The following is a 65,313-nucleotide window of genomic DNA, read 5'->3' as shown; positions in this document are numbered from 1 at the left end:
TGCAAGTGCTGGAGCGCAAACTAACAAGTCCACCAACAGCATAGACTGACAAGACTGGACACTCTTGGTTGCTCCTTGTGGCAATTCCAGAGAGCTGGGGAATTTGATCAATTGGTATTGTGTTTGCTTAGCATGCTATAGGTAGTGGGATCGATGCCCGCATTCCCCAAAAACACATTTTTTTGTGGATCCAAGAAAGCTCCAGTTCACACTTCATGCAGCCTTGTCCTACGACAACCTACTGTCATGTAACAATGACAAGCAACTTTCCTGTAACACTGATGTCAAAATGTCAGATGAAAAAGCAAGACATTACTTACTTTCAGAGGAGCAGCGTAGCACACGCCATTGAGGCCCACAAACAAAGCTGTGGATAGTTTCCTTGAAGCCAGAGCAGAAAGAAAGAACAAATACAAATGCCGAAACCCGGGATCGAACCAGGGACCTTTAGATCTTCAGGCTAACGCTCTCCCAACTGAGCTATTTTGGCAATTCACTAAGTTCAATTCTGTGGCAACCTTGACAATTCACATGCATGTGACTCAGAATTTTGACAGTGATAAAGTACATCATAGCCAGTACAGGGATCGAACTCATAACCTTGGCTTTATTAGCACCACGCTCTAACCAACTGAGCTAACCGGCCACTAGCTATTGGCGCAATTGTTGAGATGCACCGAGCCTCTGCAAGTGCTGGAGCGTAAACTAACAAGTCAACCAACAGCATAGCCTGACAAGACTGGACCCTCTTGGATGCTTCTTGCGGAATTTCCAAACGGCTGGGGAATTAGCTCAAATACTTTGCATGCGTGAGGTAGTGGGATCGATGCCCGCATGCTCCAAAATCACATTGTTTTATGGATCCAAGAAAACTCCAGTTCACACTTCATGCAGCCTTGTCTTACGACAACCTACTGTCATGTGACAATGACAAGCAACTTTCCTGTAACACTGATGTCAAAATGTCAGATGAAAAAGCAAGACATTACTTACTTTCAGAGGAGCAGCGTAGCACACGCCATTGAGGCCCACAAACAAAGCTGTGGATAGTTTCCTTGAAGCCAGAGCATAAAGAAAGAACAAATACAAATGCCGAAACCCGGGATCGAACCATGGACCTTTAGATTCTGTGGCACCCATGACAATTTACATGCATGTGACTCTCAATTTTATTAGCTTTATTAGCACCACACTCTAACCAACTGAGCTAACCGGCCACTAGCTATTGGGCGCAATTGTTGAGATGCACCGAGCCTCTGCAAGTGCTGGCGCGTAAACTAACAAGTCAACCAACAGCATAGCCTGACAAGACTGGACCCTCTTGGTTGCTTCTTGTGGAATTTCCAAACGGCTGGGGAATTAGCTCAAATACTTTGCATTCGTGAGGTAGTGGGATCGATGCCCGCATGCTCCAAAATCACATCTTTGTCCTCCAAACACGACGAGTTGAGTTTTTACCAAAAAGTAACATTTTGGTTTCATCTGACCATATGTCATTCTCCCAATCTTCTTCTGGATCATCCAAATGCTCTCTAGCAAACTTCAGACGGGCCTGGACATGTACTGGCTTAAGCAGGGGGATACGTCTGGCACTGCAGGATTTTAGTCCCTGGCGGCGTAGTGTGTTACTGATGGTAGGCTTTGTTACTTTGGTCCCAGCTTTCTGCAGGTCATTCACTAGGTCTGGTGTCCTTTGACAGCTCTTTGGTCTTGGCCATAGTGGAGTTTGGAGTGTGACTGTTTGAGGTTGTGGACAGGTGTCTTTTATACTGATAACAAGTTCAAACAGGTGCCATTAATACAGGTAACGAGTGGAGGACAGAGGAGCCTCTTAAATAAGTTACAGGTCTGTGAGAGCCAGAAATCTTGCTTGTTTGTAGGTGACCAAATACTTATTTTCCACCATAATTTGCAAATAAATTCATTAAAAATCCTACAATGTGATTATCTGGATTTTTTTTCTCATTTTGTCTGTCATAGTTGAAAGTGTACCTATGATGAAAATTACAGGCCTCATCTTAAGTGGGAGAATTTGCACAATTGGTGGCTGACTAAATAATGTTTGCCCCACTATCTCATCTACTCACACATTATCATATATTGCCTGAAATGGAAGGAACCCGGGAATTAATATCTGCCTCATCCCAGGCCTCATAAAATATTTACAAAACATATTATTACACTTAGGATTTAAAAATATAGGCTGATTTAAAATATTTTCTAAAATGGTACATTCATAATAAATATTTGGTAAAAACTGCCCCCAATCCTCAAACACTTCTCTATAAAACAAAGGTATATTACCTAACATTTCCATTTTTACTCTAATTGCTGTTTTCCTTACACTTAAATCTACCAACTTCAAACCCCCCGCCTCATAACCTGCAATCAAAGTTTTAAAGCGATTTTTCACCCCCTTCCCATCCCATAAAAACATTACTAAAATCTTATTCATTTCAGATAAAACCCATTCTGGCATATCCAAAACGTTCATTACATAAATAAAAATTGACATCAATGAATTTATTACAATTACTTTCCCTTTTAATTTCAAAGACTACCCCCCTCTACATATTTACCACCTTCCTAACTTTATTACACCACTCCATGTCAAATCCCTAGCTTCCATTTCCTTCACTCCTAACATCTTGATAATCTTTTACCACCTTAAAAGTACATTTCCCCTCATTAATCTTACTCATTACTACTGACTTATCCATGTTAACCTTTGCACCTGATGCTTGTCCATATACTTTAAAACACTCCATCACCCTTTTTACACTTCCCTCATCTCTAACTGTTATAGTGGTATCATCTGCGTCTTGATGAATCAAACTAAAACCTCCTTGTGGAGTCTGTACACAATTTATAAGATCTTTTTCAGAAATGCTGCTAAAGGTTCTACCGATAAAACAAATAATAAAGCTGATAAAGGGCACCCCTGTCTCACAGATCTCTCAAGAATAAAATAATCAGTAAAAACCCCATTACACATTTCCCTACTTTTTGCCGCCTTATATAATTTTATCCATCCTATTATTGTATTACCAAAACCATATTTATCCATTACCCTAAACATAAAATCATGTTCCCCCCAATAAAAGGCTTTATTTAAATCTATTCTTAACTATTTTATTTATCACATACAATTAGATCAGCAATATCTCTACCAGGCACACTATAATTCTGTGTAGGTGCTATAATATCATTTTAAACTTGCTTCATTCTATTTGCCAGTATCTTAGTTAAAACCTTATAATCTGAATTTAATAAACTAATTGGCCTATAATTCTCCAGTTTCAATTTGCTCCCCTTATTTTTATATAAAATCATTATCAGCCCTGTCACCATAGATTGAAACATTATTATTATCCTCCATATATTGATAAACTTCCAATAAAATAGGTGCTAAAAACTTTTATATATTTTATAAAACTCTGCAATTATCCCATCTACTCCAGGACTCTTATTTATTGTAAACCCTTAGATCGCATCTTTTTAACTTCATTCACTGTTATCGCCCCATCACACATTTGTTTATCCTCTACATCAATTTGCACATCCACACTATCCAATATCTCCTTTACACACCCCTCATCCACCTCCCCTTTCTTAAATAAATCCTTTAAAAAAAATGCTGCACTGTTTCTAATATCTCTACATAATCATTGCCAACTTCACCCTATACATTTTCAATCTTTCTAATATACACTGCTCAAAAAAAAGGAAACACTAAAATAACACAACCTAGATCTAAATACTTTTTTCTTTACACAGTTGAATGTGCTGACAACATAATCACACAAAAATGATCAATGGAAATCAAATGTATCAACCCATGGAGGTCTGGATTTGGAATCACACTCAAAATTAAAGTGGAAAACCACGATCTCTACAACGCCTGGGCATGCTCCTGATGAGATGGCGGATGGTCTCCTGAGGGATCTCCTCCTGGACTAAAGCATCCGCCAACTCCTGGACAGTCTGTGGTGGATTGAGTGAGACATGATGTCCCAGATGTGCTCAATTGGATTCAGGTCTGGGGAATGCGCGGGCCAGTCCATAGGATCAATGCCTTCCTCTTGCAGGAACTGCTGACACACTCCAGCCACATGAGGTCTAGCATTGTCTTGCATTAGGAGGAACCCAGGGCCAACCACACCAGCATATGGTCTCACAAGGGGTCTGAGGATCTCTTCTCGGTACCTAATGGCAGTCAGGCTACCTCTGGCGAGCACAGAGGGCTGTGCGGCCCCCCAAAGAAATGCAAGTTGAAGTTTTGTAAACAAATCCAATCTCACGAAGCGTGTTCATTAGGAGCAGACGAAATGTCAAAAAGTTCCATTACAGTCCGTAGAAACATGTCAAACAATGTATAGAATCAATCTTTAGGATGTTAAAATAAATCTTCAATAATGCTCCAACCGGAGAATTCCTTTGTCTGTAGAATTGCGATGGAACAGAGCTCGCTCTCATGTGAACGAGCTCAAGGCATTCTGCCAGACCTCTGACTCATTCCCCTCTCATTCGCCCTCACCTCACAGTAGAAGCATCAAACAAGGTTCTAAAGCCTGTTGACATCTAGGAAGTGCAACATGACCGATATCCCACTGTCTTCAATAGGGAATGAGTTGAAAAATGAACAACCTCAGATTTCCCACTTCCTGGTTGGATTTTTTTCAGGTTTTTGCCTGCAATATGTGTTCTGTTATACTCACAGACATCATTCAAACGGTGTTAGAACCTTCAGAGGGTTTTCTATCAAAATATACTAATATATGCATATCTTAGCTTCTGGGACTGAGTAGCAGGCATTTTACTCTGGGCACCTCTGGACAAGAAGATAATGAGAAGCCATAAGAAGATAAGACTCATCTATGTATCTGTGCCAATATAGCAGGAAACCAATTAAGACGTATCGATTTTGGGGTGTAGTTACCCTTTAACTAGGCATGTCAGATAAGAATGACGGCCTAGGAACTGCCTTGTTCAGGGGCAGATTTTTACCTTCTCGGCTCAGGGATTTGATCTTACGACCTTCTGGTTACTAGTCCAACGCTCTACCCACCTGCCCGCCCAAGATTGAGCTCGTATAATATTATAAAATGCACTTCTTTCAATAAAGTGTTTCACATTCTCCACTGGTTGAAATACTATCCTGTGTCCTCAGATTAATGGAGTTAGATATGCATACGTTTTTTTCCTGTATATATATGAATTACAAATCAATCATGTTTAGTCTATTGTATAGTTACAATGTGTAATCATTGATATCCCAGGAGCAGTAAACACTTTTGAAGTGTACAATTGTAATACATACATGCAGACACCGCATCGTTTGATATGACTGAAAGTGTCTGTCATACCAGAACCACACCTTTATTTGCCAAGGAAGAGTACATGATTGGTGAATATATTCAATGTACAGGCTACAAGATGGGAATCTCATACGTGGTATTAACTAAAATACATGTGTATATAGGTCTTGCATCCTTGGCACAATAAAGGTATATTCTACTCTAGGCTTCATTAATGCCATTCAGACTTGAGGTTCATTGATTGGTATGAATATTAGTTCAGAACTACGTTTTAGGGTCCATACCCAGAGCGGCAACAGTTATTTTTAATCCGACTCAAGCAAGTAAATAGCTAGCCATGTTACTTTAGCTGCATTGCAAGGCAAGCTTACAATTGTGCAGTCAATGCTTTAGCCAGCTAGATGCTTTACAGCCACTGTTTCACAAGACAACATCCTGGTTTGTTGGTTCTCAATAGTCCCTGAAAGACAAATTACAAATTCATTCTCCTAACACAAGCTAAAGAGATTTACGTAATTTAACTTTGACAATTTTTTTTATATATATATATATATATATATATATATATATATATATAGCCACGTCTCTACATTATCACATTCCTCTCAAATTGTACATTTGCTTGACTCGTTGAGACAACTTCCATCTGTTTTGTCAGCAATCTTCGTTGAGCGCCACAAGGCAAGGGTGGCTCGTGTCAAAATTAGTCTTTGGGACCCAAATGCATAATGATTGCGCAAACTCCCCTTGTGGTGGTCTGGAGCAATGAAACCGTCCCACGGTGCAAGCTCGCAACTTTAAGGAGTGTCTTCAGTCCCCGCTTTTCCGTACGGTGTGTGTTGAAATCTTATCCTGATGCGGAATAGATTGCAACGTATTCATGGCTCTACCTTCGTAGATCGGACTTGGAGATTGTGAAGAGATGTCTTGTGGGGAATGCATGGGTGTCCGAGCTGTGCGCGAGTTTAAAACAGACAGCTCGGTACATTCAGCTTGTCAACACTTCTTACACAAACAAGTAGCGATGAAGTCATGCTCTTCCCATTTGAGCCATGAGAGATTGACATGCATATCATTGAAGAAGAAATGTCCATATTGGATGGAAACCAAGCTAGTGAGAGGTATCAAGGAAAGTTGTAATTTCAGTTGAAAATTACCAACACTGCAACAGTGTTCAACACTTATCTCCCTCCGGTGGATGGTTGAGTTCCATGCTTACAAAAGGGTTGATTGATACATGTCAGATGAAAAGCCTACGACATGGTGTTAAGGTAGCTCCAACGGTTAGGATTGTTTTATATAGAACACTTTATTTGTCATGTTAGAACAATACATTACACCCAAAGAATGTATCCAGAAGAAACATATACATGACGCTCCTCAAAGAGGTCTTTGACATGTCGTTGACCTGTTGAGAGAGAGAGCGAACCTATTAGTTCAGTTATGGTCTGCCAGGGTCTGAAAAGCATAAAACAAGACCTACCTCTTTTCAGGTTGTCCTGATTCACACATTGTCCACTACAGGGGCCGCCAGTGGGACTACTGGCATCACAGATGACCACATCACAATGGACAAAGACCTAGGAATCAAAGATTTGATGGTCAGTTTTTTTGTTACAATTCTTTAAGGGATGATTGCCACTCACACAAAATTAAAGAATAAAGATTGTTGGGTGAACTTTGTTACCTGGCCACTCGGCTCAACCGCATCATCGGCGAAGGAAAACATATAGGCCTCAAAGCGTTTGACGTGAGAGGGGAAGTGGACCCTGGCGTCAGCTTCTACCGGGTGGAAGACCACACGGTATGGATCCTCGGGGTTCTCACAGCTGCCAGTGTTGAGAGAGAGGGACTAAGTTATGAACAAGAAAACGCTGCAAACCCCAACCGCCTTGTGTACGAAGTCTTGTGGTGGTGTCATGACTGTCCTGTGAGGATCAGATCAATTTACAGCAGAAGTGGGTTCTCCCCCTCCAGTATGAACTAAAGGAATGTTTTTGCTAACAGGCTTTACCCAACAATCACCTTTGTCTTGAAAAAACATATTTCATATACAATGTAAAGGCTAGAGACGTCCTACCTGTAGAGTAAGCACGTTTCTAGTAAAAATCACAAAATAAAAACCAATATGACATTCATTTTCTATAGCTAATCTCTGAGTGCATAAAAGGAATGGTAACAGAAAGTAACATTAGACCAGAAAACCGTGAGGCGCAAGCTAGACGTTTGAAACTTTCCTAACCTAGAAAATTTACTTAAAGACCATTCTGCTACCACATCCAAACCATCCTACTCATCACCCACTGAGGAATCAGCGACAGGGTTGATTAGCCTATCTTCCAGAACATGTGAAAGGAAAATCCATCCTGTAGTTCTGTTCAAGACTAGTCATTGGAGCCACGGACAACCAACAACATTGACCTCATGTAGCCAATCAGAGAGAAGACCAACCACCTACCTTTCCACAAATACATTTATGCCTGTACTCCAAGCTGGTGCCGGTTCGTGTGTTCAAAAATGTATCAATGATAAGCGTCCCTTACGGAACGGTGGGGGGTGTGAAGAGAAACCTTGTAACAAGCTGTCATTGTGTCACCTGTGTGTTTAGCCTGTGTTATTTAGTTAGCTAGTAATTCAATTAAACCAACTTGTATAGTACTGAATCATAAGGCTGGGGTTTTTGCAGCTGCAAGGAGGATACGATGTAAAGTTAATAAGTTGACTATCAATTTAATAGATTTCTACCGTCTAGAGTTGAAGTCGGGAGACGGTAACATTAAAACCGCTTCCTCGGCACCCCAAATCCTACGTTTTTATTTTATTTTAAAGAACAGAATTTGGGCTTTCCGTCAACAATATTTATTTTGGTCTACTGCAATGGCTTGTTAAATGACAGATGTCAAACATGTATATTCAATTCCATTGACATGAGGTGAGATGTCCCTCTAAATGGTTCTTAAAATTCTAAATGATCCAGAAAGGTCGCCTGTAGTCTGACCAGAATATTGATCGTGGTTTAACCAAAGTTGCCGAATAGACAGTCGGTATCATCAACAAGGCAATCATATTTTGCAACACAAGTACTTCATTTTAAACAAGAATTTCATGCAATGCGCCAGAGCAATTCTTCCGCTGTTGGAGAAAAATTGGTCACAAAATAAATTCCACACCCACGGCATCGGAGTCACATGGAGGACTTCTGTGAAGGGCGCAGCTCTACTATACAAAGTAACCTACGCATTGACAGTTTAGGCCTACTTTTTTAATTTGCATCTTTGGGAGGTTTATCCTTTACGGTTTAACTGCCAGATATTAGCAAAAAGGAATTTGTGAAATCTGAAGACGTTACATTAAGAGAAACACCCACACCAGTACAAATCACTTGAGCTGACAGACGATAGTAAGGATTTTGCACAACGATATAGTTGCAGCTGAAGTGACAAATCTGAACCCATTTTGTGCACAGCCATGTTAATGTTGTCTTTTCCTATGATATACAAAACATTTCAGCCTGTTTTTTTTAAACTGCTATGACATTGCTGATTTAATAAACAGTTACGCCGTGTCCACATGGCCAAATTTAGGTTGATACCAATTCATAAAAATTGTAAAATTGCATGATTTCAAAGCAAACCCGATCCCCCAAATGAACGGTTTTGACAAATAAAGTTGCTTCACTACACTGCTTGGTGTAACATGCAGCCAGATACTGAAAAGGCACCCGCAAAATAAAGTGTCATTTGCAGCGTGCATAATCATGGGCAAAGTCATTGTAGCCCATTACAAGGTAGGAAAAAGAAGTCATCTTTTCTATAGTAACCCAATTTAAATTCTTGAGATAAAATTAGGCCAGCATGTCCATCTGTGGCAAAGTGCTCACCCAAATAAAAAAATGTGGTAACATTTTTTTTAAATATGATCATTAGCTAGCTAAATAAGGTTAGCAAGATGCTGCTACACTTGACTGTGGTATTTGTTCATGTTTAGCAACTTCCAATTAGCGCATTCCTCTAGGACAGGAAATTCCATTGAAAGCGGCATCAACTTCTGGGGATCCTGTCAACTGATCCTATTCAGTTTCAAACATCCATGCTGCACAGGAATCTGAACTATCCTTTAGGTTTAGTGCAATAACTGTTTTAAAACACAAGAGGTCACTTGTGCCTGAATTCAACCCAAAACCAACAACTATTCAGTCAGTGTTAAAAGCAGTTGTATGAAACCAATCGGAAAGGCAAGCCAAGCTTGCCAGCCGCTCTTGATTTCCATTCGACTGACCATCAGCTTGGCACAACACTGAACTGTAGCAAACCAAAAGGATAACATTGAGTAAAAAGGTGTAGGTAATGCCAACATTAACCTTTTCACACACACGAGTTCCAAATATCTTCAACAGTCGCCCCAGTGGGAGTTGATTTTATGCGCGTGATGTCAGAATGCACTCACCGTTCCAACATGTGGACATTTAACCCGCGCTGACCTCAGACCAAGGCACACTACCTGCTAATTTTCTAGAGGCCGTTTCAACTTCTAATTTTGCCTCATTCATTCACAAAAGTAGCCCATTTCACTGTTGCAGACCATTTATATTTGAGAATTTAATTAGCCGGACAAACTTTCCTTCAAAAGAAAGCCCAAGCACTTCCCCAGATCAAGTATACAGTCCTTGAACATTTATTGTGTTCCTTACAAATAACTGTGGACATGCGTGTATTCCTATTAAAGTGCCTTATTTTCTGTGTCACGGGTTGTCGTTTCTACTGCATCGTACCATAAGTATAATGTACTTAGCGTTTTATTCATGCTTTCTGATTCTTGCCTAGATTGTAATGGACACATGTGTATAACACTTGAAGGTGGTACTGAATATGAGCTAACACCATACAATGCAGTCGGGTTATCACGTAAGCGTCTGTCAGACTTATGGTGATCTCAACTGGAGTACCCCCATTGTCATTAATGCACTGAAGTCGTCAGTTGATTTGAACATGGCATCAGAGTGTAAACTATGGTACCTCAGGGTTGCCAGATCAGACCTCCCTTTCCAGGGGTATATAGCTTAGAAAAACTGTCTGCCTCACCATTTATTGTTGATAAATTCCCAGTTCTTAGTAATATTTCCTGCATCATCCTCTTCACAATACCTTCCCCCAAGGACTTAACCCCCCAATAATGGATTGTGCTATATCTTGCAACTCTGTTTAGCTTTCGTGCTAGGTGACAACAATTGGCGTTTTGTATAGTTACCTGTAAACTACTTGTCATGTGTACGCCGTAACAAGTACAAACATTATCACGTGCTGAAGTGGCCAAACTAAGTTAAGATCTCAGGCAACGGGCGCAGTGAACAGCATTCTAGGAGTTCTTGCTTGACAAACATGGCTGCCATACTTTCTATACTAGATTTACATGGCTCCCTTGTACCGCATCATACTGTAAAACAAGTCAACCTGTTATTTAGACTAGATGATAACGTTAACATTGATATATTTTACAAGCAAAGCTGGAATAAAGTTGTGAAGAACTTCATTTCTCAACACCACAACATCGTTTAGATGATTTCAGACAACGCGGTTTAGAGTCGATGGATGCAGCATACGTTCCGTTCCAATGATACGCTGCAGGGACCACTCAGTGATAACAAGCATGTGAAATTGGGTGGAGATCTGTGACAGACCACACATGGCTCACATCGTTTTTAAGCATTGTGACCACTCGACCTATGGATGGGGGCATAGCCACGGTAGCCAAAGTAAATGGCCTGCCAAGCATGATAGGTTGCTAATTACTCAGGAACCACACCTGTGGAATAACACTTGTTTAGGCCCAAAAACAACATGTTACCCATTAATGATGAGATTCCACCGGGGTCGGGAGTCACGGTCCTCGTTGAGGGTGGCCCAGCAGTGGTCAAGCACCAGCGCTACCTTGGGATCAGAGGACGTGGTCAGCTCCACCTCAAAGTGCAGAGGCTGTCTAAGGTACCTCACCACTGGATAGTCCTCCTCCTGGTGGAACGTGTTATACGAGGCGTCTGGAACACAGAACAAGGCAACCGGGGGTCGTGTTCAGTGGGCACCATCTGAACTTGTCCATTAAGAAATGCTCGTTTATCATATCCTGTTGTGCCCCAATGAACACAAGCCATTTATAGCCAACACTATCCACCCCCCACTAGAGGCTTCTGACAAATAGCCACACCTGTAGATCTCAGAACGCAAGAGTAATAGATCACAAGGCTTACATTTTTGGGAATGGTTTTGTAAAGGAGACCTTCCAAGATTCTTTTAGAGGCTAGGGGTCAAGTTGAAATTCTGAATTTGTGCACGCTTACCCTGAGCGAGTCTCATTCTGACCATTAGTCGACCAGTCCCAGTCTCGGCAAAAGGCTCGTTGTCACGCGGCCTGGTCAGAAAGGCCAATGTGCGAGTGATGTTGGCCACATAGTAGCAGGAAACCTTTAACCTAAAAAAGGGATGTGAGCAACTTCAATAGGGGAAACGTCAAGCAGTGGAGTGGACACTGGTAGTAGAGGCACATTTTCCCTGTATACAAAGTATTGAGCAATGGATGAAGAAAAATGAACCTTATGAAAGCTAATAGCTACAATTGTGATGCGTAATGCACTTACTGATATTCCTCCTCTGAAGACGTCGTGGCATTCAGCTTCACCTCAAGTTCATCTGGCAAGGAGATTTCGTTCTCATACAGCATGACATTGTTGATAAACTATGTAGTAGAGGGGAATTGCTTATTACAGCCTGCAGAAGCAAACAGTCCATAAATACACATCACCTCAGGGTAATAGTCATTTTACCTTCCTGGTGGTGCCACAGGAGTTCACAGTGAAGTGGAAGTAGGCGAAGCGATCGTCACTGTAGGTGGGACCACAGGCGGGGTCGCTCAGGGTCAGCTGACCGGGGTTCAGACCGGGAGCAGACTCCACCTTCACTGCCAGCGCAGTCATCGTTCCGTTAGAGAAACACTCTTGGAGGTGGGAGAGCAAAAGACAGGTAGCCATCAGACCTGGGTTCTGTATTTGTTACACTTATTGAGCTTGAACCAATGGAATAGCACCAAAAATGCAAACCATGCCCATCTGGCACTACCATTTAGACATTAGGTATTTGCAAGGAACCCAGGTTTGGTAACCATGTTAAACGACAATTTATCGTAAGTAATTGTTTGAGAACCAACCAGTCAGCGTTTTGAGGAAGCTGCAAGCCAGGGAAAAGTATTTGATGGTCATGTTGTTGTAAGGATTCAACAGAGCCACATCCAGTCTGCTCCTGACAGAGGACGAGTGAACCGACTGGGAACCAATGGGAGAGTTCATTAGTCCAATATTGTATGCATGTATACAGGGTAAGGAATGCAAGGCTAGCTGCAGCAATTTAGGTTAACATGTTTTGGGAGAGCGTCGTACCTCAAACACTGCGTCCGGCGAAGAGAAGGGCAACGTGATGGTGAAGTCTGTGTCGCCCTCTGTTAAATACTGTTGAGCAAACTCATGGTTAAGCAGCCGCTTGCCAACCAAGACCACAAAAAAGGGCTCTTGGTTCCTGTAGTCCACAGTGATGTGGAAGTTCTCCTGATCACAGTTGCCAGTGACTGAGGGTGGCACTGCAAGGACAAACAGGGTTGTGTTCATTATTTAAGCACAAAAAACAGGAAGGTACTACTTGAACTGGTCCAAGAAGAAACCCTTGTTTAGATTGCAAAATGTTTTGCTACGGTGGGACTGAATAAACACAATCCTGGCAAATCAGGAACAGGGAAACTGGGTCCAAATACTCTAAAGCTTAACATTTTCTTTGTAGAAAGACCGCATAGGAAAACCCTACAGTATGGCTAGTTGGTCTTTCACTGCCAATTTCCCTTCAGGGCAATCATTAACGAGAGGAAACCATTCAACAGTAGTTTGGCGTAGTCCAGAGGCATACCAATGTCCAGCAGTACAGCGTCCACAACGGCAGAGTGAGAGAAAGGAGCGTACTCTGGAAAGATGACCAGGCCGTAGATCAGCTGAAGAGTGAAGGTTGTGACACCTTGTTCCGCCCTTCTCTGTAGTGAAGTTAAAAGCATTGGTCAGCATTGTTGCAACAGAACTCTATTCAACATCAAGTGACAACTAAGTACATATGGGGACTATTAAAACAAACTATATACTTATAGTAATGTTGCCCTCATTCCTCTAAATCAAATGCATACAACTGCCAAAATAATGGAAACACTTGAGTAAATGAGGGATACAAAGTACATTTGTGCCATTATTTATATTTTGTTGGTGGCCCACTTATTAGGGCATGAACAAATCACTGCGTGTGGCTTTGCATTTAACAGAAACACACCTCCTTAAAGACCACCGGGTCTGAGAAGGGCACCTCCATCCTGAAGGTCTTCAAGGTGTTGTCCGGGGATCTCTGCTCTTGAACATTGAAGCCCCTGGCGTTGCACTCTGCAACAGTTAGCACCATGGTGGGAAAGGTGATGTTCAGCAGCTCCACATCAAGGTTGAAGGTCCCCAACTCAAGCACAAACACTGCCTGCTCAGGAACTGTGTCTAAGGGCGTGTCTGTTCATTGGCAAACAAAGGAAACCATTTTGAAATGCGGTACAATGGAAGTTGAAAATTGACATTTGTTATTGGGTAAGTCCAGGTATTGCCTCCCCGTTTCAGTACATTTTCTGTTTTGTGCCTAACGAACAACCCAGGCATCCCAAATTACCATAGGCACTATTTAACTAAACCAGACTCACAGTTGCGAACTTGTGGAGGCCTGGCCATCGGAGGTGTTGTGATAGGGAAGAGGACTTTATAGCTGGTGTTCTCGTGTGCGACCTCCTCGATCCACAGCAACTCAAGCATGGGCTCAATGGTGTAAGTGACAAAGTACTGGTCATCCTGAATATGGCTCTGTAAGGGAGACGAGTGATGCAGTCAGGCTGTAATATACAATTTGAGTGCAAAAACAGGTAAATGTTCCTTATAAGCCAGAATGTTAAATACAATTATTCTACCGCTTGTCTTTGCCGCTCGTAATTTAAGACACAATATCCAAAGGAAAGTATTGGTTACCAGACTTTAGAAAGCTGGTAGGTGTATGGTTGTCAACTTGCATTTCTGGCGGTGTGCATTTTCAAAGCAACTGACACGCAAAGTAAACACTTGCGCAATATGTAAACAGCAGCCGAGTGTTGCTTGCATTCAGTTGACAGTGGCAAAGCTACCGCCTCCCTAAAAAGTCAGGTAAACAATACTTTAGTGTGGATATTTGGTCTGAAATTTCAAGCGGCTAAAGGACAAACTGCAAAGACAAGAGGTAGAGTATGTTTAAGTGTAATTTTATGCAAAATTCTCACAATTTTGCAAACCATTGTATATTAGCCTGGTTAAGCAAACAATTGCTCAATAAGAAACGTTTTACACAAGACAACGTTTCTAGGAGTTTACCCATGAGAGATGGTAAAGGGTTACTGCAAAGCACTGACAACTGCTATACTATAAAGGGCTCTACAAATAAGACTTTGAAATTAAACAGGAACATTTTACTCATCCAATGCTGACCTTGAAGTAGCCGCCAACCGCCCCCACCGGAATTTCAACAATAATATGAGCCTCTGTGACTAAAACCGAGTAGTTTCTGGCAGCCATTTCCTCAGTGTCCAGCCTCTTAGCGTCAATTCCCATGTACACCTCCAACATGGTGAAGGCATCAGAGGAGAAAAGTGGGTCTATGTGCTTGGGCATGTACCAGGTGATCACTTCTGGAGTAAAGGCCACTGCCTCTGCAGTGACACAAGAAGCCAAGTGCACATCAAAACAGAAAGTTTTGCAACTGAAAACTGTGCCATTTGGAAAAAGTTCACCAAAACATTTTCCCAACTGAACACTACATGAATGTCTTGTCTGGAGCCAATTAAGAACTGGGCTTATAGGCTCTTAAATTATTTCACACTCAACCTGGTGTTGGACAAACAGCCGTGGCATCTACTCGAGTAACCAGCCACTTCTGCTCAAAGAAGGTTGAGGTTGAGAGCACCCGCATCGGAACCCCAGCTACCTGTTCAGGGGACAACCACACCAGGGCCGTGTTCAGTAGGACACACCGTATTAACAATATGTTGCAGAGTTCAGGTAGGGCCACCGTTTCCAAATGTTTGCTCTACTAAACATGACCCAGTTCATGGAGGTCAGCTTACATTCTGGAGGTATGTCTCCTCTGCATTATGAGGGCTTCTTAACACCAGCCGTGTGGGAGTGTTGGCTATTGCATAGCCCTTTCTTTGGACCTCATCCACATTCATGACATTCTTGCTAGGACTAAAGACGACTGCTGTCATTTTGTATCCTGAAGCAACAGCCTGTCTCAGGAAATGGAAACATGAATTAAACAAAATTGTCAACAAACGCACATTGTTTAGCGCCATCCTGTCATTTTGTAGTGAAATTACAGAAACTGAAATATATAAACCTCAGCTCCCCTCCGGAAGTTGTCGCTCCTTGCTTTCGGGCCCCCAGTGGGCTGTTTGGGGATGGTTTGGATGTCTGGAAGAGTCCTGACAGACACCTAGAGAAGAAAGGCCATTATTCCCTATGCATTTTCTCCCTCCCATACAATAGGAAATCAAGGGCCAGTTCTCAATCTGTCCACTCGCCTCCTTAAATGCATTGAGAATAGGCTAAAGTTCTCCTATGTGCATTTTGAAGACGCGAGTGGAATTGAGAGAGTCAAGACCTCTACGTTGTGTCGCAGAAGAAATGAAACACGGGACAGTTGTAGCTCTAGACAGATCATTTATACAGGCAGTACAACAAGCGGGACTATAAACATGTCCATTGGGGCATGCTCTGCTCACTTGCCTCCATGTAGTTGCGGTCGCACAGAATCTCTCGGGAGGTCCAGGGGGTGTAGCTACAGGTTTTGCCAACTCTATAAACAGGGTCTTCAGTCATGTGGTTTCCTGGCAGCCTGAACTGCATGACCAAGCTGAACATCTTATCATCCTAAAATGAAGGGGGAAGGGAAAAAAGCCTTCATTATATAGCAAAAAAAAAAACATCTGGTGACATTCATGCAAGTTATAGACTGTGGCAAAATTGGCTATATGAATGCAGCTGCCACTGTATTGAAGCCACACTACAGGAGTAGAGCTCAATAGTTCACATCACTGCAGTCTGTATCAGAAAGTTGGCTGGCCCTCTGAAAGCCCTCCATAAACTTCTGCTGTACCTTACGTCATCGTTAACTTAGAGGTAAGAGATACCAGACCAAAGGGTGGCTAACAATGGAGATCCTTTTGATATCCACAGAGTTAAGTAAAACTGCGTCAATGTTTCTGGAACCGGACTTCGGCAACTCAGGCTTATTGAGAACCTTTTTACTGAAGAATGGGTTCAGTTATTTCATTTTTCCATCTAGTGATGCAAATATTGACTTGTATCTTTGTGTAGACAGGGCTCATCTGTAAAAGAGCCTGGTCTCAGCATGACTCCATGTCAAAGGTAAATAAAATTGCTACAGAATGAGTTGCAAATGCAGTGACACTGAAAGGCAAACTTTCCATTTGAAGTACAAGCAAACACTACAGTTCTTAAGGTTACCATGTTTTGGGAAAAGCAGTTTTGAAGAGAAGCAAAAAACATGGCATTCCCCATGGGGTCAAATTTAAAGCTGAATCCACACTGAGTAGCAAGGCCAGGCGTCAGGTTTATGATTTGTGTGTCATCTGGAAGGGATGGAGATGGTGTGAACACAATAGTTGACAAGCAATATCAAGTCATGAATTATGAAAGGAGAGAAAGAGAATCATAAGAGGCAAACTCACTGAAGACAGCGTCAACATCTTCAAAAAGAGGAGTGACACTCAAACGAATAACGTTACCAAGGCATTCAGCGTTGAGGTCATCTGGAATAGGAAAGGTTAGTTAAAAATATTTTAAATTCTTGTCAAACGCTTAGTGCTTAAATTTGCAAGGTACAAAATGCATACTTATAGAAGGTGTCTGTTGTGCTTGTATGCCCACAGCTGCCATCAATAGGCAAAACCTGTAAGGCATTTGACAAATTATTATGATTAAAAGGAAGAACACAGCTCAAATGTTTGCGTCGCATAAGACTCTCCTAGGCCTGCTACTACTTACCCTGAGCTAAGGAAAATAATCATTGTAGAACAGATTTGTTCTGATGAAATACACAGCTACAGAACCTGATATTTGACCCAAAGTGTGCAGCCTACAGCCCAGGGGTATGCAACTTTTACCCTATGACAAAGGCTTCCCACACTCAGTCACCTGAACCCCAAAGGGCTGCACATTTTCTTTTTATTCCCCTAGCCCTACAAAGCTGATTCAAATAATCATCCAGCTTTGTTAATCTGAATCAGCTGTGTAGTGTTAGGACAAAAACCTAAATGTAAGGCTACTGTTCAATTTTAGAAGGGTGCTCCGCCCTCACCGCTCGGCTCAGGTTAATAGAACTCCCTCATTAGCAGCACAACAGCCTTTCACAGGTGAAAAGCATAATTACCCAACCGTCTACAATTGTAGCCCAGACAGAGAGAAAGATATTGGCCTCTAATGGCCAAAATGCTGCATTTGCATGCACTTTCACATGCACTTTCACTTTCACCTACTGGTGACCCTGTTGAAGTCATGTCCAATCGGGTCATCAGAAGGGCTCAGACAATTGTGAAGAAGAAATGTTACTACTTTAATATGAAGATAGCCTCAATGGCGCTGCCCATGCTGTCACAGACACTATATTGGCACAGATACATAGATGAGTCTTTTATCTTCTTATGGCTTCTTATTATCTTCTTGTCCAGAGGTGCCCAGAGTAAACTGCCTGCTACTCAGTCCCAGAAGCTAAGATATGCATATCATTAGTATATGTGGATAGAACACACTCTGAAGAGTGAGTATAACAGAACACATATGGCAGGCAAAAACCTGAGAAAAAATCCTACCAGGAAGTGGGAAATCTGAGGTTGGTCGTTTTTCAACCCATTCCCTATTGAAGACCCAGTGGGATATTGGTCATGTTGCACTTCCTAGATGTCAACAGGCTTCCACTAGATGCCAACAGTCTTTAGAACCTGGTTGATGCTTCTACTGTGAAGTGAGGGCGAATGAGAGGGGAATGAGTCAGAGGTCTGGCAGAATGCCTTGAGCTCGTGATGCTCGTTCACATGAGGGCGAGCTCTGTTCCATCGCAATTCTACAGACAAAGGAATTCTCCAGTTGGAACATTATTGAAGATTTATTTTAACAACATCCTAAAGATTGATTCTATACATCGTTTGACATGTTTCTACGGACTGTAACGGAACTTTTTGACATTTCGTCTGCTCCTAGTGAACACGCTTCGTGAGATTGGATTTGTTTACAAAACTCGCTAAGAAAAGTAGCTATTTGGACATAAATGATGGACATTATCGAACAAAACAAACATTTATTGTGGAACTGGGATTCCTGGGAGTGCATCCTGATGAAGATCATCAAAGGTAAGTGAATATTTATAATGTTTTTTCTGACTTCTGTTGACTGCACAATATGGCGGATATCTTTTTGGCTTGTTTGGGCTCTGAGCGCCGTACCCAGATTATTGCATGGTTTGCTTTTTCCGTAAAGGTTTTTTGTAATCTGACACAGCGGTTGCATTAAGCAGAAATATATCTTTAATTCTGTGCATAACAATTTTATTTTCATCAACATTTATTATGAGTATTTCTGTAAATTGATGTGGCTCTCTGCAAAATCACCGGATGTTTTTGGAACTACTGAACATAACGCTCCAACGTATACTGAGATTCTTTTGATATACATTTGATATACATTTGATAACTTTATCGAACAAAACCTACATGTATTGTGTAACATGAAGTCCTATGAGTGTCATCTGATGAAGATCATCAAAGGTTAGTGATTCATTTTATCTCTATTTCAGATTTTTGTGACTCCTCTCTTTCGCCGTAAAGCATATTTGAAATCAGGCACTGTGGTGGGATTAACAAGAAGTGTATCTTTAAAATGGTGTGAAATACTTGTATGTCTGAGGAATTTTAATTATGAGATTTCTGTTCTTTTGAATTTGGCGCCCTGCACTTTCACTGGCTGTTGTCACATCGATCAGCCCTAAGAAGATGTATCTATCTCTATGAGGCAAGACAATTGTCATTCAGGATTAAAAGGTGACTGCACTTCCTGATTTGGCCTTAGCTGTGTTCGAATACTCGCACTAACTGTACTGTTTGTGACATGAATTGAGTATTTAGTATGCTTATTGGTCATAGTATACCTGTATAAATATATCATAGTATACCTGTATACCTCTGGCCCTTCTTTGGACACTGTGTTAACTAACCTTCAGATGAGCTTCAATGCCATACAACTCTCCTTCTGTGGCCTCCAACTGCTCTTAAATGCAAGTAAAACTAAATACATGCTCTTCAACCGATCGCTGCCTGCACCTGTCCGCCCGTTCAGCATCACTACTCTGGACGGTTCTGACTTATAATATGTGGACTACAAATACCTAGGTGTCAGGTTAGACTGTAAACTCTCCTTCCAAACTTACATTAAGCATCTCCGATCCAAAAGCCCCATTTACTACCCACCACTGCAACCTATATGCTCTCGTTGGCTGGCCCTCGCTTCATACTCGTCGCCAAACCCACTGGCTCCAGGTCATCTACAAGTCTCTGCTAGGTAAAGCCCCGTCTTATCTCAGCTCACTGGTCACCATAGCAGCACCCACCCATAGCACACGTTCCAACAGGAGAATCTCACTGGTCACCCCCAAAGCCAATTTTTCCTTTGGCCGCCTTTACTTCCAGTTCTCTGCTGCCAATGACTGGAACAAACTGCAAAAATCACTGAAGCTGGAGACTCAGATCTCCCTCACTAAGCTTTAAGCACCAGCTGTCAGAGCAGCTCACAGATCACTGCACCTGTACATAGCCCATCTGTAAATAGCCCATCCAACTACCTCATCCCCTTGCTGTATTTATTTATTTATTTTGCTCCTTTGCACCCCAGTATCTCTACTTGCACATTCATCTTCTGCACATCTACCATTCCAGTGTTTAATTGCTATGTTGTAATTACTTTGCCACCATGGCCTATTTATTGCCTTACCTCCCTTATCCTTTCCTTATTTGCACACACTGTATATAGACTTTTTCTACTGTATTATTGACTGTATGTTTGTTTATTCCATCTGTAACTCTGTTGTTGTATGTGTCGAACTGCTTTGCTTTATCTTGGCCAGGTTGCAGTTGTAAATGAGAGCTTGTTCTCAACTAGCCTAACTGGTTAAATGAAGGTGAAATAAAATAGAAATAAAAAAATACTATGGATATATTTAGTATGCCAAATGTTCCAGGATGTCGTACTAAATTCGCCAAATATGAGAAATACACGAAGAGACACTGTTTCCGTACTTTAGGGCCAATAATGCAATTCTTCAGGAAATGGGCGTGGCTTCACATCGTTTCCAGATTTGTTGAAAATGGCGGAAAATATGCAGTCGAAGTACAACGAGAGCGGATACAAATTCATTGCTTTAACTAATTATGACAAATATTAAGAAAATGTTGAGCAATGTAATAAAGTAATTACTTTTTAAATAAGTTAACTTACACGTTATATTGGCTGACAATTTGTTAGCTACACTGGTCTTACGAACCACATAGCGTATCAGTACAGCAGTATGTACCGGTATGTTGTTAGCTAGATACCTAACGTTAGTTGGCTACTTATAGATCAAACTTGACAGTATAATAACTATAGGCTATCTAACTAACTACCCAATGTTTGACGTGATTATTCCCGTCATTCTGAGCTTAGCTAAATGGTATAGTCATTGTGCGTTCTCAATGGACATTTTGGTGCTTTCGTAAATTCGCTCTGGCTGTCTACTCTGCTCTGAATTTACAAACAGACAATCTGACAAAGCTCTGAATTCATGAGCGCATTCTGGAACTCCTGATTGAATTTAAGAACACACCCGAAGTCGTATAATGTCTAACCAGTCATTTGTTATGCTAGATAGCTAGCAAGAGGTTGCATAGCAACAGCATCACCTTCCGGTAGACAGGTGAAAAGCTAGAACGCGCAATTGAAAGCATACTGTTCGTTTACAGAATACTAAAATGAACTAATAATATATAGTATTCAGTATATACTCATTAAGTATGTAGTATACAGTATGTTAGTGTGGGTATTCGAGCACAGCTCTTGTTTTTCATCAATGCTCATTAAGAAATGCTAGCGGCCATGACTGAAGGCAAACAAGAATTGTCTTGGGGGTGTGGTTTGATGTGGGTGTTTCTTGGATGTGTTTTTACCATTCAATTGCAATAAACAAGTGCAGTAGTGAATACGTAAGGTAAGCCAGCTTTGCTGTAGAAAACAACGTTTTGAAGTTGAGGACTTCTCCCGATGAGCATTGATACCAGAGCACGCTCATTTGGGCTACAGTTTGAATCACAATGTACCAGATGAGTGCGGAATCTGACTTTGGACATTGAATTATTATTATTGAAAAAATGTTGTGTTCGATCAAAAACATTCGGTTTCGGAAGTGAATGTAGTGGTGCGTTTGGTTGGTGGATCTGCACATCTGTACTGAGGTAGGCTGTGCAGGTAGCCCAGATGAGAGTACGTCTGAGATGGATGAAGGTGAAAGGATCAGTGATGAGTCTACCTACAAGACTGTACACATTTTTTGGTGGAAAATGTTTGGAAAAGGAGACGGGGGTGGTTTTGCCACAGATGGGGACATAGATGGAAGGGGAGAATCTAGAAGAACAAACAGGCAGGGAGAAGAGGTACAGGAGAACAAAGTAGTAGTGTTTTTTTATCTGAGACAACCAGTAAAATGTTACATCTGATAAAGTTGTCAGATGTACAGTTACTTTCGAAAGTTTTGAGCTTATGCAGCCACCGTTTGTGGTAGATGGTGGCAGATTGTGGTAAATTGCGTCTTGGCTGACACTTAAATAACGTGCCATAGAATTATGCGGAACCACGCAAGATGTGCTGCAGGATGCCGCAACATTTAAGCTTATAGGGTTCCAAAAAAGGACTGCAAAAACATACGAAATAGGTTGTTCCAACCTGTAAACGAACAGTATGCTTTCAGTCGCGTGTACTAGCTCTTCACCTGTCAACCGGAAGTTGATGATGTTGCTATGCAACCTCTTGCTAGATAGTTAGCATAACAAATTACTAGTTAGACATTTTACGACTTCAGGTGTATTCTTCAATTCAATCTGGAGAACCAGATGGGCATGGTTTGCATATTTAGGGCTATTCCATTGGTTCTACTGTGCTCGGCAAGCTCAATTAAGTGTAACAAATACAGAACCCAGGTCTGATGGCTACCTGTCTTTTGCTCCCCCACCTCCAAGAGTGTTTCTCTAACGGAACGATGACTGCGCTGGCGATGAAGGTGGAGTCTGCTCCCGGTCTGAACCCCGGTCAGCTGACCCTGAGCGACCCCGCCTGTGGTCCCACCTACAGTGATGATCGCTTCGCCTGCTTCCACTTCACTGTGAACTCCTGTGGCACCACCAGGAAGGTAAAATGACTATTATCCTGAGGTGATGGGTACTGTGTATTTATGGACTGTTTGCTTCTGTAGGCTGTAATAAGCAATTCCCCTCTACTACAAAGTTTATCAACAATTCATGCTGTATGAGTGCATTACGCATCACAATTGTAGCTATTAGCTGTTATAGGGTGTTTTTTTTCCTTCACCAATTGCTCAATACTTTGTATACAGGGAAAATGTGCCTCTACTATCAGTGTGTCCACTCCACTGCTTGAAGTTTCCCCTATTGAAGTTGCATGTTTCCCCTATTGAAGTTGCATACTCTTTTTAGGTTAAAGGTTTCCTGCTACTATGTGGTCAACATCACTCGCACATTGGCCTTCCTGACCAGGCCGCTTGACAACGAGCCTTTTGCAGAGACTGGGACGGGTCAACTAATGTTCAGAATGAGACTCGTTCAGGGTAAGCGTGCACAAATTCAGAATTTCAACTTGACCCCTAGCCTCTAAAAGAATCTTGGAAGGTCTCCTTTACAAAACCATTCCCAAAAATGTAAGCCTTGTGATATATTACTCTTGCGTTCTGAGATATACAGGTGTGGCTATGTAGTAACGGTGAGGAGCTGATTTGGCTATAAATGGCTTGTGTTCATCGGGGCACAACAGGATATTATAAACAAGCTTTTCTTAATGGACAAGTTCAGATGTTGCCCACTGAACACGACCCCCGGATGTCTTGTTCTGTGTTCCAGACGCCTCGTATAACACGTTCCACCAGGAGGAGGACTATCCAGTGGTGAGGTACCTGAGACAGCCTCTGCACTTTGAGGTGGAGCTGACCAGGTCCTCTGACCCCAAGGTAGCGCTGGTGCTTGACCACTGCTGGGCCACCCTCAACGAGGACCGTGACTCCCGACCCCGGTGGAATCTCATCATTAATGGGTAACATGTTGTTTTTGGGCCTAAACAAGTGTTATTCCACAGGTGTGGTTCCTGAGTAATTAGCAACCTATCATGCTTGGCAGGCCATTTACTTTGGCTACCGTGGCTATGCCCCCATCCATATGTCATGAGTGGTCACAATGGTTTGAGCCATGTGCGGTCTGTCACCAGATCTCCACCCAATATAACACTTATGGGAGAGTCTGGCGCGTACGATCACATGCTTGTTATCACTGACTGGTCCCTGCAGCGTACCATTGGAACATGTAAATCTAGTTTAGAAAATATGGCAGCCATGTTTGTCAAGCAAGAACTCCCTAATCCCAGAATGCCGTTCACTGTGCCCATTTCCTGAGGTCTTAACTTAGTTTGGCCACTTCAGCATGTGACAAATCTGTGTACTTGTTACGGCGTACACATGACAAGTAGTTTACAGTTAACTAATCAAAAAGCCAATACAACCTTAGCACGAAAGCTAAACAGAGTTGCAAGATATAGCTCAATCCATTTTGGGAGGTGAAGTCCTTGGGGGAAGGTATTATGGAGAGGATGATGCAGGAAATATTAATAAGATGGGGATTTTTTCTAAGCTAAATATCCCTGGAAAGGGGGTCTGATCTGGCAACCCTGAGGTACCATAGTTTACACTCTGATGCCGTGTTCAAATCAACTAACGAATTCAGTGCATTCAAGACAATGGGGGTACTCCAGTTGAGATCACCATTAGTCTGACAGACGCGTACGTGATAACCTGACTGCATTGTATGGCGTTAGCATTAGCTCATATTCAGTACCACCTTCAAAAGTGTTTTACACACGTGTCCATTACAATCTAGGCAAGAATCAGAAAGCATGAATAAAATGCTAAGTACATTATACTTACGGTACACTACAGTAGAAACGACAGCACGTTACACAGAAAATAAGGCACTTTGATCAGAATGCACGCATGTCCACAGTTATTTGTAAGGAACACAATAAATGTTCAATGACTGTATACTTGATCTGGGGAAGTGCTTGGGCTTTCTTTTGAAGGAAAGTTTGTCCGGCTCATTAAATTCTCAAATGGAAATGATCTGCAACAGTGAAATGGGCTACATTTGTGAATGAATGAGGCAAAATTAGAAGTTGAAACGGCCTATAGAAAATTAGCAGGTAGTGTGCCTTGGTCTGAGGTCAGCGCGGGTTAAATGTCCACATGTTGGAACGGTGAGTGCATTCTGACATCACGCGCATAAAATCAACTCCCACTGGGGCGACTGTTGAAGATATTTGGAACTCGCGTGTGAAAAGGTTAATGTTGGCGTTACCTACACCTTTTTACTCAATGTTATCCTTTTGGTTGGCTAGAGTTCAGTGTTGTGCCAAACTGATGGTCAGTCAAATGGAAATCAAGAGCGGCTGGCAAGCTTGGCTTGCCTTTCCGATTGGTTTCAAACAACTGCTCTTAACACTGACTGAATAGTTGTTGGTTTTTTGTTGAATTCAGGCACAAGTGACTGTCCTAGAGGAATGCGCTAATTGGGAGTTGCTAAACATGAACAAATACCACGGTCAAGTGTAGCAGCATCTTGCTAACCTTATTTAGCTAGCTAATGTTCATGTAAATCAAATCAAATCAAATTTATTTATATAGCCCTTCGTACATCAGCTGATATCTCAAAGTGCTGTACAGAAACCCAGCCTAAAACCCCAAACAGCAAGCAATGCAGGTGTAGAAGCACGGTGGCTAGGAAAAACTCCCTAGAAAGGCCAATACCTAGGAAGAAACCTAGAGAGGAACCAGGCTATGTGGGGTGGCCAGTCCTCTTCTGGCTGTGCCGGGTGGAGATTATAACAGAACATGGCCAAGATGTTCAAATGTTCATAAATGACCAGCATGGTCGAATAATAATAAGGCAGAACAGTTGAAACTAGAGCAGCAGCACAGTCAGGTGGAAGTTGAAACTGGAGCAGCAGCATGGCCAGGTGGACTGGGGACAGCAAGGAGTCATCATGTCAGGTAGTCCTGGGGCATGGTCCTAGGGCTCAGGTCCTCCGAGAGAGAGAAAGAAAGAGAAGGAGAGAATTAGAGAACGCACACTTAGATTCACACAGGACACCGAATAGGACAGGAGAAGTACTCCAGATATAACAAACTGACCCCAGCCCCCCGACACAAACTACTGCAGCATAAATACTGGAGGCTGAGACAGGAGGGGTCAGGAGACACTGTGGCCCCATCCGAGGACACCCCCGGACAGGGCCAAACAGGAAGGATATAACCCCACCCACTTTGCCAAAGCACAGCCCCCACACCACTAGAGGGATATCTTCAACCACCAACTTACCATCCTGAGACAAGGCTGAGTATAGCCCACAAAGATCTCCGCCACGGCACAACCCAAGGGGGGGGGCGCCAACCCAGACAGGATGACCACAACAGTGAATCAACCCACTCAGGTGACGCACCCCCTCCAGGGACGGCATGAGAGAGCCCCAGCAAGCCAGTGACTCAGCCCCTGTAATAGGGTTAGAGGCAGAGAATCCCAGTGGAAAGAGGGGAACCGGCCAGGCAGAGACAGCAAGGGCGGTTCGTTGCTCCAGAGCCTTTCCGTTCACCTTCCCACTCCTGGGCCAGACTACACTCAATCATATGACCCACTGAAGAGATGAGTCTTCAGTAAAGACTTAAAGGTTGAGACCGAGTTTGCGTCTCTGACATGGGTAGGCAGACCGTTCCATAAAAATGGAGCTCTATAGGAGAAAGCCCTGCCTCCAGCTGTTTGCTTAGAAATTCTAGGGACAATTAGGAGGCCTGCATCTTGTGACCGTAGCGTACGTGTAGGTATGTACGGCAGGACCAAATCAGAGAGATAGGTAGGAGCAAGCCCATGTAATGCTTTGTAGGTTAGCAGTAAAACCTTGAAATCAGCCCTTGTAAAATCCCTTTTGCCTGATACACCCCCCCCCCCCCCCAAAAAAATTCCCCTATTCTTCGTTAACATTTCCCCCGTCGACCGTTTGTCTCTGCTTCTGCAGGTTTTCGCTCTCAAAAGTACACCTTTTTAATAGAAATATAACACGATTAGATGTTCTATGTCCATGACAATGTTTAAAACCCTAGCAGGGAACCACTTTTGAGGTCTGGGAAAAACGGAAGACATGTCGATTTTGGGGTGTTGTTACCCTTTATAAAGGCAAGTGTGCGCCAGGAAGAGACCTTTATTTGGTTAAGCGGTGTTGCTGTAGCGCTCATGGCACCAAACAGATGGAAGGAAACTGAATCAGGTACGGAATATTTGGACTCATTTAGATTTGTAATGTAATTTAATTTTTACCCCAATTTCGTGGTATCCAATAGGTAGTTACAATCTTTGCCCATCGCTGCAACTCCCGTAAAGACTCTGGAGAGGCGAAGGTCGAGAGCCGTGCGTCCTCCGAAACACAACCCAGCCAAGCTGCACTGCTTCTTGACACAATGCCCGCTTAACCTGGAAGCACCAATGTGTCGGAGGAAACACCATACACCTGGTGACCGTGTCCGTGCATTGCACCCCGCCCACCACAGGAGGTCGCTAGTTGGCGATGGGAGAAGAACATCCCTCCCGGCCAAACATCCCGGCTAAGCTTTGGCTTTTTAACTTTCAAACCCACATGGGTGCCTGGACTTGGATTGTCCTATGCCACGTAGCACTTACTTGTGTTTATAATTTTTCCTTTTTGTTTTCAATTACTATTCCCCTCCAAGAGAACCTGTGGTTGTTTTGGAATACCTAAAATCTGCAATTCAATCCATGACACCCTTTAGTATAGATGCTGTAGACAGACGACAATGTGGCTTTTAAAGTCAATTTCAATTTGTATTCGTGGTAAATGCTGCAGATGTTGACTCAAGACCAAATTACCTTTAAAAGCTGCATTGTCGGCGATCTAGTGCTATAGCGAGCCATGGTTGAATCCCGGCCTTAACTGTTATGTTGAAGCAAGCTACTTTACAGGAGGAACTTCCCACCTGACTTCCTGTGAAGGGTCCACAGCCAGTTTACTGACGGCAATCAAGAAACGGTCAGTGAGGTTTTTCTTCCCCGACAGGAGACAAGCCGTCCCCATGACCTCAGCCAGTCTCTCCAGGTGCTGAGCAGTGCAGCTCCTCACCGCAGCGTTACGGTGGCTGAGGAAGGAAAAACAGAGCACATCAGTTATATGTCATAGAGATACATGAGTTAGGAGATGAATGATAATGGATTGTATTGATGAAGTCTCATCGATGGATCAAAATGTTGGGTAAGACTTTATATTAAGGTCCCTTAATATACCATTTATAAATTGTTTGTAAAGAGTTTACTTCCCATTTATTAATCATTATTCCTACATTTGTAAATGTCAATAAGAAATCTATAAATAGTTATTTACACATTTATAAACGCTATTTTAAATGATTTGTTCATGACTTACTAATAAGGTGTTTGATCACAATATGTAAATGATTAATAATGTACTACTAATGTACTATAAACCAGTTATAAAGGAGTTACTGTCAAGGCATTTGTTAATGGTTGATTAATGGTTTGACTCACCATTTATATACATATTTATAAATGTCAAAATGGTGTATTTATTAATGAGTGCATTTATGAATGTGAGTACATGTACTTACGAATACCTCAGTGCCTCACTAATAGCCCCTAATCTAAAGTGTTCACTATATATACACTTTATAAATGTTTATAAATGACTTGTTACTCCCCAAAGGCTAGCACACATCAGTAGACAGTACCTCTCCACCAATGGCTAAAAATAATCTAAATAACGCAATGGTAAAATAAGAAGTACACAACACAAGGGAGTATAAGACATAACAAAAAAATGTGATTCCATTCAAATGTGACATCTAGCGTTGGGGTGAGTTGCTGCCGGAAGTGTTGTGGAATAACCTAGCATGCTGATGAAAAAGGCAGTTAATTAAAAACTAGCAGTATTTCAATCTTCTCAATTTCGAGATTTGGATAATGGGACAATTTGTGGAAGTCCGGATCTACCCCTTAGTGAGTGTTAATTGACCCCTCTCCCTCTCCCTCTTTACCTCAGCCCACCGACCAGCAGGGCATTCATGACACGTGTAGGGGTGCAGCTCTGCACCATGTGACCCAGGGCAAAGTTGGCGCCCTGCCGGATGAAGGCGTTGGCCTCGCTGCCTTTGTGCAGCAGCACGCGTGCCGTCCCCTCCACCTCACTGTCAGCACAAGACACTGCAGAGCGCAGGTTCTTCACCTGAATCATAATAACATGCACAGGACCAGCTATTAATGTTGAGCAGTACAACTCACAAACATCAGAAACATGACACAATAATTTGACGTGTTCTCCAAATGTAGCAGATTTGTGCAGATGAATGAATAGGGCAGTGAATGAATACAGCTACCTCATTTATAATGGCAAGGCAGATATCATGGAGTTTAGGCATCAGTATGTCCATGTGGTTCTGAGCCATCACACGGAGAGAGGTCAAGCCCTCGATCTTCTTCTCCCTGCAAATCAGTGAAAGAAACGTAAGCATTTTCCACAACATTTTCCAAAAACATTAAAATTATGTTCATCAATTAGGACTCTGGTCTCTTAAATTCAGAAGTTTCTACGCTCTGTAGCTCAAATCTACATTTCCAAGGACACTACACTGTGCTTCCTTTAGCCTAGCTCCATTGGTCTTGTCTAGGGTGAATGCTCACCAGTCATCAGAGGGAGAGTGGAGCAGCTTGAAGGTCTTAGTCAGGGCCTGCTCTGGGTTGGACAGGGGCTGCAATCTGGCCTGGTTCTTTATTTGGCCCTTTGGCTCACTGGCTGCCTTATTGTCTATGGGTTGACAGCAGACATCTTATTTATGTATTTACTCATTTTCATATCTGTTTGTAGCTTTTAACACTAGTTCATTATGATATCATTTTAAATTTAGCACATATATTTTTGGTGCTCTCCCTGCTCAGAAGCAGGGTCCAATTAACCTTGAGTAAAGGTTATCTCACTGTGAAACAGGCAAATCAAGTGTGGCCCTGGGCTAAAGCCATTTGTGTCTCTTCCCTTCCTACTGTTTTTCTATCAATCTACCTAGCTTCATCTCCCTGTCTAATTTACATTAGTGTGAGTACATGAGAGGGACTGACCTGAGCCGGTGGCAGCCTTTGGCAGGCTAAGGAACCTTATAGGCCGAGGCTGTTTGCACCTGGGCTTGGTAGGAGGGGGAGCAGGCCTGGGTGGGCTGTCACGCAACTTGACCGGGGTCCCAACATCCAAGTAGTCACGGAGCTCCGCAGGGGTGTTCATATCCACTGAGCTCAGGCTTCCCAGAGAGCTGGTGGCTATTTCCCCCATGGACATGGCCGAGCCCAAACTTCTCCTGCCCATGGCCTTCACCTCATGTACCACCTTTGGTGTAGACCAGAAAACAATGCTCCCATCATAGAAATACATATAGAACTAGTATATACATAAACTAATACACAGAGAGATCCTGTATTCTAGGATCTATTCTATCATGCTGTCAAAAAGAGAGTATCCTTTCTAACTTGTACCCCCACACACTTACTCGGTACTGTATTTAGCCTCGTTATTGTTATGTCATTGTGTTACTTTAATTATTATTATTTTTTTACTTTATTATTTATTTATTTTTACTTTATTATTTATTTGGTAAATACTTTCTTAACTCTTCTTGAACTGCACTGTTGGTTTCACGGTAAGGTCTACACTTGTTGTGTTCGGCACATGTGACAAATAAAGTTTGATTTGATTTTAAGACATGGAACCACTATCTGTTTTGGCAATTTATCAGTCCAAGTATAATTCTGAACTGCAAATGTTCACATTTACAATAAATTCTAAGTCCATCCTACCTTCCAGGCCTCCTCCTTCAGGTGAGGCTCGATGTCCCTCACCTCCTCCATCAGGTCAATGGGTCCGTTGTTGTCAGCACAGCCCTGATCCGACTGGACTTTCAGGGCTTTGACTCCCCGCCTGCCCTTCTTCTTCTTGCCCCTCTTGGAGGGAGCTCCAGTGGGAGGGACGGGAACAGGCCACACGCTACTGCTGCTGAATGACTTATTTACCTGGATGGACTCCAGAGAGTGAGATCCGGGTCGAACTTGGGCTCCGTCCACCCCCACCACGTTCTTCAGTGGGGCCAGAGCTATGTGCTCAAGCCTTCGTGGCAAAGGCCTCGGTGGAGCTTTCGGCCACGGAATGCACTGAATAGAGGGGACGAAGTGGTGCGCGAAGGTGCTGCCAACCCCGATGAGAGCAGTCCGGACATAATTCTCATGGATAGCACTTATCTTTCTTTGCTTTGCTTCCATGGTCTCTCTCTCAGCTCTCTGCATCTGCAGAAGTCTGGCATCACTGATGAAGCCACGATGGCCCTCTGGGACTGGGTAGCTCTCCTGATAGCCCTGGATCACAATGGTACAGTATGAAATGTATAGCAGAAGTAGGCAAAATAGTTTCCACAGTGTGTCATAAAAAACTTTTAAGCTAAAGATTTTATGGATGTAGGCCTACTGTATGTCTATGAAACCACAAAATAAACAGTGATATTTTTGGAAAAACATTTGAAAAACTGATGAGCCTTACAAAACTTGAAAACTTGTCCTGGTCATCCTGTTGGTTTAAAGCCATGTTTTGCTTCCTCAGGTTTTCGATGAGACTCTTCATCTGTGAGTTCTCTTTTTGGAGTTTGTCAAACTCACTTGATTTTCTCCCTCGATAAGCCATTGATGATAAATATTAACACTCTCAAAATAAGAACTTAACCTATCTCTGTGAGAGATCTATCAAGAAATGAGTGGAAATTAAATGTTGCTTAGATGGAACCAGCAATGTTATTAAATTTAATTTGAATTTTACCTTTATTTTACTAGGCAAGTCAGTTAAGAACAAATTCTTATTTTCAATGACGGCCTAGGAACAGTGGATTAACTGCCTGTTCAGGGGAAGAACGACAGATTTGTACCTTGTCAGCTCGGGGATTTGAACTTGCAACCATTTATCATGGCAAGGCTTCCGTTACATTGTGATGTCATAATGGGGGTCTGTTGACAGTGCTGAGCACATCAGCACATGGTGAACATCAATGAAAGATTTTTGATTCCCATATAAAATCATGAATGTGGTGAATTTGTAAATACTATATATATATATATATATATATATATAACTCAGCAAAAAAATAAACGTCCCTTTTTTAGGACCCTGTCTTTCAAAGATAATTCCTAAAAATCCAAGTAACTTCACAGATCTTCATTGTAAAGGGTTTAAACACTGTTTCCCATGTTTCCCAGGCACAATCCCTACATCAGTGCTCAGACTTTCCGCAATAAACAGAGAGGCTGAACTGAGGGCTTGTAGGCCTGTTGTAAGGCAGGTCCTCATTAGACATCACCGGCAACAGCGTCACCTATGGGCACAAACCCACCGTTGCTGGACCAGACAGGACTGCCAAAAAGTGCTCTTCACTGACGAGTCGCGGTTTTGTCTCACCAGGGGTTATGGTCAGATTTACGTTTATCGTTGAAGGAATTAGCGTTACACCGAGGCCTGTACTCTGGAGCGAGATCGATTTGGAGGTGGAGGGTCCGTCATGGTCTGGCGCAGAGTATCACAGCATCATCGGACTAAGCTTGTTGTCATTGCAGGCAGTCTCAAAGCTGTGTATTACAGGGAAGACATCCTCCTCCCTCATATGGTACACTTCCTGCAGGCTCATCCTGACATAACCCTAGAGGGTTATGGTGACAATGCCACCAGCCATACTGCTCGTTCTGTGCATGATTTCCTGCAAGACAGGAATATCAGTGTTCTGCCATGGTCAGCGAAGAGCCCGGATCTCAATCCCATTGAGCACATCTGGGACCTGTTGGATCGGAGGGTGAGAGCTAGGGCCATTCCCCCCAGAAATGTCTGTGTACTTTCAGGTACCTAGGTGGAAGAGTGGGGTAACATGGTACAGCAAGAACTGGCAAATCTGGTGCAGTCCAAGGGGAGAAGATGCACTGCAGTACTTAATGCAGTTGATGGCCACACCAGATACTGACTGTTACTTTTTATTTTGAACACTGATTTTGATTATTCCATTTCTGTTAGTCAAATTTCTGTGGAACTGGTTCAGTTTATGTCTCAGTTGTTGAATCTTGTTATGTTCAGACAAATATTTACACATGTTATGTTTGCTGAAAATAAACGCAGTTGACAGTGAGAGGACATTTATTTTTTTGCTGAGTTTATATATATATATATATATATATACAGTTGAAGTCGGAAGTTTACATACACCTTAGCCAAATACATTTAAAGTCAGTTTTTCACAATTCCTGAAATTTAATCCTAGTAAAAATCCCCTGTTTTAGGTCAGTTAGGATCACCACTTTATTTTAAGAATGTGAAATGTCAGAATAATAGGAGAGATTGATTTATTTCAGCTTGTATTTCTTTCATCACATTCCCAGTGGGTCAGAATTTTACCTACACTCAATTAGTATTTGGTAGCATTGCCTTTGAATTGTTTAACTTGGGTCAAACTTTATGGGTAGCCTTCCAAAAGCTTCCCACAATAAGTTGTGTGAATTTTGTCCCATTCCTCCTGACGGAGCTGGTGTAACTGAGTCAGATTCCGTTTCCTATCGCTTCAACAGTGTCAACAGTCTTCAGACATAGTTCCAGGCTTTTATTTTGAAAAATGAGCCAGAAACATAACATTGCATCAAGTGGTCACATGAGTTTTGCTCGAGCAACAGATTTTGGACAGCTATTGCTTTTCCCTCTCCTACTGTGAAAGATATTTGCGGTTGATATATTATCGATCATAATTTTAAAAACAACCTGAGGATTGATTATAAAAAACGTTTGACATGTTTCTGTGGACATTATGGAAACTATTTGGAATTTGTCCGCGTTGTCGTGACCGCTCTTTCCTGTGAATTTCTGAACATAACGCGCCAAACAAACAGAGGGATTTTGGATATAAAAATAATGTTTATGGAACAAAAGGAACATTTGTTGTGTAACTGGGAGTCTCGTGAGAACATCCGAAGATCATCAAAGGTAAACAATAAATTGAATTGCTTTTCTAATTTTCCCCTAATCTACTTGATGCTAAGTGTACTTAATGTTTTGTCGAGCGATCGATACATTTACACACGCTTGGATTGCTTTCGCTGTAAAGCATAATTTCAAAATCTGACACGACAGGTGGATTAACAAAAGGATAAACTGTGTTTTCTTATATTGCACTTGTGATTTCATGAATATAAATATTTTTAATAATATTTATTGAATGTAGCGCTATGCTATACAGCGGTTGTTGATGACACTTATCCCGTTAACGGGATTGCAGCCATAACAAGTTAATCCCTTCTCTTAACATGTATGGCCCCAAAACATAATCAAGCAGCTGACCAATTACACAAGACTTTAGTTCGAAGTCAACTGAAATTAATCAACAACTGGATACATTTCTTTCTTTCTAAAGTGAAACTATCCTCCGCATTGGAGTATCTCTACAAGTATAAGTTTAACCAGTATTTCAGTTGTTTTACCGTCCCATGAAGAAGTGTGGCAGGCCTGTGAGGAAGGATCCTACAGCCATGAGGAAACAGCCCATAGCAATGAGCCTGGGCCGGTGCAGCTTCGCCCCAAAATGGCTGACCACAGCCAGGAACAGCAGGTTACCTGCAAGAAACCACAACACTACAGAAGTCAGGAATTGCAAATTATAAACACTGTTTTTTTCCAACTAAAAATGACATATCAGTTTGGATACTAGGTTGCAACAACACAGCATCAAATACAACAATGTTAGGGGTTTGACAGTAGAGTCATGGACAAACGCCAGTCAATCAATTAATAGGAACAACTATAAAACTGGACAGTATTGAGAGCAGACTCTGATTGAACCACAATTTTTTTTTATCATGCTGTAGTCTGTATCTGGTTTTTACTACATGAATTCTCAAGCAACTCAATGTTATTGTTGAAACCCATCTCAAAGCTGCTGTCTATGAGTCCGATGAGAGAGCTGGACAGGTCAAAGTGTCTCTCTGAGTGATGGCACTCTTCATGTAGGTCCCTGACAGAGCTTTGGTGAAGGAGGCGAACTACAGGGCCACGATGAACTGCTGACAAACACAAGAGAGAGAACATTCGTGTGTGTTTGTCCGTGTGTATGTGCATGCGTGGATGCGTGTACAGACAGAGTACATGTGTAGCTGAGGTGGCCTGCAATAGTAAAAAGAACGGACACAAGTTTACGTCTGCAAAGTTCTGCCGCTTTCTTTATTTTGAAGAATATTTTTTTTCTCTTGTTCAATTGTCTATTTTCTTGTTAGTACTTTGAAAATATTCACATCAAACAAGTGCACACTTTAAATTAAACAACATAAATGCACTTTACCTAAAGCAGAATTAAAAAATGTTCCACAAATAACCCTGTCTTAGTGTACGGTTTCACATGAAAACCACAATGTATTTCACATTCATACAATAGAAACACCTATATATGAAACCATAAATAACTGAATGTTTCTCTATATACCTCTACCTCTATAGAAAAGTGACAACAATAAATTCAGCTTTAAGATAGTGGCACCTCCAGAAAATCGTCTCTCTCTCACTGTATGCACTAAAAGTCCACCAGACTGAGCGTGCTCGGCCAGTTTACCAGCTAGTGAGCACAATTTTACACAAAACAACCAATAACATGTAAAACCAACTCAGAAATCCCTAACAAATGGATTCTTGATAAAAAATCTCCTAGACAAAATCCAGTACAAGTCAGCTACTCAGTAAACATAGTCTTTGTGACTCGTAAATGTTTTTTTTACCTCAGCTAGCATCAAGCTAACATACACTCTCACTCAATGTAAATCACCTTCTTCTCTCACTCAGTTCGACACAAAGCCAAAACAAAACCTTTCCTAACGTGATAATATCTTGACAAAGTTGTTAAATAGCATGTTATTACATATTGTGTATATATTTGAACGTTTGAAGTGCTGTTACATACCTGTAATAGTAAAAGAACTGACACAGTTTACCTCTGTAAAGTTCTGGTCCTTATTCTGCAGATGGTGAGCACTTGACCAGAACTTAATGTTTCTCCTGCTACAACAGTGCAACAGCGCCATCTATTGGCCTGATGGACTGCTGACGCTAAAGTATGTAGAAAATCCCATTAAGATTCATTAAGACAAATACAGAAACAATTAGGGGGGATAAATAATAAATGGCTGTCTGTTTTTAGTGACTTTGTTTTCAACCCATTACACATGCACAATCATACATGTGCATTTAAAGCATTATTAAGATCCTTGAGTGTGGAACTGCAGGGCGTTTACGCAAAAAACACATGAATTTCACATGAACACGGGAAGTGTACCAAAAACATGTTTTAATGTAATCTTATGTGAAGATAATGTGATAACATGTAAAGCAATATGTGATTACATTAAACTACACATGTGAAAATGTGATCACGTTGTGTTCCAAAATGTAATTTGTGCTCACATAAAATGTAAGTTGAAATCATGTGGTTTTTCTGTCAGGGCAGGAATATAAGATGCATTTTGATGTTACATGATCTTGAAAATGCAATGTTCTTTGAGGTTCTTCCATGTTCCTTTCCATGTATTTTCCATTTTACTTTCCCTCAGTCCTTTTCACTTTCCTTGTCAAAACAAGCTCTGTCCCCGTCAAGACTTATTGAGCTTCTGATGGATTTTAAACCATTCAACAAATAGTTTTATAATGAAGAGTAGACCCAACTAAACACCCTGGATTCTTTACACACACATTGAAAGGCAAAAATGTCGAATTTGGACTCATCAGACCAAAGGACAGATTTCCACCAGTCTAAGGTCCATTGCTTCTTGGTCCAAGCAAGTCTCTTCTTATTTTTGGTGTCCGTCCTTTAGTAGCGGTTTCAATGGAGCAATTTGACCATGAAAGTCTGATTCACGCAGTCTCCTCTGTGAACAGTGCATGTTGAGATGTGTGTGTTTCTTGAACTCTGTGAAGAATTTATTTGGGCTCCAATCTGAGGTGCAGTTCACTCTACTGAACTTATCCTCTGCAGCAAAAGTAACTCTGGGTCTTCCTCATGAGAGCCAGTTTCATCATTGCGCTTCATGGTTTTTGCGACTGCACTAGAAGAAACTTTCAAAGTTCTTAAAATGTTCCATATTGACTGACCTTCATGTCTTTAGTAATGATGGGATGTTGTTTCTCTTTGCTTATTTGAGCTGTTCTTGGCATAAAATGGACGTGGTCTTTTACCAAATAGGGATATCTTCTGTAAACCATCCTTACCTTGTCACAACCCAACCTGTTGGCTCAAACGCTTTAAGAAGGAATGAAATTCCACAAATTAACTTTTAAGAAGGTACACCTGTTAATTGAAAAACATTCCAGGTGACTACCTCATGAAAAGGTTGGAGAGAATGCCAAGAGTGTGCAAAGTGGTCAAGGAAAAGGATGGCTACTTCGAAGATTCTCAAATATAAAATATATTTTGATTTGTTTAACACTTTTTGCTTACTACATGATTCCAATTGTGCTATTTCATACTTTTGATGTCTTCACTATTATTCTAAAATGTGTAGGTGTGTCCAGACTTTTGACTGGTACTGTATATATTATGGTAATGAAAATATGGTACAATCCAAGGGTGCAAAGCTTTTGGAGACTTACCCAGAAAGACTCACAGCTTTAATCGCTGCCAAAGGTGATTCTAACATGTATTGTGAATACTTATGTAAATGAGATATTTCTGTATTTCATTTTCAATACATTTGAGAAAAAATTGCAACATATTTTCACTTTGTCATTATGGGGTGTTGTCTGTAGCTGGGTGAGATGATAAAAATCCATTTGGAATTCAGGCTGTAAGAAAACAAAATGAGGAATAAGTTAAGGGGTATGAACACTTTCTGAAGGCACTGTATATCTGCAAGAAAGTGATAAATGAGTGACTCTTTGAAAGGGGGTCATATATACATTGCCTTATTAAAAATAAAAATAAAGCTATCGTGCTATAATCGGCATAGTTTCTCAGACCAAATCTTCATTCTGGTTTAAACAAAGCAATCTGATCATGCTCCAGTAAAATACACGCTACAGGGAATTTTAAAAAAAGGCTTCTGCAAAGCACATATACATTGTCCAATCAACATCCACACATTGATTTCATTCTTCGGGTCTTTATTCAAACACAAACACACGTGGAATAAAATGATCTTTCAGTGTCTTGTTGCAGGTTGTGCAATGTTCGAAAGTGTGTGAGAGATTAGCATTAATGTTTGTGTATGAGTGTGGGGTCAAGTTTGGACGGTCGTACATATGCAAATAGGCAAGATTGTACATTTCAGGTCCATGGACAGCAGCAATATCGGCATAGCGATATCTGTCATTCAGCACCACATGACAGTAGACAGCGGCCATCTCATGTGAAGTTGGCACTGGGGAAATCCCATGTAATGAGAAGCGAGGCCAAGGAGGCAAAAAGACTGAAGGAGAAGACTCCCACAAGAACTCTATGCTAAACTGTTCTGCCACATTCATTTCAAATGTTACATCTTTCGATTTGTAAATGATAGGGAATACATCTGCAAATATTTGAAACTGATTATTCAAACTACACTGTACAGCTTTTGTGTGTCTGTGCATCATAGGTACAACAGTAAGCAATTCCGTTCTCAAATGTCTGTTTATTGTGAGAAACAAAAGGAAAAACACCTGTTAGACCATTACAATGCGGACTGTCATGCATTTTTACTATTACCAACAAGACAACGAAGTGATACGTGTCATGGAGACTAAAAACGGAAACTTTCCAAACACCAAAAGTTCCTACGCTGAGCGATATTGTTTACTACACTATTATTCATACAATCCAAGTCATACGTTTATTGTCATTCATACTCTTATTTTTAACCGAATATCTTTTCAAAAGTGTCCATTCTGTCAATTCAGAGCATGGAAAAATATTGGAATAATGTGCTTAAGGGGACTGACACTCAAGCCGCACAACAGGATAACACAACAACCACATTTTCAATTGACAATCATTGCTTTAAATGGATGTGGTCGATAGATTTGTATAGGTGTATGCACCAAATTGCACACAAGGACCAATTCAAATCGGCCAGGTCAAGAGGGGATGTTAATAATTTGATAATAATACTAATAATTCAGTGTATTTTTTAAAAATGTAATAGCTAAAGTGTACAAACACTTTGTTACAATGTGGATAATATAAAGATATTGTATAGGCATATATAAACAATGTATTTAACTTGGAAACCAAGGTTGGATTAGTTGGTCTAAGCAACATGCACCTGGATAATCGGGTCATGAATCTGGACGGGCTCCTACATCCTCATATACACATTATGACAAAATAAAGAGTTTAATGTTTCACGAAATAAAGACATAGAAGCATACCAATTATACAGGTTCTACACATTCCATTTCTCCATGGCAATAGAATGTAAACATTCTATTTTGCGCCAAACATCCCTACAACTCAATTCTAAGTGCAGCATATTGGAGGACTCCAGCCATTGATCATTCGCGACTTTAAGTCACTCCTGTTATCTCTAGAGCATCCCGTATATCTATAGCGCTGCATTTCTTCCCCATCTTACCATGGATAGGGTTTGGTGCATTCCGGAGTTCACTTATGGTCCCACAAAGGTAATCTTGGGATAAATTCATTTTAGCATACTGTAAATGCCTGTGCATAATGTGCATAAGAAAGCATCATTATTTTCATTATCTTCAAAGGATTTCTGTAGAAGCAGCCTTTATTTTCAGACTCTGCAGGCCTGCTGGGAGGAAACATATTACAATAAACAGGTAAGATTCAGCCCACAAAAACATAAACAACAGAAAAATAGTTGTATTTCAAGACAGTTTAGAGAAGGTGGTCATAAGAGTTCTTAATAATCACTTGCAAATTGTGAGGCATGAGCAGTTGTGAAATGTTGCGAGAGGCCCTTCTGAAAGCACATGATATGGTATTTCGTGGCACGGTCTCACACCTTACCTCATCTTGCAGAAGAAGCTCATGGTCCACTATCTGCTGCTCCAGAGTCAAGGCCAGGTCTCTCCCCATGTCACCACGGAGCACATGAGCAACTGGCTGGTGTCTCAGGGCAAAAAATCTCTTAGGGAGAGGTGAGTACCACGTCAGCACTCACATTCACTCCCATTCCCTGCCACCAGCAGCACTCCAGGAGGTGTGGGTAAAATAAACAACAGAAAAATCAGAAGCCAGGAAAGTTGAATTGATCTGTGTTTTATTTGAAGGGTGTGGAAGGAAACCCTGGAGGAAGGAAACGACCTCGCTCGGCTGGTAAGAGAATGAGAGTTAGAGACAAACTACAAGTTAGTGAGCTCTTTACTAGCCTTTCAACAACGAGTTAGCACAGCAGAATAGATCTGTTGTGAAATTACACCAATGGGACTTCCTGTTTCATACTGCAGGCCTGGGAAGTAAACACTTGCCTAAAAATGATGAACATAGAGCACGAGGCTTTCTGCAAGCTCCGCCGCTCCATGCACCCCACCTCCCCAGCTGACATGTGAGTTCCATGTACTGCCCTGCATATGACTTGATCCATTTATCTACACATCTGGAACTACGCAGAAACAGACTAAGAAAGTGTTCTAAGTGAGTACATTGCACATCGTTTACCTTTGTTTTCTCCTTATTGTTGATTTCAGCGATCCGAAGGTCCACAGCATCGTGGAGAAAGCTGTGAGAAGCATTCTGGGCGAGCAGTCCAATGAGCCCCGTAGCAACCTGCTCAGCCCATCTCAGGTGGTGGTGGAGGTGGTGCCCAGGCTCCTCCTGGCCCTGTGGCTTCAGTCAGAGGAAGGCCATTCAGAGCACCCAATCCTAATGGCCGTGGGCATGGTGGCGGCCGTAGTGGAGAAGCTCTCCTGCATGTTAAAGGACCCTTCCCCTCACATCCCTTTCTCCCGGGCTGCTGCTTTTGACTCTGTGCGGTCGATCCTCGGGAGAATCAGTCAGTCCTTCTCCACCGATGACCTGCTGAGCCCTTTTTATATGAGCTCTGTCTGTGGCTTTGTGGCTGACGAGGTGCAGAGCTGCTTCCAGCCCCCTGCAGCCACCCTACCAGTCCCCCCTGTGCTCACGGTGGCCGTTTCCACCACACTACCAGCTGGCATCCAAGCAGGTGAGTAGCAATGATAGAGAACACTCTGACAGATGCCTGTTCTGATGACATCTTGGTGCCTTGTAGTAGTAGAGCTCATCAGGATTGTTGTTTTCACCCACAATACAGACCCGGCTTCTTCCCACCTGGAGGTTGAGGACATCACCCCTAACACAGAGGCAGATCCGGGTTCTTCCCACCTGGAGGTTGAGGACATCACCCCTAAGACAGAGGCAGATCCGGCTTCTTCCCACCTGGAGGTTCAAGACATCACCACTAACACAGAGGCAGATCCGGCTTCTTCCCACCTGGAGGTTCAAGACATTACCACTAACACAGAGGCAGATCCGGCTTCTTCCCACCTGAATGTGGTGGACACCACCCCTAATACAGAAGCAGAGCCCTTCTCTTCCCTCTTGGAGGTTGTGGACGTCACACATGAAGAAAGGATTCTCACGATGGCCGTCTTCGCCACTCTGCCAGCTGACATCCAAGCAGGTGAGTAACACTTAGAGAGCACTCTGACAGGTGTCGTTTGTCATGACATCTTAGTAGAACCTTTCAACTGGCCAGTGTTTAGAAGCTACGGTTTGCATTAGTTTACATTCTGATCCTCTTTTTTCCCTTTCCAGAGGATGTTGCTGTGGTCATCCCGGATGTCACCCCACACGTCACCAAGGATGTGACACTGGATGTTCCATGCAGAGCTAGGAAAGGGGCAGTCCAGCGATTATTTTGCAGGCTTTGGAGGGCAGTGTGCTGCTGCGCCTGCCACAAGGAAGAGGAGGAACAATATTAATTATTCATCACACCTGCAGAAAAGGGATTGAACCATAGAGCATTAAATTATTCACATTATAATTGAACTCAATTCTGCTTTTCTTCTGTTTACTACTTAATTTCTTAACTTTTCTATAAACTTTCACTTTGCAAGTGTGGATTAGGTTGTGTAAATAAGTGGGACACATCCCAATGTTGATGCTTTGAATAATTTACTTTGTACATTTAAAAAAAACATGTCTTATTTGACAACAAAAATGGAGGGCGCTCAACCAACGTTGAGTTGAGGTGCAACCAAATATTTGAATCATCATAGAAAAGGAAAAAGCCCAACTCTTGCTCACTATAAAAAATGCATTGTTTTATTCAAGCAAGGTTAAAAGATTAACGTTTCGGCCTAGTCTTTGACAATATGCAAGTTCTATTTGCCCAGTAAAAGGGTGACCCAGACTCACCCTGGTTCTTGGGGGTTGAAGACAGTGAAAAATGATCATTAAGTAAATGGGACTTCTCAATTATTGAATACAAATCTTGACTTGAGGATTAGAGCTGGCAGGCTGACTTGCTAGGCCTGAAAGCCCTCTGCCTCTACCTCTGTGTGGTTCATCTCAACTAAGAGCTTGTGTGGGTTGTCTTTCTCTGTGGGTGTGAATCACTATGACCTCTCCCTCTGCCTGCCATTTGGCTGATCAGAAGCCATCTGCTCTTTCTTGCTCACATGAACAGGAGGAATGGCCTCTGGGGTAACCTCCTCCATCTATCTAATGCCTCTTCCACCTCCACTTTCTGGCTGTGTTTGATTGAGGTCACTCGTTCTCTCTCACTGGGTATTGGATAGTTCCTCCTCCTCTATGTCTTTGTGAGGGTGGAGGGAGTTATCCTGTTCCGGCGCCCTCTAAGGGTGTGCATCATAAACTCTTTCGGTGTGTTGAAGGGTTCAGTGGTTTTGGAGGGAGTCTGAAGTTCGATCTCTAGCGATAAGTGTAGGGGCTGTCCCGTGGTGGTGTCCCCCTCCCTCCAAAGGAGGAGCAACTGTGACATGTTATGAGGCCAAGGAAGATCACTCTACAAGGACGGGATAGGACACATCACAACACTGCAGCTCATTCATATTCAAACACACCTCAGAGTACGGACACAAACCCCCCTCCCCCACACATAGACAATGAACTTACCTGTACATATCAGAATCATACATTCTACCCCCACAAGTATTGATCCCCCACCTCAAACATGTTGAGTCAATTCCAGATGCTGGAATGCAGGTGCAGTAGGGCCAAGTATGTAATGATGTGATACCCGTGTACCCCATATCTGACCAGGTGAATCCAGGTTAACGCTATAATCCCTTATGGATGTCACTAGTTAAATCCACTTAAATTAGTATAGATAAAGAGGAGGAGACAGGTTAAAAAAATATTGTAAGGCTTGAGACAATTGAGACATGGATTGTGTATGTGTGTCATTCAGAGGGTGAATGGGCAAGACCAAATATTTAAGTCCCTTTGAACAGAGTATGGTAGAATTTTGTGTCAAGAACTGCCATGCTGTTGGGATTTTCACACTCCACACTTTTCCCTGAGTATCAACAATGGTCCACCACCAAGGGGGGGAAACTCAATAGGAAGGTGTTCTTAATGTGTTGTTCACTCAGTGTAGATCAATCCCTAGCATATACTTTCATTTGTATGTGTAATGATACTGTAAATACACAAATTATATTAATGTTATCTACAATATATTATAATACCGTAAGCCTCCCTGCTGCAGGGGCATTTCCTCCTACAATTTTGAGCTGATTTTCTTCACTTTAGCAATATTTTGTATCTTTGTTCATTCTCACATTTATTGTGTTTGGAATGGCACTGTTACTACAGGAGATGATGCTATCATAAAGTATTTGATGTAAGTATGTAGGATAATTACCCATAATGCTCACTGACAGAATTTCCTAGTTCTGACTTGAAGGGCCTTCTATGATGTAGGGCAGGTCAGTAACCAAATTATTTTACTGTGCCCAGTCGCACACAGACTTTTATGGTCACACAAGTTGCCACCGGTGGATTCAAGATGAGTAGCCTAACAATTATTTACATGGCCCCAGGTACATTTGCAATCAAATTATTTTTCTGTGAGAAATCAATAATAGTTAAACACATAGGATAACAGTCAGCAATTGACAGTGAGCAATGAGCAAGATAAGCATAGACGGGAAGTTGACAATAGCTTATTATTAGTGTAAATTAATCAGATCCAATGATTTACCGCCCTTAGGGTGGGGTACCGCTAGTCATCATTATTATAATGACCATCTCAATCATTATCACCATACCATCATAGACTTATTCTTCTGTATCTGAGACTCATCTGACACTACCTTAGACATGGCAGTCTGCAACTCAATACACTGCCCCTGCACGGTGTTCAGCGTCCCCTGCATGTGGTTAATCGAATGCTTAACATCGTTCAGCAGGATCTGAATCTCAAGCCTGCAAGAAATAAGGTGGTTCAACACACTGAGATGACGAGAGGCTTCAGACCATGCCCATTGGACCATCTTTAGGATTCTTTCTCACTTAACACCAATCTTATTAGGAATGTAACTTTGTGCAGAAGATGTTACTATAGTGTTATTTAGAAGGAAAAAAGTGTACTTTGTCAGGCGCCAAAAGGATGACGGCATGTCTCCCTGCTCCAGTGAGCTCTGCTGGCAGGTCTTGCTCACTGTTGGAGGAACAGGAGCCAAATTAGAGGAAAAATATCTATGGTAAGATAATGTAATACAATCTTTAAACCCATCAGAAATATAGTGCTTACCCCAATGAAAATATTGGTCCATGTTATTTATGGCTGCATTGTCCCAATGTTGACCACTAGTTCCAACTTGTGATGAGAAGGTCTTGATGAAACGATCAAGTCAACATTTTGTTAGACATTTCAGAGATAGCATTAGCAATTGTACACGAGACAGTGCTTCCAGATATTGAGGTATCTTCCTTCTGAGGTATGTAAAAAAAATATTGTGTGTGAGTACTCACATGAAAGGTATCCATGATTCTAGATGAAGCCAATCATGTATGTGATTACCATCCTATGGGTCAGCAATGGAATGATTGCTACACAGCTTTCAGGAGACTTTATGTCTTGGGCCTGGATGAATCATTGAAATACAAGTAATATTGTGAATTTGTGATGAATAATTGCCATTGTAATTTGGAATATTCCATCAAAGTTATTTGTTTTGACAGTCAAAACAACTAACTCTTACGATTAATCACTTGACTTGAGTAACTTGAGTTGACGGAAGTAGCAACTTTATATTCTGACCTAGACACTAACTTGTGCAATGCCTAATGCACAATCTATGCATGTTATTGGCTCATCATAGTATATAGCCGAGGGTCTCATAGTCCAAAAACAGCATTGGTCATTGGACTGCTTAGTCAAAACAACTCACTTTTATGATTAATCACTTGACTGGAGTAATTTGAGTCCGGAACTAAAACATTAAAAGTAGGCTATAGCTTGACGCATATCCTTACCTTGGACAAGCGTATCCAAAAGGCCTATCCAGTCGTGCGTGAAGATACCTTTAGGCAGATAAAAGCGCGGTACGGGTTGAGACACGTTCAGTAATGTGAATCTGTAACACTGATATAAAAGTTTTCATTTATAATGTACACTGTAGAATGACCTGCAAGCCAATCAGAATCTAGTTTTAAACAACACTGTGGGTTCCATGGAACGTCACAAACATTTTAGGCCACTTGCGTCCCAGATTACAGTCACTGAACATGGGTTTAATAGCTATAATGGCTATATGTACAGTATATGCATCTCGTATTGAATTGAGATTACATTTACTGCACCACTGTAATTATGTAGCCTAATCCTATGAGGACCATATGTGAAATGTCAGAATCATGGCACATGAAAACATAATTATTGCCAAGGTGGCATAGCAGTTCAGACGTCTTTTGTCCTCGTCTTGTCGTGTCCTGTATATATATATATATTTACAACTTTTTCACATACATTTTATTTTTCATCAACTCATCTTCAAAACACTCTCCTGCAACCCGCCTCACCAATGTATATTTATAAAAAAGTATTATTTACCTCAGATCTGTAATCCTCCAAGAAGCTAGCCAGAAACTCCAAGAAGCTAGCCTGCAACTAGCCAGAAGCTAATCCAGAAGCTAGTTCAGAAGCTAGTTGGCTCCTTTACTGGTAAGTCGTTGGTGTTCAGCTAACCACGGTTTGTGGTCATCGGCTATCCTTTGGCTCGAAAGTCTATCGCCAGTTCTGTACGGCGCAGCGCGGCTCGGAGCGGAGCATACCGGACCAATTTTTCTCTCCATGTCCCTGGATTTCGACTGCTCTCTGGACATTCATGCCCGGATCTCACAGCTAGCTAGCTGCTATCCGTGTGACTATCGGCCTTCGTCGATCCCGGAGCAAACATCAATTGTTCCGGAGCTAGCAAGCTCCGTCAATCACTCCTGAGTTCCATCAATCGCACCTGGGCTGCAGTCGCCTATCCGGACCCGTTTTGCTGCCTTCGCGGAGCCCCACCGGGCCTTCACAACTGGACTGCCGACGTTATCTACCCGAAGGGGTTATTCGGCTGGCTCCTCCGTCGCGACGTTACCTGAACGCCCATCTGCGGCCTGCTAACCGTTAGCTGTCTTACCGGCTGCTATCTGAATAGACAATCAGACAATTTTTTTATTTTTTTATTATTATTATTATGTTTTCTTCTTGGGCCTCTATAACTATATCTATTGTTTTTATTTTTGTTGTTGTTGTGTGATTTGGATTGATCCCCTCTACCACACGGAACCCCACTAATCTACTGACGGAGCGCAGGAGGTGGCTAACAACAGACCTCCATCCTATGCTAGCTTGCTACCGATGCCCTGGCTAGCTGTCTAAATCACCAACCAACCTCTCCACTCACCGGACCCTTTTGATCACTCGACTAAGCATGCCTCTCCTTAATGTCAATATGTCTTGTCCATTTCTGTTCTGGTTAGTGTTTATTGGCTTATTTCACTGTAGAGCCTATAGTCCTGCTCACTATACCTTATCCAACCTATTAGTTCCACCACCCACACATGCAATGACATCTCCTGGTTTCAACGATGTTTCTAGAGACAATATCTCTCTCTTCATCACTCAATACCTAGGTTTACCTCCACTGTATTCACATCCTACCATACATTTGTCTGTACATTATACCTTGATGCTATTTTATCGCCCCCAGAAACCTCCTTTTACTCTATGTTCCAGACGTTCTAGACGACCAATTCTCATAGCTTTTAGCCGTACCCTTATTCTACTCCTCCTATGTTCCTCTGGCGATGTAGAGGTGAATCCAGGCCCTGCAGTGCCTAGCTCCACTCCTATTCCCCAGGCGCTCTCTTTTGACGACTTCTGTAACCGTAATAGCCTTGGTTTCATGCATGTTAACATTAGAAGCCTCCTCCCTAAGTTTGTTCTATTCACTGCTTTAGCACACTCTGCCAACCCGGATGTTCTAGCTGTGTCTGAATCCTGGCTTAGGAAGACCACCAAAAACTCAGACATTTTAATTCCAAACTACAACATTTTCAGACAAGATAGAACTGCCAAAGGGGGCGGTGTTGCAATCTACTGCAAAGATAGCCTGCAGAGTTCTGTCCTACTATCCAGGTCTGTACCCAAACAATTCGAACTTCTACTTTTAAAAATCCACCTCTCTAAAAACAAGTCTCTTACCGTTGCCGCCTGCTATAGACCACCCTCTGCCCCCAGCTGTGCTCTGGACACCATATGTGAACTGATTGCCCCCCATCTATCTTCAGAGTTCGTGCTGCTAGGCGACCTAAACTGGAACATGCTTAACACCCCAGCCATCCTACAATCTAAACTTGATGCCCTCAATCTCACACAAATAATCAATGAACCTACCAGGTACCTCCCCAAAACCTTAAACACGGGCACCCTCATAGATATCATCCTAACCAACTTCCCCTCTAAATACACCTCTGCTGTCTTCAACCAAGATCTCAGCGATCACTGCCTCATTGCCTGCATCCGTAATGGGTCAGCGGTCAAACGACCTCCACTCATCACTGTAAAACGCTCCCTGAAACACTTCTGCGAGCAGGCCTTTCTAATCGACCTGGCCGGGGTATCCTGGAAGGATATTGATCTCATCCCGTCAGTAGAGGATGCCTGGATATTTTTTTAAAATGCCTTCCTAACCATCTTAAATAAACATGCCCCATTTAAGAAATTTAGAACCAGGAACAGATATAGCCCTTGGTTCTCCCCAGACCTGACTGCCCTTAACCAACACAAAAACATCCTATGGCGTTCTGCATTAGCATCGAACAGCCCCCGTGATATGCAGCTGTTCAGGGAAGCTAGAAATCATTATACACAGGCAGTTAGAAAAGCCAAGGCTAGCTTTTTCAAGCAGAAATTTGCTTCCTGCAACACTAACTCAAAAAAGTTCTGGGACACTGTAAAGTCCATGGAGAATAAGAACACCTCCTCCCAGCTGCCCACTGCACTGAAGATAGGAAACACTGTCACCACTGATAAATCCACCATAATTGAGAATTTCAATAAGCATTTTTCTATGGCTGGCCATGCTTTCCACCTGGCTACTCCTACCCCGGACAACAGCACTGCACCCCCAACAGCAACTCGCCCAAGCCTTCCCCATTTCTCCTTCTCCCAAATCTATTCAGCTGATGTTCTGAAAGAGCTGCAAAATCTGGACCCCTACAAATCAGCCGGGCTAGACAATCTGGACCCTTTCTTCCTAAAATTATCTGCCGAAATTGTTGCCACCCCTATTACTAGCCTGTTCAACCTCTCTTTCGTGTCGTCTGAGATTCCCAAAGATTGGAAAGCAGCTGCGGTCATCCCCCTCTTCAAAGGGGGGGACACTCTTGACCCAAACTGCTACAGACCTATATCTATCCTACCGTGCCTTTCTAAGGTCTTCGAAAGCCAAGTCAACAAACAGATTACCGACCATTTCGAATCTCACCATACCTTCTCTGCTATGCAATCCGGTTTCAGAGCTGGTCATGGGTGCACCTCAGCCACGCTCAAGGTCTTAAACGATATCTTAACCGCCATCGATAAGAAACATTACTGTGCAGCCGTATTCATTGATCTGGCCAAGGCTTTCGACTCTGTCAATCACCATATCCTCATCGGCAGACTCGACAGCCTTGGTTTCTCAAATGATTGCCTCGCCTGGTTCACCAACTACTTCTCTGATAGAGTTCAGTGTGTCAAATCGGAGGGTCTGCTGTCCGGACCTCTGGCAGTCTCTATGGGGGTGCCACAGGGTTCAATTCTTGGACCGACTCTCTTCTCTGTATACATCAATGAGGTCGCTCTTGCTGCTGGTGAGTCCCTGATCCACCTCTACGCAGACGACACCATTCTGTATACTTCCGGCCCTTCTTTGGACACTGTGTTAACAACCCTCCAGGCAAGCTTCAATGCCATACAACTCTCCTTCCGTGGCCTCCAATTGCTCTTAAATACAAGTAAAACTAAATGCATGCTCTTCAACCGATCGCTACCTGCACCTACCCGCCTGTCCAACATCACTACTCTGGACGGCTCTGACTTAGAATACGTGGACAACTACAAATACTTAGGTGTCTGGTTAGACTGTAAACTCTCCTTCCAGACCCATATCAAACATCTCCAATCCAAAGTTAAATCTAGAATTGGCTTCCTATTTCGCAACAAAGCATCCTTCACTCATGCTGCCAAACATACCCTTGTAAAACTGACCATCCTACCAATCCTCGACTTTGGCGATGTCATTTACAAAATAGCCTCCAATACCCTACTCAACAAATTGGATGCAGTCTATCACAGTGCAATCCGTTTTATCACCAAAGCCCCATATACTACCCACCATTGCGACCTGTACACTCTCGTTGGCTGGCCCTCGCTTCATACTCGTCGCCAAACCCACTGGCTCCATGTCATCTACAAGACCCTGCTAGGTAAAGTCCCCCCTTATCTCAGCTCGCTGGTCACCATAGCATCTCCCACCTGTAGCACACGCTCCAGCAGGTATATCTCTCTAGTCACCCCCAAAACCAATTCTTTCTTTGGCCGCCTCTCCTTCCAGTTCTCTGCTGCCAATGACTGGAACGAACTACAAAAATCTCTGAAACTGGAAACACTTATCTCCCTCACTAGCTTTAAGCACCAACTGTCAGAGCAGCTCACAGATTACTGCACCTGTACATAGCCCACCTATAATTTAGCCCAAACAACTACCTCTTTCCCAACTGTATTTAATTTTAATTTATTTATTTATTTTGCTCCTTTGCACCCCATTATTTTTTATTTCTACTTTGCACATTCTTCCATTGCAAAACTACCATTCCAGTATTTTACTTGCTATATTGTATTTACTTTGCCATCATGGCCTTTTTTGCCTTTACCTCCCTTCTCACCTCACATTGTATATAGACTTGTTTATACTGCATTATTGACTGTATGTTTGTTTTTACTCCATGTGTAACTCTGTGTCGTTTTATCTGTCGAACTGCTTTGCTTTATCTTGGCCAGGTCGCAATTGTAAATGAGAACTTGTTCTCAACTTGCCTACCTGGTTAAATAAAGGTAAAATAAAAATAAATTAAATTGACTGCAGATTACAAAATTCACTGTGACACAATATCCATGTAATTTCAATTAAATTACGTTAAACCAACGTGGAATAAACATTGAATTGATGTATGTGCCCAGTGGGAAGTGATCAATTCGAAATGATTGAATACATACAGTATTACAAAGAAAGAGATACAAAAATTGCTTAGAAAAGCTTGAAAAAGTCTAATTTCCCCGGGCCACTCAAAAGTCAACGCATTACTCCATGAAATCAGTGACATGGTCAAGATGGCGACATGAGAGGGTGGAACATTTCTAGCTGAGGAACAATTTTAGGGTTTTCTCACAAAGTTTATAGTTTTAGACTGCAGTTGCAATTTGTTATTTTCACAAAAAATGATATCTAACCATACAATGAATAATTTTGTAATTATTCAAACCATTGACATATTTTTGACGATTTCCAACGAACAAGCTAGCTATCGAAACGTTTCAGCGTGTGCCGTTAAATTAGCCTGCTAACGTCTTCATAGCTAGAAGCATGTAATCAGGACATGACCAAACTGTTGCTGAGATAATGGATGTTGAAACTTCCAAGGAGAAAAGAGGCATTGTTGAAACTCACTCATATGCTTGCTGAGAAGTGAACCATCAATGAGCCAGCTACAGGACAACATCGTCCGCATCCTCACGGCTAAAATCAGAGAGTACAGATAACATCATGAATTTGGTGTAAAACAACACGGTCAGTATCGTTAACCTGAAGAAATCGATTGATTTCAGTGCTGAAGAAGTAAAAACTCTGAAGCAGCAGAACGCAACATTGAACATTCAGGTTGCCAAGCAGGAGAAGAAACTCACTGAAATGGAGCCAAAAGGTAAACGAGAATGACCGGTATAGTCGGAGATGGAATCTTCGAATTTATGGAATAGCATACAAATCTGACGAGAACATCAAAGCAAGACATTTGCAGGGCAATAGGAGGAGCGAAATGTTGTTGCAGGTTCTCTGGATGTAGTGCACCGCCTGGGTAGGCTGAGAGATGGGGAAAACAACCAGCCACCACGACCAGTGATCATGAGATTCATCTCCAGGACAGTGAGGGACATGACATTGAAAAGTGCAAAGAAAAATGACTATTTAAAGAAGAACAACCTGAGGTTCAAGGAGGATCTGACAGCATTTGACAAAGAAGCTCAGAATCGTCTGTGGCTGGATTTATCAAGTGAGTTGTGCAGGACTGAGTTTTATTTGCATCTGATAAAACGTTATATTTCTTGAGGAAAGAGCATTGTTTGTGTGAGCCAAACTTTTTGTTATATATATATTTATTTTATGGCAGGGAAATTCGCACTGACACTTAATGTTAACTTGATGGCTATTACTTTTTACCAATTTATGGTACAATGTTATTTGCAATTGTGTGTGTGTATATATATATATATATATATATATATATATATATATATATATATATATATATATATATATATATATATATATATATATATATATATATATATAGAATTTAGGTCACCCACTTGCGTGGTGCAAAGGACTGTTTTTATTTGCAACTAGTAAGAACTTTTCTTTTTGTGAGACCCTGGTTCATGTAAACGTATACAAGTTTAATATTCTTCATCTAGTCACTGTGATAGTAAATGTCCATTTCTGTTTTTTCTATTAATGCTAGGCGAATCGTAATATTTTTAAGAGACAGGAATGAGGTTTCTAAAGCAGTTTCCTGTATTGAAGACTTTTCCTTCGTTTCGGGTTTGAAAATGAATATCAGTAAGTCAGTCTTATTTCCATTCAAGGATTGTGTTTTACAGGAAGTATTTGGTATCCCAATTAAAGATAAGGTTACTTATATTGAAATTGTTATATGCAAGGATGAAAAACAAAGGACTGAATTGAACTTTAACTAATTGAACCTCGGGTTGATGAGAGATATTTCGTTATAAGGTCGAGTATTATTATCCAAAGCTGAAGGGTTATCCAGATTGGTTTATGTCTCGTTGTCACTTGACTTACCCCCTAAAATTGTAAAGGACTTAGATAAGATTATTTGTAGTTTTATTTGATGTGATATCCACAAAAATGATGTGGATATATTGAAGCAACATCTCAAGACATCAGTCAGGAAGTTAAGGCTTGGTCGCAAGTGGGTATTCCAAATGGACAATAACCCCAAGTATACTTCCAAAGGTGTGGAAAAATGACTTAAGGACAACAAAGTCAAGGTATTGGAGTGGCCATCACAAAGCCCTGACTTCAATCCTATAGATGTGTGGGCAGAACTGAAAAAGCGTGTGCGAGCAAGGAGGCCTACAAACCTGACTCCGTTACACCAGCTCTGTCAGGAGGAATGGGCCAAAATTCAGTAAACTTATTGTGGGAAGCTTGTGGAAGACCAACCGAAACGTTTGACCCAAGTTAAACAATTTAAAGGCAATGCTACCAAATACTAATTGAGTGTATGTAAACTTCTGACCCACTGGGAACGTGATGAAAGAAATAAAAGCTGAAATAAATAATTATCTCTAGTATTATTCTGACATTTCACATTCTTAAAATAAAGTTATGATTCTAACTGACCTAAGACAGGATTTTTTTACTAGGATTAAATATCAGGAATTGTGAAAAACTGAGTTTAAATGTATTTGGCTAAGGTGTATGTAAACATCAGACTTCAACTGTACCTAGAAGTGCACACTATTCTTATTATTTTTTAATGTATGTATATAGTCAACTATAGTCAACTATACAACTTCTACTACTACTACTACTACTACACTTTATATCATCCAATAATATATAATGAAAAACACTCAACATGAAGAATTAATGCAATTATGTTAATTTCAAATATTTATTTTGAAATATAGATTAGGTGCTCTTCTTTTTATAGCAGGAAGTAAAGGGACTGGACAAGGCTTTGCCTATAGCTGAAAACATCCTGGAAATGAGCGAACGCTTCCTTGGTTTCTTCTTGGTGGAGCATACACTCTCTGTTCGGCAGGATTCTTGATCATTGACAATTGCTGGGGGAAAAAATGTAAACATAACATTTTCTTTAACTGACCCTAGTTAGTGTGAAGAATTAGTATTGCATTATTATTATTTAAATTGTAATATTCTACATAATTTCCAAATGTCGGGCGGCAGGTAGCCTAGCAGTCTCAATCCGCCTATTTAACGCAGAAGTGTTACATAGGCCCCTCCAGGGCTTAGACTGTTTAGTGCCAAAAAGAAGGGGATAAAAACATGCAAAAAATATATATACATATAAATAAATATATATATATTTCGTCAACTTTCTTATATCTCTCAGATTTAGGACAGACACTTCAGTTCCATGTAGTGAATCTGTTATTCAATGCGTTTGTATCGGCTATTAGCAGTAAGGCCGATACAAACCCCTCGGCCCAGACAGGGCGTAGACTCTTGTGGGTTAAAAAGCATGATCCATACAAAGGTGCAACTAGTGCTGTGGACAATAAAAGGCCACGCTAAAATTTGCAGTTTTGTCACACCACACAACGCCACAGATGTCTCAGAGACAGAGACTGAGAAAAATAAGAGCAAGGAAAAACGCTGGTTGACTTGTTTTGAGGGAGCGTGCAATTGGCATGCTGACTGCAGGAATGTCCACCAGAGCTGTGGCCAGAGAATTGGATGTTTATTTCTTTACCATAAAACGCCTTCAATGTCGTTTTAGAGAATTTGGCAGTATGTCCAACAGGCCTCACAACCACAGACCACGTATATGGCGTTGTGTTGGCTGTAGGGTTATGGTGTGGGCAGGCATAATCTACAGACAACGAATACAATTGCATTTTATCAATGGCAATTTGAATGCACAGAGATACCGTCACGAGATCCTTAGGCCCATTGTCGTGCCATTCATCCGCCGCCATCACCTCATGTTTCAGCATGGTAATGCATGGCCCCATGTCGAAAGGCCTGCATACTCACCAGACATGTCACCCATTTAGCATGTTTGTGATGCTCTGGATTGACGTGTACAACAGCGTGTTCCAGTTCCCACCAATATTCAACAACTTCGCACAGCTATTGAAGAGGAGTGGGACAACATTCCATAGGCCACAATCAACAGCCTGATCAACTCTATGCGAAGGAGAAGTGTCACGCTGCATGAGGAAAATGGTGGTCACACCAGATACTGACTGGTATTCTGATCCAAGCCTACCTTTTTTTAAGGTATCTGTGACGAACAGATGCATATCTGTATTCCCAGTCATGTGAAATCCATAGATAAGGGCCTAATGAACGTATTTCAATTGACTGATTTCCATATATGAACTGTAACTCAATAAAATCATTGAAATTGTTGCATGTTGCGTTTATATTTTTGTTCAGTACACATTTGAGTGTATTGACTTACCTGTTTCACTGACGGCAGGGGTATGGTTCTGGGAAGGTGTTGGAGTGCAGTGGTTCTTCTTGTTGACCTTCTTTGTACACTGGGTAACAAACAGTCATTTATACAGTAGGGGAAATTGCACACAAAGGGTATCAGTGTTTACCATCATACTGTACGTAATGAATAAAAATAATCTTAAAAATGTGTATTTTGATGACATATGTACCTTTTGGTTGAGTCCACAGAGAGCGCTGAATCTTCCTCTCTTCTTTTCCTTTCTACAAGTAAGCCCAGAATTACCTACCTCGTCACTGCCAAGTACATTGTGTGATGACAACTGCGTCATGGAGGGAGGTGAAGAGCTAGCCTCATTGCATTTAGCTAGTAGTTCCCTAGTTAATGATTTGACTAGGGCATCGTCAAATGCATAATCCGTTGACTTCATTGCAACCTGGAGCATCTTCTCTGACCCAAATTCTTGAAGAAGCCCCTTGTAGACAGCCTTGAAAATCTTTTTGATTTTCAGATTCTGGGGGTAGGCTTGAGTTGGTTCAAGGCCTGAGGTGCCACAGAACTCAGACAGAATCCTCTTTGTGAGAACTCTTGATGTTTCACCAATGTCAGAGGATTCCAGTAATGTGAAAGGGGTGATCATTGACAGCAATCTAACAATCAGTAAAAGTACCAAAGAGGTGTCGTCATTGCTAGTGGACTCAAATGATGCATGTGTGTATCAGAGTCCATGGCTGATGGAGTTGATGGATGCACAGAGACACTAGACATCTCCAGATCTTTGTTGTCCATCTTAGATTCCACCTCTCCTAAAACTTGAATATACACAGTTCCACCGTTGTGTGTGCTGCTGCCAGACAGAGAGGGTCTAGGCAATGATTTGGAACTAGACTGACGGCAAGTGGTCATGAGAGCCGGTCTGTCAGAGTCAAGTGTTCCAGCATCAGTTGGGGACAACCCATTGATTATGTTCATCAACTCTGATAATTCTTCTGATGAATTGGAGGCCACAGAACAGGTATCCATGACCTGATTGACCATTATATTGGTGAAAAGGCTCTTTGTGTCAAAGTAAACCTGTGAGGAACTAACGGAGATGGCAGAAGAGCTCGGCATAAGCCAACTTGTTTCCTGCAGAGAATCATCAGAGATGATAGTTTGGCAGAAATCGGATCCTTGTGATGGGGGAGGAAGCCAGAAGACAATCTGCTGTAGCAGACGTTTTATTGACTCCGTAGCAAAGGAGTATACAAGGTCAGATGGAAACTCCCTGGATTCTTCAGAAGCATTCAATCCTGTCTTCAGCTCCAAAAGAATAGAGTCAGACACGCTCTTGCCAGCTGGCACAAAAAGAGCCTGGGGGGTGTTGTGACTTTTTATGAGCTCATAAACTTTGTCAGTGAGCTCATGTGAGAAGTTCTGAAGACCGTCCCTGGGGCTGAGTCTCGCAAGTCTTCTTGTAAAAGAAGTGACATCATCTGCAGTGGCTATGTGTTCCGTATCTTCTCTTGGAATGACCTCCATAACAGTGTCAACTATGGCAGAGATGGTTTGCCTTGTGTAATTTGTTGACCCTTGTGAATGAGTTGAGGAGTCACTCATATCAATGACCGAACTCCTAATGATAGGACAATAGATTTCAACAGGCCACTCATTGGGGACTGGAGTGCCTGGAAGAGAATTTGTAAAATCACTCTGGGACCCTCTGGTCATGGCAGAGGTGATGGACAGGGAGGACTTTGAGGAGGATGGCCGGTGTATCTCGTGTCCATCAGTTCTCACCATGTCAACATCCTCCAACATGGAGCCCACGATGGAACGAGTCAAGAGGCCTTTCTCTGAGGTGCTCATCCTCTCTGACATAGACACTCTCCTCTGGATTGTCATCAGAGTCTGACTAATTAAGGCTTTGGAATAATTTACCATGCTGGTCTGGCTGCCTTCATGTTCACTGTAAGTCATTTGTGTAGAAGTAGCTGTTCTGCATATGGATTCGGCATGTTTCGGGGCCTCAACCACATTGTCTAGGAGGACCGGTTGTTGCTGGGCAAAAAAATCCTTGACCTTGATGAACACATTGTTGAACAGGTTTACAGTGCCTGACCAAATGATCTTTCCTTTCACATTGGCCCCGTTCTGAACACTGACAGGAAGGGTTGAAGCTGACAGGGATCTCTCTAACTGGCCAGACACTGAAGCATCAGACATTTTAGTGATCTGGGTGAAGCTATTAAGGTCTTTAGTGATGCTTATGATGATGTTGGATGCTGCAGAATTGGTGTGCAGAGAAGAGGTGAACAAAGGTGGAGTTCCACTCTTCTGAAGGATTTTGACATCTCTATCATCACCATCGTTACTGGACTCTGCACAAATGTCTGCACTTCTACCATCAAGGCTGGTATTTACAATGCCAATTAACCCTGATTGAAGGATCCCACCAGCCATATGTGAGGCTTTAGTTTGAAACTCCTCAGTACATAGTTTGTCAAAGGCTGTGGATTTAAGACTTCTAGAGGATGCCTCCTCCTCATCATTGTTGATCTCACCATGAAAATTGTCCTGTGTATTGACAGCATAGACATCAACAGATAAATATGATTTGGAGGCGGCAAGGACGTCAATCTGAGAAACAATGGCATCCAAAAGCTTGGACAGGTCTTCTGTATCTCCTTTTAGGCTAGAGAGGCATTCCTCCATGGATTCCGCAGAGTGATACACAGTGAGGATCTGACTAATGACCTCCTTGGTACAGGTTTGAAGGTCCGCTTGGATTTCAAGAGAATCCCTATTACAAGTCACCTGAGAATCTAAACTTTCACTAGGAGCCTGTTTGAGAGTCTCATCATGTATTGGTGTAACACCATCGATGACCTTTACAGAGTCTTGGCAGGGAGTGAGAAAACGCCTCAGCATTTCTCGAAATCTATGATATATAATACGAGCAGCATGAAGGGTGCTCACTTTTGAAATTCTGAAATTTTCAGAGTGATGTGCCTGCATGGACTGAACAATAGTCTCCACATCTGTTACAAAAGTGTCCAGCAATTTAGATGCTTCAGAGTCTCCCAGTAAGCTGTTTGTAAAGGGGTTGACAGATCTCAGAGCTTCGCTCACTGCCTTTCTAGCCTTTGTCTGGAAAGACACACTGGAGAGTTTCTTCATATTTATAACTGGAAGACTCAGGGTAGATTCACTGTTGGTGGTGCTGTCCTGCAGACCAAGTGGAAAAGTGAGATGGGAGAGACATTGTTCACTGTCTAACAACTCAGATGGTGAGGGGGAACACGAACTGGTGAAATCATTCAAGTCAGACATGATTCCATCCACAAATAGAATGGCCTCCAGAGACTCTTCAGAATCACACTCTCCAACAGAAGATGAGAACTTCTCCATCACCTCAGTCTTATACAAGACAAGAACCTGGCTGGCAATCGCTTTTGTGGTGTCAAGGAGGACTTGGTCTTGCAAATACTTTTTGAGAGCCAAGAAAGGTTTTGGGGTCTCACTTTGTCCTTTTTGTTCATTCATAGATGAGGGGGTTATTAAAAGTGGTTTACAAGAAATGGAGTCCGATGTGTCAGCCTCACCATTACTGGAATGACCGATGTCTAGGCACAAAGTTGGAACCATTGTGAAATAATCTTTTGTGCTCTCCACAAATGTACTTGCGAGATACCCTTTTTCTGGACAGGTAAGTATCCTCTTCAGCGTATTTTTCATGTCGTAGTAACAGCCAACAGTGTAAGACCAGATCTTACTCTGATGGTTTTCAAGAAGGATCTGCTCACTCTGTGCAGGAGAGCAGGATGCCCTGATAGACTGGGTAAGATTGTCCATGTCTGAAACAAAGGTACTTACCAACTCAGAGGCCTCAGGGTCAATCATAAGGTCACTGATCTCACCTATCCGAGGAGTTGGACAAGATGATGTAGTGCCAGAACAACATGATGTACAACCCCTGAATCTTTTAACAATCTCCCGGATCGATTCAGTGGCCTTGGTCTGAAACTCCTCAGTGAGTAGTCTATCCATACTTTGTGTTGACAGACGAAGACTAGATTTGGCACCTTTGATATTGAGGTTGCTCTCTCCTTGTTTTAGCATCTCCTCTGGACTTTTACAAGCTTCAAGCATCTTCATATGGTCAGCAACAACACAAAGCAGTTCCCTCTTGTCGGGGTCATTTTCTTCCTTATTGCTGAAGTTCAAAACAGTGCCACTGAGGGCTGTCATGACCTGTCCTGTTAAATGTGTCATATCCACCTCAACACCATCCTCTCTGAGAACAACAATCTGCTCAACACTCTTCCCATTAATATACATCTGAAGTATGTTGGAAACGCCAGACACCATCTCCTCAACAACCTTGGTTCTGGAGACACCACCACTGGCAAAAATAACAGGGGACATTCGCCCAGAGACGGGAGTTTGGATGGCCACAGAGATTATGGAATTGACCTTCTTTGACACTTCTCCAACAATAACCCGGGATAGACTTTGAGTGTCTACCTGGTCCTCTCTTTGGATACAGAGGACATTGTTCAGCGACTCTTTGAAGGAATCCTGGACACCAGTGAGGAGACTGTCCTCAGTAATCCCAAAAAAGTCCCTGAGTGGCTCAGATGATATAGACTCACCATCTCCCTGAGTATTTGGCAACACTGTCTGAGACCTTTGAGAATACAAAGCAAACAATACAGCATTCCATATTCAATAGTAGACACGGTAGTGACATTAATACATCATTCAGTAATCAGTTAAACTGGTCATTAAGAGTAAACTGTTATACAGATAACAAAACATATTTTCACAAAATGGGTTATGAATAGTTAGGTGAAACCGGTTTCTTTAGGAATGACTGAACATACCCATTACGTGAGGAGCTTGATTTGGCCGTGCAACACCTTGAGGATTTGCTGCTGCCTCTCTTGCGAACCTTCAGGTTTGTGCTAGAGGATCTCTCTGATTCTGTCAGAGATTTGCCGGATACTGGAGACACATGGCTGTATATCCGTACAAAACGGAAAATTGCAGGGATGATGACCTCCAGGATGGCCTCAGATACAAACCGCACAATCTCCAGGCACATCTCTGCAAGCAATGCCCTCATCACCTGTAGGACCGAAACAGTGTAGGTAGATTACTCATAGCCGGGCTCTGAAACCAAGCTCCTCGAAGAGATACCAACAATCTCACATATGTTCATGAGAATCATGAAAGTGGCATACATTGGAAAGCATGAAAAGCAGTAGGCTACTAAAAAGCTCTTTGAATGAAACTGTTTGTGATCATGTGGATGATACTGTAGATAGATAAAAGGCTTGTATCTAATATTCTTGAAACATCTATTAATATATCTATGAATCATTTTCAGGGTTAAGGGACTTACAGGGTCCATCCTGCCAATGCTTATCTGCCTCCATTGCCTATAGGAGATAATTGGATGTTTTTAGCACCAAAAAGCACACCAACACACATACAATTTATAAAATCCTCCAGATGACATTGCATTCAAATACTACAATAGAAGTTTGGACATACTCCTCAGTAAGTTTTTCCAGAAACCGGATGATAATCGGGTTGAAAGCATCCGGATCGATTGGCGGGAGGTCAAGAGCCCTGGTCTGACAGGCCCTGGAGACACACTCACTTAGGATCTTCTCATTAGATTGTCCCTGGTGAGATGTCCCCTGAACTGCCATCCCAGAGAATTCCACAGATGTAGAGGGACCTGTGTGCAAAGCAGCATTCACCAAGGTAAAGAAGTCAGAAAACATGTAACCTTCTGAGGCAAATATGTATTAGCCAACTTTGTGAAGTTAAGTAGCCAAGAAAGTATAACATGTGCACTCTGCTATTAGTCCTCTGCTCAATAGATGTCCATACTAAATTACATTTACATGCAAAAGGATTACATTCAGTGAAATTAGAGTTTCATTTATGACCTGCATCAGTGATCTGCTCCACTTTGTTTCTCTTGGTCCTCTTGGCCTAAAAAGACAATACAGTCAATGATATACACGTAGATACTGTATGAAGCCATTCCAATACATCCCTTTGAGTAGAGCAAGGGTAAGACTGATTGCAGGGCTGTCCCCGACAAAAAATTGTCGACCGAGAGTCATCCTGTTCTAATGTTAAAATGTATTTTTCCATATCAGACACAGCCTATGTGTTTCAATACAATCACCTACATAGACACTGAGCTTGGCTGATGCTTTAAGCACACTGTTTAATTAAATAATTAAGACACACAAATGACTCAAGAAAGAGCCCGATGGTGACACTGTATTAAAAGAAATGACAGCGAGTGCCTGTGTGACAGGTGCACGTTGTCTCGCTCTCCTCCCTACTGCAGCGAACAGGCACCACATAACAGCAACTGTTTATTGTGCTGTCCATGCTGAAGACGCAATATCATTTCAGCCATTTAGTTTCTTCCTTACAGTTCTGGAAACTTCTTCTTTACAGTTCTGGAAACTTCTTCTTTACAGTTCTGGAAACTTTAGAGTGTTTTCTATCCTAATCTGACAATTATATGCATATTCTAGTTTCTGGGGCTGAGAAATAGGCCATTTGAAATGGGTATGTTTTTTTGCCAAAAACGAAAATACTGCCCCCTACGCGCAAAAGGTTAAGCAAATGTTAAACAATACCAGTCTGTTCTAAAGACTAAAAAGTATAAAGCCATTATTACAGCATAGCAAATATTAAAAACAGCCGAATCTGTGAAATTGCTTAATTCAACATTTTGCCGGTGCATGAGGCTTGGTGCTCAGTAGTCTATGCGGTCCCAATAACAACAGTGGAGAAGATGGAGCGAACCATTACCTCATACGTGAAGAAATGGCTGGGTGTCCCACGATGCCTGAGTAACATCGGCCTCTATGGCAAAGGGGTCCTTGAACTACCTCTTACAAGTCTAACGGAGGAGTACAAGTGCTCTAAAGTAAGACTTCAGATGACATTGAAGGACTCCAAAGACCAGACCATTAGCAAGGCTGCACCTCCCCTACAAACTGGACGGAAATGGACATCATCCAAGGCTGTGCAGCAAGCAACATCAGCCCTGAGACACCAAGACATTGTGGGGAATATCCAGCATGGAAGAGGAGGCTTTGGCCTGGCAGCAAGCAAACCAACATTCCATAAGGCAACAACATCTGAACGCAGGAAGCTGGTGGTCGAGGAGGTGCGCAGACAGGAGGAGACTGCAAGAAGTGCAAAGGCTGTCTCTCTTGCTAAACAAGGGCAATGGACGCGGTGGGAAGGCCTGGAGAGGAGAAATATCAACTGGAGTGAGCTTTGGCAAATGGAGGCAAGCAACATCAGCTTCATCATAAGAGCTGTTTATGATGTGCTTCCATCACCAAAAAATCTACATCAATGGTATGGCGAGGACTCGACCTGCCCCCTCTGCCCAGCTCCAGCTCTCAGGCATATAATGACAGGTTGCAAGACCAGCCTCTCACAAGGCCGCTACACCTGGAGGCACAATCAGGTCTTCAAGAGCCTGGCTACAGCACTTGAGACCAAGAGGAGTGCAACCAATTCATTACCTCCAAAAACAAGCAATCCCGTAAAAACAACAACATTCATCTGGGAGGGACAGAAAAGGCCCAAGTATCCTCCTACGAAGCCAGAAACTGGACACCTAGCCATGGCCCGGGACTGGAAGATCCTTGTCGATATTGGCCAGAAACTAATTTTTCCATCTGAGATTGCTTCTACCAACCTTAGGCCAGACATGGTACTCTGGTCCCCTTCACGAAAGGCTGTGTACATCATAGAGTGGGAAAACTCTGTTGAAGAGGCCTACGAACGTAAGAAACTGCGTTACACAGAGTTGGCAGCAGACGCAACTCAGCGTGGCTGGAATGCAAAAGTCTGGCCAGTTGAAGTGGGATGCAGAGGATTCGTGGCTTCTTCCACCATCAGGTTGCTGAAAGAACTTGGAATCCATTGACAGGCTCTGCGGCAGACAGTCAGAGCAGTTTCTCAAGCAGCTGAAAGAGGCAGCCAGTGGATCTGGATCAAACGGAAGGACCCTTGCTTGACTATAACTTCATGACCCCCCACCCCCACCTGAGAACCCAATTCAGATCCCTCCAACTTGAGGAGGGCATATGAGGTATGCTGTAGGGCTGGCTCAGGGAAGAGGACGCCCCTGCCTTGCATAGTCCCGTGGGACATCTTAATTGGGCATGGGACACAAGCTAAGGCTTGATCACCCTTTAGCTGGCCACCTTTGATGAGGGTGTTTAGTGATTAAAGGCCGAAACACCCACTGATTCGAAGGCACACTACTGAGGATGTGTCCCAAAATTGACATCTTAACCCAGTCTAAGAAATAAACCTCCCATGCCACTCTGTCAACATCACGGCAAATCTCATGTGAGTGCATTCCATCTATTGGCACAATGGACAGTTTTTAACATCTCATCCCGTGTTTTATGATTCTTAAACAAATACTCAAACAGGCAACAGAAGCTATATCTGTCTTACTCCTGTATATATGTATACAGTACCAGTCAAAAGTTTGGACACACCTACTCATTCAAGGCTTTTCTTTATTTGTACTATTTTCTACATTGTAGAATAGTAGTGAAGACATCACAACTATGAAATAACACATATGGAATCATGTAGGTACCAAAAAGTGTTAAACAAATCAAAATATATTTTATATTTGAGATTCTTCAAAGTAGCCATCCTTTGCCTTGATGGCATTTTTGCACACTCTTGGCATTCTCTCAACCAGCTTCACCTGGAATGCTTTTCCAACAGTCTTGAAGGAGTTCCCACATATGCTGAGAACTTATTGGCTGCTTTTCCTTCACTCTGTGGTCCAATTCATCCCAAAACATCTCAATTGGGTTGAGGTTGGGTGATTGTGGATGTCAGGTCATCTGATGCAGCCCTCCATCACTCTCCTTCTTGGTCAAATAGCCCTTACACAGCCTGGAGATGCAAACCAGATGGGATGGCGTATCACTGCAGAATACTATGGTAGCCATGCTGGCTACCAGCTACCGGCTACTGCCAACACACTGTCAATGCCACTGACTCTACTCCAGCCACTTTAATCATGGGAATTGATGGGAAATGATGTAAATATATCACTAGCCACTTTAAACAATGCTACCTTATATAATGTTACTTACCCTACATTATTCATCTCATATGCATACGTAGATACTGTACTCTATATCATCGACTGCATCCTTATGTAATACATGTATCACTAGCCACTTTAACTATGCCACTTGGTTTACATACTCATCTCATATGTATATACTGTACTCGATATCATCTACTGTATCTTGCCTATGCTGCTCTGTACCATCACTCATTCATATATCCTTATGTACATATTCTTTATCCCCTTACACTGTGTATAAGACAGTAGTTTTTTTGGGAATTGTTAGTTAGATTACTTGTTCGTTATTACTGCATTGTCGGAACTAGAAGCACAAGCATTTCGCTACACTCGCATTAACATCTGCTAACCATGTGTATGTGACAAATACATTTGATTTGATTTGGTTAAGTGTGCCTTGAATTCTAAATAAATCACAGACAGTGTCACCAACAAAGCGCCCCCACATTATCACACCTCCTCCATGCTTCATGGTCGGAACCACACATGCGGAGATCATCTGTACGCCTACTCTCACAAAGACATTGTTGGAATTTGGACTTATCAGACCAAAGGACAGATTTCCACCAGTCTAATGTCCATTGCTTGTGTTTCTTGGCCCAAGCAAGTCTCTTCTTCTTATTGGTGTCCTTTAGTAGTGCTTTCTTCGCAGCAATTTGACCACGAAGGCCTGATTCACGCAGTCTCCTCTGAACAGTTGATGTTGAGATGTGTCTGTGACTTGAACTCTGTGAAGCATTTATTTGGGCTGCAATGTGAGGTGCAGTTAACTCTAAAGAACGTATCCTCTGCAGCCGAGTTAACTCGGTCTTCCTTTCCTGTGGCGGTCCTCATGAGAGCCAGTTTCATCATTGTGCTTGATGGTTTTTGCGACTTGATGGTTCTTGCACTTGATGAAAAGTTCAAAGTTCTTTAAATTTTCCGGATTGACTGAACTTCATGTCTTAAAGTAATGACGGACTGCTGTTTCTTGCCATAATATGGACTTGGTCTTTTACCAAATAGGGCTATCTTATGTATACCAACCCTACCTTGTCACAACACAACTGATTGGCTCAAATGCATTAAGAAGGAAAGAAATTCCTTTACTTAATTTTTAACAAAGCACACATGTTAATTTATGAAATGCATTCCAGGTGACTACCTCATGAAGCTGGTTGAGAGAATGCCAAGTGTGTGCAAAGCTGTCATCAAGGCAAAGGGCTACTTTGAAGAATCTCAAATGTTAAATATATTTTGATTTGTTTAACATTTTTTTGATACCTACATGATTCCATATGTGTTATTTCATAGTTTTGATGTCTTCACTATT

The 65,313-nt window shown here is 42.1% G+C and overlaps 2 protein-coding genes across 3 annotated transcripts; both read right to left on the bottom strand.

The window, feature by feature from the left end:
• Positions 1-6,602: 6,602 nt before the first annotated feature.
• Positions 6,603-34,756, bottom strand: LOC116362551 (uncharacterized). The gene is made up of 24 exons (XM_031816624.1): positions 34,380-34,756; positions 30,687-31,238; positions 29,958-30,219; positions 29,526-29,649; positions 29,222-29,327; positions 28,883-29,070; positions 27,812-27,970; positions 17,313-17,368; positions 17,148-17,228; positions 16,924-17,048; positions 16,183-16,326; positions 15,794-15,889; positions 14,079-14,235; positions 13,670-13,893; positions 13,262-13,382; positions 12,745-12,941; positions 12,516-12,630; positions 12,136-12,305; positions 11,950-12,047; positions 11,653-11,783; positions 11,163-11,352; positions 7,006-7,147; positions 6,802-6,898; positions 6,603-6,726 (listed from the first exon to the last, which is right to left on the bottom strand). The coding sequence occupies exons 2-24, from the start codon at positions 31,167-31,169 to the stop codon at positions 6,653-6,655; spliced, it is 3,540 nt and encodes a 1,179-aa protein (XP_031672484.1). The 5' UTR covers positions 31,170-31,238; positions 34,380-34,756; the 3' UTR covers positions 6,603-6,652.
• Positions 34,757-43,305: 8,549 nt separating this feature from the next.
• LOC109878119 (uncharacterized) lies at positions 43,306-45,449 on the bottom strand. Of its 2 annotated transcripts, none has more exons than XM_031816629.1 (5): positions 45,341-45,449; positions 44,837-44,948; positions 44,616-44,697; positions 44,453-44,522; positions 43,306-44,287 (listed from the first exon to the last, which is right to left on the bottom strand). In XM_031816629.1, exons 2-5 carry the CDS (start codon positions 44,849-44,851, stop codon positions 44,122-44,124), a joined length of 333 nt encoding a protein of 110 aa, XP_031672489.1. In that variant the 5' UTR covers positions 44,852-44,948; positions 45,341-45,449; the 3' UTR covers positions 43,306-44,121. The 2 variants fall into 2 exon arrangements, with proteins under 2 accessions (XP_031672489.1, XP_031672490.1); XM_031816630.1 differs by having other exon boundaries at positions 44,837-44,889; positions 45,341-45,425.
• Between the last annotated feature and the right edge of the window lie 19,864 nt (positions 45,450-65,313).

Source organism: Oncorhynchus kisutch, unplaced genomic scaffold, assembly GCF_002021735.2.
Source record: "Oncorhynchus kisutch isolate 150728-3 unplaced genomic scaffold, Okis_V2 scaffold841, whole genome shotgun sequence".
In the NCBI taxonomy this organism is placed as follows: domain Eukaryota; kingdom Metazoa; phylum Chordata; class Actinopteri; order Salmoniformes; family Salmonidae; genus Oncorhynchus; species Oncorhynchus kisutch.
This window is presented reverse-complemented; position numbering and strand designations above follow the sequence as displayed.

Bases quoted from the DNA above. Each gene is read 5' to 3' on its own strand.
- LOC116362551 (XM_031816624.1), bottom strand. From the start codon at position 31,169: ATGCAGAGAGCTGAGAGAGAGACCATGGAAGCAAAGCAAAGAAAGATA. The intron at 13,383-13,669 runs GTGTGTTTCTGT...ACTTCACTACAG, and splicing joins ACCCGGTGGTCTTTAAGGAG to AGAAGGGCGGAACAAGGTGT. The intron at 11,784-11,949 runs GTAAGTGCATTA...TCCCTTTTTTAG, and splicing joins TCTTCAGAGGAGGAATATCA to GTTAAAGGTTTCCTGCTACT.
- LOC109878119 (XM_031816629.1), bottom strand. The intron at 44,523-44,615 runs GTAAGCACTATA...TTCCTCCAACAG, and splicing joins GGACCAATATTTTCATTGGG to TGAGCAAGACCTGCCAGCAG. The intron at 44,288-44,452 runs GTACACTTTTTT...TATTTCTTGCAG, and splicing joins TCCTTTTGGCGCCTGACAAA to GCTTGAGATTCAGATCCTGC.